Here is a 72,089-nt window from a genome sequence, read left to right as displayed (position 1 = left end):
GACCATATACGGTCATCACATTAGTTACTCACATCTCATATCCCATAGCTTCGATTTTGCACAGGTTGCATGTTTCTATCTGTAACAGTGCTTGAGATAATTCAATTATGCATATTTAATGAAGTCACATGACCATATATGGTCATCACATTAGTTAGTCACATCTCTTGACCCATACCTCCGATATTGCACAGGTTGCATGTAACTAACTCTTGCAGTGCTTGATATATTACATTTATGCATATTCAATGAGGTCACATGACCATATATAGTCATCTTGTTTGTTAGTAAAATTTCATGTACCATCACTTCAATATTGCACTGGTTGCATGTTCCCATCTGTAACTGTGCTTGAGTTATTACATTTATGCATATTTGATGAAGTCACATGACCATATATGGTCATCACATTAGTTAGTCACATCTCGTGTCTTATAGCTTCGATATTGCACAGGTTGCATGTCCCTATCTGTAACAGTGCTTGATATATTACATTTATGCATATTTAATGAGATCACATGACCATATATGGTCATCTTGTTTGTTAGTAGAATTTCATGTACCATCACTTCAATATTGCACTGGTTGCATGTTCCTATCTGTAACAGTGCTTGAGATATTGCAATTATGTCTAAAAAATGAGGTCACGTGACCATGTAAAAGAACAAAAAATATGGAAAAACATTCTAAAATCTTCTTATAAAAAACGGCTTATCGCCTGGACTCAATATTTTGGAATTAAATACTATGTCATATGGTCTTTCAAAGTTATTCAGGGTTAGTTGATTTGTCGAAAATTATGCAAATGAGATGCAAAACAAAATTTAAAAAAATTCTAAAAAAAAAAGTCACGTGACCGCTAAAGTTTTTTTTGCTGAAATTTGTAGCCCTTGTCGCACTGCTACTATCGTAAAAAAATTGGAGCACTCAGACCCTCAGAAAGGTGCGCAATTCGGCATTGAAAATTTCGCCTTTAATCCAAGATGGCGGCCTGGTCATGTGACCTATGTGTCTGAACTTAGGATATGCACCAGATCTCATACAGCTTTACCATTGTGGCAAGTATGGAACTGATCGGTCCAACGGTGTTGACATAAAGCGTGACCAAAAATTTAGGCGGAAGAATAATAATAATAAATATAGCTGCAGAGCAGCTATTAACGGCTTTCAAGTAAAGAACCATACATAACACCATTGAATTTGAAAAAAAAACGTTTGAAGATTTTATTTGTGCAATGTATATACGTGTAGGTTACACAACGTTCTGGTCCAATGCCTTCATTATAGCACTTTTGAAGTTAGAGACATGGAAATAGTACTCGAGATATTATATATATATATGCATATTTAATGAGTTCCATGACCATATATGGTCAACCGATATGTTGGTCAATTCTCTCTTCTATTGCCTTCAATATACCGTTAGTTTTATGTTTATAGATGCTATAGTGCAAGAGATATTAGAGATATGCATATTTGATGAGTTATATGACCATATATGGTCAATGAGTATGTTGGCCAATTCTCTTGTCGATTGCCTTCAGCAAACCGTTAGTTTCGTGTTTGCACATGCAATAGAGCTTGATATATTAGATACATGCATATTCAATGAGTTATACGACCATATATGGTCAACGAATATGTTGGCCAATTCTCTTGTCCAATGCCTTCAATATAGCATTGGTACCGTGTTTATACTTGCAATGGTGCTTGAGATATTGGAGACATGCATATTTAATGAGTTCTATGACCATATATGGTCATCAAACATGTTGGCCAATTCTCATGTCCATTGCCTTCAATATAGCGTTGGTACCCTGTCTGTACATGCAATACTGCTTGAAATATTAGAGACATGCATATATAATGAGTTCTATGACCTTATATGGTCAACGGATATGATGGTCAATTCACTTTGCTATTGTCTTCAATGTAGTGTTTGTTCCATGTTTGTACATGCAATAGTGCTAGAGATATTGGAGACATGCATATTTAATGAGTTATATGACCATATATGGCCATTGAACATGTTGACAATTTCTCTTGTCCAAAGCCTTCAATATAGCAATGGTTCCATGTCTGTATGTGCAATAGTGCCTGCGATATTATAGATATGCATATATAATGAGGTATATGACCTTATATGGTCAACGAATATGTTGGCTCATTCTCTGGTCCATTACCTTCATTATAGCGTTAGTTTCACGTTTGTACATGCAATAGTGCTTGAGATATAAGAGACATGCATATTAAATGAGTTCTATGACCATATATGGTCAACGAATATTTTGGCCAATTCTCTTGTCCGTTGCCTTCAATATACCGTTAGTTCCATGTTTGTACATGCAATAGTTTTTGAGTTACAAGAGACATGCATATTTAATGAGTTCCAACATGGCGGCCGAACCACGTGACTAATCGAAAATCTGCTTCAGTCACTTTTAATGGCATGACATTTAGAAGGTATATACAAATTTTCAGGCAAAATGGTGCAGCCGTTTCAGAGAAGAAGTCGTTTGAAGTTGGCGGAAGAATAATAATAATAATAATAATAATAATAATAATAATAATAATAATAATAATAATAATAAACATAACAAAAACAATAGGCTTTCAAGCCTGAAGGGACTTGAAAGCCTAATAATAATAAATATAGCTGCAGAGCAGCTATTAACGGCTTTCAAGAAAAAGGAGCCAGAACACCATTAAATTTGGGGGAAAAAGTTTGAAGATTTGATTTGTGCAATGTATATACGTGTAGGTTACACGACGTTCTGGCCCAAAGCCTTCATTATAGTGCTATTTCCATGTCTCTAACATCAATAGTGCTCGAGATAGTATATATATGCATATCTAATGAGTTCTATGACCATATATGGTCAACGGATATGTTGGCCAATTCTCTTTTCCATTGCCTTCAATATAGCGTAAATACCCTGTCTGTACATGCAATACTGCTTGAAATATTAGAGACATGCATATTTAATGAGATCTATGACCATATATGGTCAACGGATATGTTGGCCAATTCTCTTTTCTATTTCCTTCAATATAGCGTTTGTTCCATGTTTGTACATGGAATAGCGCTTGAGATATTAGAGACATGCACATTAAATGAGTTATATGACCATATATGGTCAACATATATGTTGGCCAATTTTCTTTCCCATTGCCTTCAATATAGCATTGGTACCATGTTTATACATGCAATAGTGCTTGAGATATTGGAGACATGCATATTTAATGAGTTCTATGACCATATATGGCCATTGAACATTTTGACAATTCCTCTTGTCCAAAGACTTCAGTATACCGTTAGTTCCATGTTTGTACATGCAATAGTGCTTGAGATATTGGAGACATGCATATTAAATGAGTTCTATGACCATATATGGTCAACGGATATGTTGGCCAATTTTCTTGTCCATTGCCTTCAATATATCATTGGTACCATGTTTATACTTGCAATGGTGCTTGGGATATTGGAGACATGCATATTTAATGAGTTCTATGACCATATATGGTCAACGAATTTGTTGGTCAATTTTCTTGTCCATTGCCCTCGGTATACCGTTAGTTCCATGTTTGTACATGCAATAGTGCTTGAGATATTGGAGACATGCATATTTAATGAGTTATGTGACCATATATGGTCATTAAAGATGTTGACAATTTCTCTTGTCCAAAGCCTTCAATATAGCAATGGTTCCATGTCTGTATGTGCAATAGTGCCTGAGATATTATAGGTATGCATATTTAATGAGGTATATGTCCTTATATGGTCAACGAATATGTTGGCTCATTCTCTTGACCATTTCCTTCAATATAGCGTCAGTTTCACGTTTGTACATGTAATAATGCTTGAGATATAAGAGACAGGCATATTTAATGAGTTCTATGACCATATATGGTCAACGAATATTTTGGCCAATTCTCTTGTCCGTTGCCTTCAATATACCGTTAGTTCCATATTTGTACATGCAATAGTTTTTGAGATACAAGAGACATGCATATTTAATGAGTTCCAAGATGGCGGCCGAACCACGTGACTAATCGAAAATCTGTTTCAGTCACTTTTAATGGCATGACATGTAGAAGGTATATACAAATTTTCAGGCAAAACGGTTCAGCCGTTTCAGAGAAGAAGTCGTTTGAAGTTGGCGGAATAATAATAATAATAATAATAAATATAGCTGCAGAGCAGCTATTAACGGCTTTCAAGAAAAAAGGGCCATAACACCATTAAATTTGGAAAAAAAAGTTTGAAGATTTGATTTGTGCAATGTATATACGTTTAGTTTACACGACGTTCTGGCCCAATGTTCGAGATATTGTATATATGCATATTTAATGAGTTCTGTGACCATATATGGTCAAAGGATATGTTGGCCAATTCTCTTTTCTATTGCCTTCAATATAGTGTTTGTTCCATGTTTGTACATGCAATACTGCTTGAAATATTAGAGACATGCATATTAAATGAGTTCTACGACCATATATGGTCAACGGATATGTTGGCCAATTCTCTTTTCCATTGCCTTCAGTATAGCGTTGGAACCCTGTCTGTACATGCTATACTGCTTGAAATATTAGAGACATACATATTTAATGAGTTCTAAGACCATATATGGTCAACGGATATGTTGGCCAATTCTCTTTGCTATTGCCTTCAATATAGTGTTTGTTCCATGTTTGTACATGGAATAGCGCTTGAGATATTAGAGACATGCATATTAAATTTAGTTCTATGACCATATATGGTCAACGGTTATGTTGGCCAATTCTCTTCTCCACTGCCTTCAATATAGCATTGGTACCATGTTTATACATGCAACAGTGCTTGAGATATTGAAGACATGCATATTTAATGAGTTCTATGACCATATATGGTCAACGGATATGTTGGCCAATTTTCATTCTCAGTTCCTTCAATATAGCCTTGGTACCATGTTTATACATGCAATAGTGCTTGAGATATTGGAGACATGCATATTTAATGAGTTATATGGCCATATATGGTCATGGAACATGTTGACAATTTCTCTTGTCCAAAGCCTTCAATATAGCAATGGTTCCATGTCTGTATGTGCAATAGTTCCTGAGATATTATAGATATGCATATTTAATGAGGTATATGACCTTATATGGTCAACGAATATGTTGGCTCATTCTCTTGACTATTACCTTCAATATAGCGTTAGTTTCACGTTTGTACATGCAATAGTGCTTGAGATATAAGAGACATGCATATTTAATGAGTTCTATGACCATATATGGTCAACGAATATTTTGGCCAATTCTCGTGTTCGTTGCCTTTAGTATACCATTAGTTCCATGTTTGTACATGCAATAGTTTTTGAGATACAAGAGACATGCATATTTAATGAGCTTCAAGATGGCGGCCGAACCACGTGACTAATCAAAAATCTGTTTCAGTCACTTTTAATGGCATGACATGTAGAAGGTATATACAAATTTTCAGGCAAAATGGTCCAGCCGTTTCAGAGAAGAAGTCGTTTGAAGTTGGCGGAAGAATAATAATAATAATAATAAACATAACAAAAACAATAGGCTTTCAAGCCTGAAGGGACTTGAAAGCCTAATAATAATAATAATAATAATAAACGGAACAATTACAAAAGGGTTTCGACCAAATGGGCTCGAAACCCTAATAATAAAAAACATAACAATTACAAAAGGTTTCCAAGACATGTGTCTTGAAAACCTAAATATAGCTGCGTTGCAGCAATGTTGGGTTTCGAGCCCACTGACATATTAGCAGCGTTCCAAAATCAGCATCATTGACAATAATATATTAAAGGAAATTGCATGGCCTTCATACTAAACATGTTACATGTTCCTGTCTGTAACAGTGCTTAAGGTATTACAATATTGCATATTTAATGATGTCCCATGACCATATACGGTCATCGGATGTTTTTTTCAGCTCTGTTGTGCAATAACTTCAATATTGCATTGGTTGCATGTTCCTATCTGTAACAGTGCTTGAGATATAACATTTGTGCATATTTGATGAGGTCACCTGACCATATATGGTCATCACATTAGTTAGTCACATTTCTTGTTCCATAGATTCGATATTGCACAGGTTGCATATTCCCGTCTGTAATAGTGCTTGAGTTATTACATTTATGCTTATTTGATGAGGTCACATGACCATATATGGTCAACGGATATGTTAGTCACTTCTGTTGTGCAATAGCTTCAATATTGCACTGGTTGCATGTTCCTATCTGTAACAGTGCTTGAGTTATTACATTGATGCATATTTGATGAAGTTACATGACCATATATGGTCATCACATTAGTTAGTCATATCTCTTGTCACATAGCTTCGATATTACATAGGTTGCATGTCTGTATCTGTGATTCTGCTTGAGATATTACAATTATGCATATTTAATGACGGCACATGACCATATACGGTCATCACATTAGTTACTCACATATCATGTCCCATAGCTTCGATTTTGCACAGGTTGCATGTTTCTATCTGTAACAGTGCTTGAGATAATTCAATTATGCATATTTAATGAAGTCACATGACCATATATGGTCATCACATTAGTTAGTCACATCTCTTGACCCATACCTCCGATATTGCACAGGTTGCATGTAACTAACTCTTGCAGTGCTTGATATATTACATTTATGCATATTCAATGAGGTCACATGACCATATATATTCATCTTGTTTGTTACTCACATATCATGTACCATCACTTCAATATTGCACTGGTTGCATGTTCCCGTCTGTAACTGTGCTTGAGTTATTACATTTATGCATATTTGATGAAGTCACATGACCATATATGGTCATCACATTAGTTAGTCACATCTCGTGTCTTATAGTTTCGATATTGCACAGGTTGCATGTCCCTATCTGTAACAGTGCTTGATATATTACATTTATGCATATTTAATGAGATCACATGACCATATATGGTCATCTTGTTTGTTAGTAGAATTTCATGTACCATCACTTCAATATTGCACTGGTTGCATGTTCCTATCTGTAACAGTGCTTGAGATATTGCAATTATGTCTAAAAAATGAGGTCACGTGACCATGTAAAAGAACAAAAAAATATGGAAAAACATTCTAAAATCTTCTTATAAAAAACGGCTTATCGCCTGGACTCAATATTTTGGAATTAAATACTATGTCATATGATCTTTCAAAGTTATTCAGGGTTAGTTGATTTGTCGAAAATTATGCAAATGAGATGCAAAACAAAATTTAAAAAAATTCTAAAAAAAAAAGTCACGTGACCGCTAAAGTTTTTTTTGATGAAATTTGTAGCCCGTGTCGCACTGCTACTATCATAAAAAAATTGGAGCACTCAAACCCTCAAAAAGGTGCGCAATTTGGCATTGAATATTTCGCCTTTAATCCAAGATGGCGGCCTGGTCATGTGACCTATGTGTCTGAACTTAGGATATGCACCAGATCTCATACAGCTTTACCATTGTGGCAAGTATGGAACTGATCGGTCCAACAGCGTTGACATAAAGTGTGACCGAAAAACGGCGGAAGAATAATAATAATAAATATAGCTGCGTTGCAGCAATGTCGGGTTTCGAGCCCACTGACTTATTAGCAGCGTTCCAAAATCAGCATCATTGACAAGAATATATTAAAGGAATTGCATGGCCTTCATACTAAACATGTTACATGTTCCTGTCTGTAACAGTGCTTAAGGTATTACAATTATGCATATTTAATGATGTCACATGACCATATATATGTTAGTCACCTCTCTTGTGAAATAGCTTCAATATTGCACTGGTTGCATGGTCCTATCAATAACAGTGCTTGACATATAACATTTATGCCTATTTGATGAGGTCACATGACTATATATGGTCATCATATTAGTTAGTCACAACTTTTATCCCATAGCTTCGATATTGCACAGGTTGCATGTTCCCGTCTGTAAAAGTGCTTGAGTTATTACATTTATGCATATTTGATGAAGTTACATGACCATATATGGTCATCGGATGTGTTAGTCACTTCTGTTGTGCAATAACTTCGATATTGCACTGGTTTCATGTTCCTGTCTGTAACAGTGCTTGAGATATTACATTTATGCATATTTAATGATGTCACATGACCGTGTATGGGCATCAGATGTGTTAGTCACATATCTTGTCTCATAGCTTCGGTATTGCACAGGTTGTGTGTTTCTATCTGTTACTGTGTTTCAAATATAACATTTATGCATATTTAATGATGTCACATGACCGTGTATGGGCATCAGATGTGTTAGTCACATCTCTTGTCCCATAGCTTCGATATTGCACAGCTTGCATGTTCCCGTCTGTAACAGTGCTTGAGTTATTACATTTATGCATATTTGATGAGGTCACATGATCATATATAGTCATCACATTAGTTAGTCACATCTCGTGTCTTATAGCTTCGATATTGCACAGGTTGCATGTCCCTATCTGTAACAGTGCTTGATATATTACATTCATGCATATTTAATGAGATCGCATGACCATATATGGTCATCTTGTTTGTTAGTAGAATTTCATGTACCATCACTTCAATATTGCACTGGTTGCATGTTCCTATCTGTAACAGTGCTTGAGATATTGCAATTATGTCTATAAAATGAGGTCACCTGACCATGTAAAAGAACAAAAAAATATGAAAAAACATTCTAAAATCTTCTTATAAAAAACGGCTTATCGCCTACTCTCCATATTTTGGAATTAAATACTATGTCATATGATCTTTCAAAGTTATTCAGGGTTAGTTGATTTGTCGAAAATTATGCAAATGAGATGCAAAACAAAATTAAAAAAAATTCTAAAAAAAAAGTCACGTGACCGCTAAAGTTTTTTTTGATGAGATTTGTAGCCCTTGTCGCACTGCTACTATCATAAAAAAATTGGAGCACTCAGACCCTCAGAAAGGTGCGCAATTCGGCATTGAAAATTTCGCCTTTAATCCAAGATGGCGGCCTGGTCATGTGACCTATGTGTCTGAACTTAGGATATGCACCAGATCTCATATAGCTTTACCATTGTGGCAAGTATTGAATTGATCGGTCCAACGGCGTTGACATAAAGCGTGACCAAAAATTTAGGCGGAAGAATAATAATAATAATAATAATAATAATAATAAACGGAACAATTACAAAAGGGTTTCGACCAAATGGGCTCGAAACCCTAAATATAGCTGCGTTGCAGCAATGTCGGGTTTCGAGCCCACTGACTTATTAGCAGCGTTCCAAAATCAGCATCATTGACAATAATATATTAAAGGAAAATGCATGACCTTCATACTAAACATGTTACATTTTCCAGTCTATAACAGTGCTTAAGGTATTACAATCTTGCGTATTTAATGATGTCCCACGACCATATACGGTCATCGGATGTTTTTGTCAGCTCTGTTGTGCAATAACTTCAATATTGCATTGGTTGCATGTTCCTCTCTGTAACAGTGCTTGAGATATAACATTTATGCATATTTGATGAGGTCACATGATCATATATAGTCATCACATTAGTTAGTCACATCTCTTGTTCCATAGATTCGATATTGCACAGGTTGCATTTTTCTATCTGTAACAGTGCTTGAGTCATTACATTTATGCATATTTAACGATGTCACATGACCGTGTATGGGCATCAGATGTGTTAGTCACATATCTTGTCTCATAGCTTCGATATTGCACAGGTTGCGTGTTTCTATCTGTTACTGTGTTTCAAATATAACATTTATGCATATTTGATGAGGTCACATGACCATATATGGTCATCACATTAGTTAGCCACATCTCTTGTCTCATAGCTTCGATATTGCATAGGTTGCATGTCTCTATCTGTGATTCTGCTTGAGATATTACAATTATGCAAATTTAACGACGTCACATGACCATATACGGTTATCACATTAGTTACTCACATCTCATGTCCCACAGCTTCGATTTTGCACAGGTTGCATGTTCATGTCTGTAACAGTGCTTCAGATAATTCAATTATGCATATTTAATGAAGTCACATGACCATATATGGTCATCACATTAGTTAGTCACATCTCTTGACCCATACCTTCGATATTGCACAGGTTGCATGTCCCTAACTCTTGCAGTGCTTGATATATTACATTTATGCATATTCAATGAGGTCACATGACCATATATGGTCATCTTGTTTGTAAGCAAAATTTCTTGCACCATCACTTCAATTTTGCACTAGTTGCATGTCCCTATCTGTAACAGTGCTTGATATATTACATTCATGTATATTTAATGAGATCACATGACCATATATGGTCATCTTGTTTGTTAGTAGAATTTCATGTACCATCACTTCAATATTGCACTGGTTGCATGTTCCTATCTGTAACAGTGCTTGAGATATTGCAATTATGTCTACAAAATGAGGTCACGTGACCATATAAAAGAACAAAAAAAAATATGAAAAAACATTCTAAAATCTTCTTCTAAAAAACGGCTTGTCGCCTGGACTTCATATTTTGGAATTAAATACTATGTCATATGATCTTTCAAAGTTATTCAGGGTTAGTTGATTAGTCGAAAATTATGCAAATGAGATGCAAAACAAAATTAAAAAAATTCTAGAAAAAAATCAGTCACGTGACCGCTAAAGTTTTTTTTGATGAAATTTGTAGCCCTTGTCGCACTGCTACTGCCATAAAAAAATTGGAGCACTCAGACCCTCAGAAAGGTGTGCAATTCGGCATTGAAAATTTCGTCTTTAACCCAAGATGGCGGCCTGGTCATGTGACATATGTGTCTGAACTTAGGATATGCACCAGATCTCATCCAGCTTTACCATTGTGGCCAGTATGGAGCTGATCGGTCCAACAGCGTTGACATAAAGCGTGACCAAAAATTTAGACGGAATCATAATAATAATAATAAACGGAACAATTACAATAGGGTTTCGACCAAATGGGCTCGAAACCCTAATAATAAACGGAACAATTTCAATAGGGTTTCGACCAAATGGGCTCGAAACCCTAAATATAGCTGCGTTGCAGCAATGTCGGGTTTCGAGCCCACTGACTTATTAGCAGCGTTCCAAAATCAGGATCATTGACAATAATATATTATAGGAAATTGCATGGCCTTCATACTAAACATGTTGCATGTTCCTGTCTAGTAACAGTGCTTAAGGTATTACAATCTTGCATATTTAATGATGTCCCATGACCATATATGGTCATCGGATGTTTTTGTCAGCTCTGTTGTGCAATAACTTCAATATTGCATTGGTTGCATTTTCCTATCTGTAACAGTGCTTGAGATATAACATTTATGCATATTTGATGAGGTCACATGACCATATGTGGTCATCACATTAGTCACATCTCTTGTTCCATAGATTCGATATTGCACAGGATGCATGTTCCCGTCTGTAACAGTGCTTGAGTTATTACATTTATGCATATTTAATGATGTCACATGACCGTGTATGGGCATCAGATGTGTTAGTCACATATCTTGTGTCATAGCTTCGATATTGCACAGGTTGTGTGTTTCTATCTGTTACTGTGTTTCAAATATAACATTTATGCATATTTGATGAGGTCACATGACCATATATGGTAATAACATTAGTTAGTCACATCTCTTGTCCCATAGCTTCGATATTGCACAGGTTGCATGTTCCCGTCTGTAACAGTGCTTGAGTTATTACATTTATGCATATTTGATGAAATTACATGACCATATATGGTCATCACATTAGTTAGCCAGATCTCTTGTCTCATAGCTTCGATATTGCATAGGTTGCATGTCTCTATCTGTGATTCTGCTTGAGATATTACAATTATGCATATTTAATGACGTCACATGACCATATACGGTCATCACATTAGTTACTCACATCTCATGTCCCACAGCTTCGATTTTGCACAGGTTGCATGTTCAAGTCTGTAACAGTGCTTGAGTTAATTCAATTATGCATATTTAATGAAGTCACATGACCATATATGGTCATCACATTAGTTAGTCACATCTCGTGTCTTATTGCTTCGATATTGCACAGGTTGCATGTCCCTATCTGTAACAGTGCTTGATATATTACATTTATGCATATTTAATGAGATCACATGACCATATATGGTCATCTTGTTTGTTAGTAGAATTTCATGTACCATCACTTCAATATTGCACTGGTTGCATGTTCCTATCTGTAACAGTGCTTGAGATATTGCAATTATGTCTATAAAATGAGGTCACGTGACCATATAAAAGAACAAAAAAATATGAAAAAACATTCTAAAATCTTCTTATAAAAAACGGCTTTTCGCATGGACTTCCATATTTTGGAATTACATACTATGTCATATGATCTTTCAAAGTTATTCAGGGTTAGTTGATTTGTCGAAAATTATGCAAATGAGATGCAAAACAAAATTTAAAAAAATTCTAAAAAAAAAAGTCACGTGACCGCTAAAGTTTTTTTTGATGAAATTTGTAGCCCTTGTCGCACTGCTACTATCATAAAAAAAATGGAGCACTCAGACCCTCAGAAAGGTGTGCAATTCGGCATTGAAAATTTCGCCTTTAATCCAAGATGGCGGCCTGGTCATGTGACCTATGTGTCTGAACTTAGGATATGCACCAGATCTCATACAGCTTTACCATTGTGGCAAGTATGGAACTGATTGGTCCAACGGCGTTGACATAAAGCGTGACCAAAAATTTAGGCGGAAGAATAATAATAATAATAATAATAATAAATATAGCTGCGTTGCAGCAATGTCGGGTTTCGAGCCCACTGACTTATTAGCAGCGTTCCCAAATCAGCATCATTGACAATAATATATTAAAGGAAATTGCATGGCCTTCATACTAAACATGTTGCATGTTCCTGTCTGTTACAGTGCTTAAGGTATTACAATCTTGCATATTTAATGTGTCCCATGACCATATATGTTCATCGGATGTTTTTGTCAGCTCTGTTGTGCAATAACTTCAATATTGCATTGGTTGCATTTTCCTATCTGTAACAGTGCTTGAGATATAACATTTATGCATATTTGATGAGGTCACATGACCATATGTGGTCATCACATTAGTTAATCAAATCTCTTGTTCCATAGATTCGATATTGCACAGGTTGTATGTTCCCGTCTGTAACAGTGCTTGAGTTATTACATTTATGCATATTTAATGATGTCACATGACCGTGTATGGGCATCAGATATGTTAGTCACATATCTTGTCTCATAGCTTCGATATTGCACAGGTTGTGTGTTTCTATCTGTTACTGTGTTTCAAATATAACATTTATGCATATTTGATGAGGTCACATGACCATATATGGTCATCACATTAGTTAGTCACATCTCTTGTTCCATAGATTCGATATTGCACAGGTTGCATGTTCCCGTCTGTAATAGTGCTTGAGTTATTACATTTATGCTTATTTGATGAGGTCACATGACCATATATGGTCATCGGATATGTTAGTGACTTCTGTTGTGCAATAGCTTCAATATTGCACTGGTTGCATGTTCCTATCTGTAACTGTGCTTGAGATATAACATTTATGCATATTTGATGAGGTCACATGACCATATATGGTCATCGGATGTGTTAGTCACTTCTGTTGTGCAATAGCTTCAATATTGCACTGGTTGCATGTTCCTATCTGTAACAGTGCTTGAGTTATTACATTTATGCATATTTGATGAAATTACATGACCATATATGGTCATCACATTAGTTAGCCACATCTCTTGTCTCATAGCTTCGATATTGCATAGGTTGCATGGCTCTATCTGTGATTCTGCTTGAGATATTACAATTATGCATATTTAATGACGTCACATGACCATATACGGTCATCACATTAGTTACTCACATCTCATGTCCCACAGCTTCGATTTTGCACAGGTTGCATGTTCATGTCTGTAACAGTGCTTGAGATAATTCAATTATGCATATTTAATGAAGTCACATGACCATATATGGTCATCGCATTAGTTAGCCACATCTCTTGACCCATACCTTCGATATTGCACAGGTTGCATGTCCCTAACTCTTGCAGTGCTTGATATATTACATTTATGCATATTCAATGAGGTCACATGACCATATATGGTCATCTTGTTTGTTAGTAAAATTTCATGTACCATCACTTCAATATTGCACTGGTTGCATGTTCCCGTCTGTAACTGTGCTTGAGTTATTACATTTATGCATATTTGATGAAGTCACATGACCATATATGGTCATCACATTAGTTAGTCACATCTCTTGACCCATACCTTCGATATTGCACAGGTTGCATGTCCCTAACTCTTGCAGTGCTTGATATATTACATTTATGCATATTCAATGAGGTCACATGACCATATATGGTCATCTTGTTTGTTAGTAAAATTTCATGTACCATCACTTCAATATTGCACTGGTTGCATGTTTCCGTCTGTAACTGTGCTTGAGTTATTACATTTATGCATATTTGATGAAGTCACATGACCATATATGGTCATCACATTAGTTAGTAACATCTCGTGTCTTATAGCTTCGATATTGCACAGGTTGCATGTCCCTATCTGTAACAGTGCTTGATATATTACATTTATGCATATTTAATGAGATCACATGACCATATATGGTCATCTTGTTTGTTAGTAGAATTTCATGTACCATCACTTCAATATTGCACTGGTTGCATGTTCCTATCTGTAACAGTGCTTAAGATTTTGCAATTATGTCTATAAAATGAGGTCACGTGACCATATAAAAGAACAAAAAAATATGATAAAACATTCTAAAATCTTCTTATAAAAAACGGCTTATCGCCTGGACTCAATATTTTGGAATTAAATACTATGTCATATGATCTTTCAAAGTTATTCAGGGTTAGTTGATTTGTCGAAAATTATGCAAATGAGATGCAAAACAAAATTTAAAAAAATTCTTAAAAAAAAAGTCACGTGACCGCTAAAGTTTTTTTTGATGAAATTTGTAGTCCTTGTCGCACTGCTACTATCATAAAAAAATTGGAGCACTCAGACCCTCAGAAAGGTGCGCAATTCGGCATTGAATATTTCGCCTTTAATCCAAGATGGCGGCCTGGTCATGTGACCTATGTGTCTGAACTTAGGATATGCACCAGATCTCATACAGCTTTACCATTGTGGCAAGTATGGAACTGATCGGTCCAACGGTGTTCACATAAAGCGTGACCAAAAATTTAGGCGGAAGAATAATAATAATAAATATAGCTGCGTTGCAGCAATGTCGGGTTTCGAGCCCACTGACTTATTCGCAGCGTTCCAAAATCAGCATCATTGACAATAATATATTAATGGAAATTGCATGGCCTTCATACTAAACATGTTGCATGTTCCTGTCTGTAACAGTGCTTAAGGTATTACAATCTTGCATATTTAATGATGTCCCATGACCATATATGGTCATCGGATGTTTTTGTCAGCTCTGTTGTGCAATAACTTCAATATTGCATTGGTTGCATTTTCCTATCTGTAACAGTGCTTGAGATATTGCAATTTTTATGCATATTTGATGAGGTCACATGACCATATGTGGTCATCACTTTAGTTAGTCACATCTCTTGTTCCATAGATTCGATATTGCACAGGTTGCATGTTCCCGTCTGTAACAGTGCTTGAGTTATTGCATTTATGCATATTTAATGATGTCACATGACTGTGTATGGGCATCAGATGTGTTAGTCACATATCTTGTCTCATAGCTTCGATATTGCACAGGTTGTGTGTTTCTATCTGTTACTGTGTTTCAAATATAACATTTATGCATATTTGATGAGGTCACATGACCATATATGGTCATCACATTAGTTAGTCACATCTCTTGTTCCATAGATTCGATATTGCACAGGTTGCATGTTCCCGTCTGTAATAGTGCTTGAGTTATTACATTTATGCTTATTTGATGAGGTCACATGACCATATATGGTCATCGGATATGTTAGTGACTTCTGTTGTGCAATAGCTTCAATATTGCACTGGTTGCATGTTCCTATCTGTAACAGTGCTTGAGTTATTACATTTATGCATATTTGATGAAATTACATGACCATATATGGTCATCACATTAGTTAGCCACATCTCTTGTCTCATAGCTTCGATATTGCATAGGTTGCATGTCTCTATCTGTGATTCTGCTTGAGATATTACAATTATGCTCATTTAATGACGTCACATGACCATATACGGTCATCACATTAGTTACTCACATCTCATGTCCCACAGCTTCGATTTTGCACAGGTTGCATGTTCATGTCTGTAACAGTGCTTGAGATAATTCAATTATGCATATTTAATGAAGTCACATGACCATATATGGTCATCACATTAGTTAGCCACATCTCTTGACCCATACCTTCGATATTGCACAGGTTGCATGTCCCTAACTCTTGCAGTGCTTGATATATTCGTCTGTAATAGTGCTTGAGTTATTACATTTATGCTTATTTGATGAGGTCACATGACCATATATGGTCATCGGATATGTTAGTGACTTCTGTTGTGCAATAGCTTCAATATTGCACTGGTTGCATGTTCCTATCTGTAACAGTGCTTGAGTTATTACATTTATGCATATTTGATGAAATTACATGACCATATATGGTCATCACATTAGTTAGCCACATCTCTTGTCTCATAGCTTCGATATTGCATAGGTTGCATGTCTCTATCTGTGATTCTGCTTGAGATATTACAATTATGCTCATTTAATGACGTCACATGACCATATACGGTCATCACATTAGTTACTCACATCTCATGTCCCACAGCTTCGATTTTGCACAGGTTGCATGTTCATGTCTGTAACAGTGCTTGAGATAATTCAATTATGCATATTTAATGAAGTCACATGACCATATATGGTCATCACATTAGTTAGCCACATCTCTTGACCCATACCTTCGATATTGCACAGGTTGCATGTCCCTAACTCTTGCAGTGCTTGATATATTACATCTATGCATATTCAATGAGGTCACATGACCATATATGGTCATCTTGTTTGTTAGTAAAATTTCATGTACCATCACTTCAATATTGCACTGGTTGCATGTTCCCGTCTGTAACTGTGCTTGAGTTATTACATTTATGCATATTTGATGAAGTCACATGACCATATATGGTCATCACATTAGTTAGTCACATCTCGTGTCTTATAGCTTCGATATTGCACAGGTTGCATGTCCCTATCTGTAACAGTGCTTGATATATTACATTTATGCATATTTAATGAGATCACATGACCATATATGGTCATCTTGTTTGTTAGTAGAATTTCATGTACCATCACTTCAATATTGCACTGGTTGCATGTTCCTATCTGTAACAGTGCTTGAGATATTGCAATTATGTCTATAAAATGAGGTCACGTGACCATATAAAAGAACAAAAAAATATGAAAAAACATTCTAAAATCTTCTTATAAAAAACGGCTTTTCGCATGGACTTCCATATTTTGGAATTAAATACTATGTCATATGATCTTTCAAAGTTATTCAGGGTTAGTTGATTTGTCGAAAATTATGCAAATGAGATGCAAAACAAAATTTAAAAAAATTCTAAAAAAAAAAGTCACGTGACCGCTAAAGTTTTTTTTGATGAAATTTGTAGCCCTTGTCGCACTGCTACTATCATAAAAAAATTGGAGCACTCAGACCCTCAGAAAGGTGCGCAATTCGGCATTGAAAATTTCGCCTTTAATCCAAGATGGCGGCCTGGTCATGTGACCTATGTGTCTGAACTTAGGATATGCACCAGATCTCATACAGCTTTACCATTGTGGCAAGTATGGAACTGATCGGTCCAACGGTGTTGACATAAAGCGTGACCAAAAATTTAGGCGGAAGAATAATAATAATAATAATAATAATAATAATAATAAACGGAACAATTACAAAAGGGTTTCGACCAAATGGGCTCGAAACCCTAAATATAGCTGCGTTGCAGCAATGTCGGGTTTCGAGCCCACTGACTTATTAGCAGCGTTCCAAAATCAGCATCATTGACAATAATATATTAAAGGAAATTGCATGGCCTTCATACTAATCATGTTGCATGTTCCTGTCTGTAACAGTGCTTAAGGTATTACAATCTTGCATATTTAATGATGTCCCATGACCATATATGGTCATCGGATGTTTTTGTCAGCTCTGTTGTGCAATAACTTCAATATTGCATTGGTTGCATGTTCCTATCTGTAACAGTGCTTGAGATGTAACATTTATGCATATTTGATGAGGTCACATGACCATATGTGGTCATCACATTAGTTAGTCACATCTCTTGTTCCATAGATTCGATATTGCACAGGTTGCATGTTCCCGTCTGTAACAGTGCTTGAGTTATTACATTTATGCATATTTGATGAAGTCACATGACCATATATGGTCATCACATTAGTTAGTCACATCTCGTGTCTTATAGCTTCGATATTGCACAGGTTGCATGTCTCTATCTGTGATTCTGCTTGAGATATTACAATTATGCATATTTAATGACGTCACATGACCATATACGGTCATCACATTAGTTACTCACATCTCATGTCCCACAGCTTCGATATTGCACAGGTTGCATGTCCCTAACTCTTGCAGTGCTTGATATATTACATTTATGCATATTCAATGAGGTCACATGACCATATATGATCATCTTGTTTGTTAGTAAAATTTCATGTACCATCACTTCAATATTGCACTGGTTGCATGTTCCCGTCTGTAACTGTGCTTGAGTTATTACATTTATGCATATTTGATGAAGTCACATGACCATATATGGTCATCACATTAGTTAGTCACATCTCGTGTCTTATAGCTTCGATATTGCACAGGTTGCATGTCCCTATCTGTAACAGTGCTTGATATATTACATTTATGCATATTTAATGAGATCACATGACCATATATGGTCATCTTGTTTGTTAGTAGAATTTCATGTATCATCACTTCAATATTGCACTGGTTGCATGTTCCTATCTGTAACAGTGCTTGAGATATTGGAATTATGTCTATAAAATGAGGTCACGTGACCATATAAAAGAACAAAAAAATATGAAAAAACATTCTAAAATCTTCTTATAAAAAACGGCTTTTCGCCTGGACTTCCGTATTTTGGAATTAAATACTATGTCATATGATCTTTCAAAGTTATTCAGGGTTAGTTGATTTGTCGAAAATTATGCAAATGAGATGCAAAACAAAATTTAAAAAAATTCTAAAAAAAAAAGTCACGTGACCGCTAAAGTTTTTTTTGATGAAATTTGTAGCCCTTGTCGCACTGCTACTATCATAAAAAAATTGGAGCACTCAGACCCTCAGAAAGGTGCGCAATTCGGCATTGAAAATTTCGCCTTTAATCCAAGATGGCGGCCTGGTCATGTGACCTATGTGTCTGAACTTAGGATATGCACCAGATCTCATACAGCTTTACCATTGTGGCAAGTATGGAACTGATCGGTCCAACGGTGTTGACATAAAGCGTGACCAAAAATTTAGGCGGAAGAATAATAATAATAATAATAATAATAAATATAGCTGCGTTGCAGCAATGTCGGGTTTCGAGCCCACTGACTTATTAGCAACGTTCCAAAATCAGCATCATTGACAATAATATATTAAAGGAAATTGCATGGCCTTCATACTAAACATGTTACATGTTCCTGTCTGTAACAGTGCTTAAGGTATTATAATCTCGCATATTTAATTATGTCCCATGACCATATATGGTCATCTGATGTTTTTGTCAGCTCTGTTGTGCAATAACTTCAATATTGCATTGGTTGCATGTTCCTATCTGTAACAGTGCTTGAGATATAACATTTATGCATATTTGATGAGGTCACATGACCATATATGGTCATCGCATTAGTTAGTCACATCTCTTGTTCCATAGATTCGATATTGCACAGGTTGCATGTTCCCGTCTGTAATAGTGATTGAGTTAATACATTTATGCTTATTTGATGAGGTCACATGACCATATATGGTCATCGGATATGTTAGTGACTTCTGTCATGCAATAGCTTCAATATTGCACTGGTTGCATGTTCCTATCTGTAACAGTGCTTGAGATATAACATTTATGCATATTTGATGAGGTCACATGACCATATATGGTCATCGGATGTGTTAGTCACTTCTGTTGTGCAATAGCTTCAATATTGCACTGGTTGCATGTTCCTATCTGTAACAGTGCTTGAGTTATTACATTTATGCATATTTGATGAAATTACATGACCATATATGGTCATCACATTAGTTAGCCACATCTCTTGTCTCATAGCTTCGATATTGCATGGGTTGCATGTCTCTATCTGTGATTCTGCTTGAGATATTACAATTATGCATATTTAATGACGTCACATGACCATATATGGTCATCACATTAGTTAGTCACATCTTGTGTCTTATAGCTTCGATATTGCACAGGTTGCATGTCCCTATCTGTAACAGTGCTTGATATATTACATTTATGCATATTTAATGAGATCACATGACCATATATGGTCATCTTGTTTGTTAGTAGAATTTCATGTACCATCACTTCAATATTGCACTGGTTGCATGTTCCTATCTGTAACAGTGCTTGAGATATTGCAATTATGTCTATAAAATGAGGTCACGTGACCATATAAAAGAACAAAAAAATATGAAAAAACATTCTAAAATCTTCTTATAAAAAACGGCTTTTCGCCTGGACTTCCATATTTTGAAATTAAATACTATGTCATATGATCTTTCAAAGTTATTCAGGGTTAGTTGATTTGTCGAAAATTATGCAAATGAGATGCAAAACAAAATTTAAAAAAATTCTAAAAAAAAAAGTCACGTGACCGCTAAAGTTTTTTTTGATGAAATTTGTAGCCCTTGTCGCACTGCTACTATCATAAAAAAATTGGAGCACTCAGACCCTCAGAAAGGTGCGCAATTCGGCATTGAAAATTTCGCCTTTAATCCAAGATGGCGGCCTGGTCATGTGACCTATGTGTCTGAACTTAGGATATGCACCAGATCTCATACAGCTTTACCATTGTGGCAAGTATGAAACTGATCGGTCCAACGGTGTTGACATAAAGCGTGACCAAAAATTTAGGCGGAAGAATAATAATAATAAATATAGCTGCGTTGCAGCAATGTCGGGTTTCGAGCCCACTGACTTATTAGCAGCGTTCCAAAATCAGCATCATTGACAATAATATATTAAAGGAAATTGCATGGCCTTCATACTAAACATGTTACATGTTCCTGTCTGTAACAGTGCTTAAGGTATTACAATCTCGCATATTTAATGATGTCCCATGACCATATATGGTCATCTGATGTTTTTGTCAGCTCTGTTGTGCAATAACTTCAATATTGCATTGGTTGCATGTTCCTATCTGTAACAGTGCTTGAGATATAACATTTATGCATATTTGATGAGGTCACATGACCATATATGGTCATCACATTAGTTAGCCACATCTCTTGACCCATACCTTCGATATTGCACAGGTTGCATGTCCCTAACTCTTGCAATGCTTGATATATTACATTTATGCATATTCAATGAGGTCACATGACCATATATGGTCATCTTGTTTGTTAGTAAAATTTCATGTACCATCACTTCAATATTGCACTGGTTGCATGTTCCCGTCTGTAACTGTGCTTGAGTTATTACATTTATGCATATTTGATGAAGTCACATGACCATATATGGTCATCACATTAGTTAGTCACATCTCTTGTTCCATAGATTCGATATTGCACAGGTTGCATGTTCCCGTCTGTAATAGTGCTTGAGTTATTACATTTATGCTTATTTGATGAGGTCACATGACCATATATGGTCATCGGATGTGTTAGTCACTTCTGTTGTGCAATAGCTTCAATATTGCACTGGTTGCGTGTTCCTATCTGTAACAGTGCTTGAGTTATTACATTTATGCATATTTGATGAAGTTACATGACCATATATGGTCATCACATTAGTTAGTCACATCTCTTGTCTCATAGCTTCGATATTGCATAGGTTGCATGTTTCTATCTGTAACAGTGCTTGAGATAATTCAATTATGCATATTTAATGAAGTCACATGACCATATATGGTCATCACATTAGTTAGTCACATCTCTTGACCCATACCTTCGATATTGCACAGGTTGCATGTCCCTAACTCTTGCAGTGCTTGATATATTACATTTATGCATATTCAATGAGGTCACATGACCATATATGGTCATCTTGTTTGTTAGTAAAATTTCATGTACCATCACTTCAATATTGCACTGGTTGCATGTTCCCGTCTGTAACTGTGCTTGAGTTATTACATTTATGCATATTTGATGAAGTCACATGACCATATATGGTCATCACATTAGTTAGTCACATCTCGTGTCTTATAGCTTCGATATTGCACAGGTTGCATGTCCCTATCTGTAACAGTGCTTGATATATTACATTTATGCATATTTAATGGGATCACATGACCATATATGGTCATCTTGTTTGTTAGTAGAATTTCATGTACCATCACTTCAATATTGCACTGGTTGCATGTTCCTATCTGTAACAGTGCTTGAGATATTGCAATTATGTCTATAAAATGAGGTCACGTGACCATATAAAAGAACAAAAAATATGAAAAAACATTCTAAAATCTTCTTATAAAAAACGGCTTTTCGCCTGGACTTCCATATTTTAGAATTAAATACTATGTCATATGATCTTTCAAAGTTATTCAGGGTTAGTTGATTTGTCGAAAATTATGCAAATGAGATGCAAAACAAAATTTAAAAAAATTCTAAAAAAAAAGTCACGTGACCGCTAAAGTTTTTTTGATGATATTTGTAGCCCTTGTCGCACTGCTACTATCATAAAAAAATTGGAGCACTCAGACCCTCAGAAAGGTGCGCAATTCGGCATTGAAAATTTCGCCTTTAATCCAAGATGGCGGCCTGGTCATGTGACCTATGTGTCTGAACTTAGGATATGCACCAGATCTCATACAGCTTTATCACTGTGGCAAGTATGGAACTGATCGGTCCAACGGTGTTGACATAAAGCGTGACCAAAAATTTAGGCGGAAGAATAATAATAATAATAATAATAATAATAATAATAAACGGAACAATTACAAAAGGGTTTCGACCAAATGGGCTCGAAACCCTAATAATAATAAATATAGCTGCGTTGCAGCAATGTCGGGTTTCGAGCCCACTGACTTATTAGCAGCGTTCCAAAATCAGCATCATTGACAATAATATATTATAGGAAATTGCATGGCCTTCATACTAAACATGTTGCATGTTCCTGTCTGTAACAGTGCTTAAGGTATTACAATCTTGCATATTTAATGATGTCCCATGACCATATATGGTCATCGGATGTTTTTGTCAGCTCTGTTGTGCAATAACTTCAATATTGCATTGGTTGCATTTTCCTATCTGTAACAGTGCTTGAGATATAACATTTATGCATATTTGATGAGGTCACATGACCATATGTGGTCATCACATTAGTTAGTCACATCTCTTGTTCCATAGATTCGATATTGCACAGGTTGCATGTTCCCGTCTGTAACAGTGCTTGAGTTATTACATTTATGCATATTTAATGATGTCACATGACCGTGTATGGGCATCAGATGTGTTAGTCACATATCTTGTCTCATAGCTTCGATATTGCACAGGTTGTGTGTTTCTATCTGTTACTGTGTTTCAAATATAACATTTATGCATATTTGATGAGGTCACATGACCATATATGGTCATCACATTAGTTAGTCACATCTCTTGTCCCATAGCTTCGATATTGCACAGGTTGCATGTTCCCGTCTGTAACAGTGCTTGAGTTATTACATTTATGTATATTTGATGAAGTCACATGACCATATATGGTCATGACATTAGTTAGTCACATCTCGTGTCTTATAGCTTTGATATTGCACAGGTTGCATGTCCCTATCTGTAACAGTGCTTGATATATTACATTCATGCATATTTAATGAGATCACATGACCATATATGGTCATCTTGTTTGTTAGTAGAATTTCATGTACCATCACTTCAAAATTGCACTGGTTGCATGTTCCTATCTGTAACAGTGCTTGAGATATTGCAATTATGTCTATAAAATGAGGTCACGTGACCATATAAAAGAACAAAAAAATATGAAAAAACATTCTAAAATCTTCTTATAAAAAACGGCTTATCGCCTGGACTCGATATTTTGGAATTAAATACTATGTCATATGATCTTTCAAAGTTATTCAGGGTTAGTTGATTTGTCGAAAATTATGCAAATGAGATGCAAAACAAAATTTAAAAAAATTCTAAAAAAAAAAGTCACGTGACCGCTAAAGTTTTTTTTGATGAGATTTGTAGCCCTTGTCGCACTGCTACTATCATAAAAAAAATGGAGCACTCAGACCCTCAGAAAGGTGCGCAATTCGGCATTGAAAATTTCGCCTTTAATCCAAGATGGCGGCCTGGTCATGTGACCTACGTGTCTGAACTTAGGATATGCACCAGATCTCATATAGCTTTACCATTGTGGCAAGTATTGAATTGATCGGTCCAACGGCGTTGACATAAAGCGTGACCAAAAATTTAGGCGGAAGAATAATAATAATAATAATAATAATAATAAATATAGCTGCAGAGCAGCTATTAACGGCTTTCAAGAAAAAAGGATTCATAACACTATTAAATTTGGAAAAAAAGGTTTGAAGATTTGACTTGTGTAATGTATATACATGTAGGTTACACGACGTTCTGGCCCAATGCCTGCATTATAGCGATATTTCCATGTCTCTAACTTCAATAGTGCTCGAGATATTATATATACGCATATCTAATGAGTTCTATGACCATATATGGTCAACGGATATGTTGGCCAATTCTCTTTTCCATTGCCTTCAATATAGCGTTGGTACCCTGTCTGTACATGCAATACTGCTAGAAATATTAGAGACATGTATATTTAATGAGATCTATGACCATATATGGTCAACGGACATGTTGGCCAATTGTCTTGTCCATTGCCTTTGGTATACCGTTAGTCCCATGTTTGTACATGCAATAGGGCTTGAGATATTGGAGACATGCATATTTAATGAGTTATATGACCTTATATGGTCAACAAATATGTTGGCCAATTCCCTTGTCCATTGTCTTCAATATAGCATTAGTTCCATGTTTGTACGTGCAATAGCGCTTGAGATATTAGAGAAATGCATACTTAATGAGTTCTATGACCATATATGGTCAACGAATATGTTGGCCAATTCTCTTGTCCATTGCCTTCAGTATACCGTTTGTTGCATGTTTGTACATGTAATAGTGCTTGAGATATTGGAGACATGCATATTTAATGAGTTATATGACCATATATGGGCATTGAACATGTTGACAGTTTCTCTTGTCCAAAGCCTTCAATATAGCAATGGTTCCATGTCTGTATGTGCAATAGTGCCTGAGATATTATAGGTATGCATATTTAATGAGGTATATGACCTTATATGGTCAACGAATATGTTGGCTCATTCTCTTGACCATTTCCTTCAATATTGCGTCAGTTTCACGTTTGTACATGCAATAGTGCTTGAGATATAAGAGACATGCATATTTAATGAGTTCTATGACCATATATGGTCAACGAATATTTTGGCCAATTCTCTTGTTCGTTGCCTTCAATATACCGTTAGTTCCATGTTTGTACATGCAATAGTTTTTGAGATACAAGAGACATGCATATTTAATGAGTTCCAAGATGGCGGCCGAACCACGTGACTAATCGAAAATCTGTTTCAGTCACTTTTAATGGCATGACATGTAGAAGGTATATACAAATTTTCAGGCAAAACGGTCCAGCCGTTTCAGAGAAGAAGTCGTTTGAAGTTGGCGGAAGAATAATAATAATAATAATAATAATAATAATAATAATAATAATAATAAATATAGCTGCAGAGCAGCTATTAACGGCTTTCAAGAAAAAGGAGTCATAACACCATTAAATTTGGGGAAAAAAAGTTTGAAGATTTGATTTGTGCAATGTATATACGTGTAGGTTACACGACGTTCTGGCCCAATGCCTTCATTATAGTGCTATTTCCATGTCTCTAACTTCAATAGTGCTCGAGATATTATGTATATGCATATCTAATGAGTTCTATGACCATGTATGGTCAACGGATATGTTGGCCAATTCTCTTTTCCATTGCCTTCAATGTAGCATTGGTACCCTGTCTGTACATGCAATACTGCTTGAAATATTAGAGACATGCATATTTAATGAGATCTATGACCATATATGGTCAACGGATATGTTGGCCAATTCTCTTTTCTATTTCCTTCAATATAGTGTTTGTTCCATGTTTGTACATGGAATAGCGCTTGAGATATTAGAGACATGCACATTAAATGAGTTATATGACCATATATGGTCAACGGATATGTTGGCCAATTATCTTTCCCAGTGCCTTCAATATAGCATTGGTACCATGTTTATACATGCAATAGTGCATGAGATATTGGAGACATGCATATTTAATGAGTTATATGACCATATATGGTCATTGAAGATGTTGACGATTTCTCTTGTCCAAAGCCTTCAATATAGCAATTGTTCCATGTCTGTATGTGCAATAGTGCCTGAGATATTATAGGTATGCATATTTAATGAGGTATATGACCTTATATGGTCAACGAATATGTTGGCTCATTCTCTTGACCATTTCCTTCAATATAGTGTCAGTTTCACGTTTGTACATGCAATAGTGCTTGAGATATAAGAGACATGCATATTTAATGAGTTCTATGACCATATATGGTCAACGAATATTTTGGCCAATTCTCTTGTCCGTTGCCTTCAATATATCATTGGTACCATGTTTATACTTGCAATGGTGCTTGAGATATTGGAGACATGTATATTTAATGAGTTCTAAGACCATATTTGGTCAACGAATATGTTGGTCAATTTTCTTGTCCATTGCCTTCGGTATACCGTTAGTTCCATGTTTATACTTGCAATGGTGCTTGAGATATTGGAGACATGCATATTTAATGAGTTCTATGACCATATATGGTCAACGAATATGTTGGTCAATTTTCTTGTCCATTGCCTTCGGTATACCGTTAGTTCCATGTTTGTACATGCAATAGTGCTTAAGATATTGGAGACATGCATATTTAATGAGTTATATGACCATATATGGTCATTGAAGATGTTGACGATTTCTCTTGTCCAAAGCCTTCAATATAGCAATGGTTCCATGTCTGTATGTGCAATAGTGCGTGAGATATTATAGGTATGCATATTTAATGAGGTATATGACCTTATATGGTCAACGAATATGTTGGCTCATTCTCTTGACCATTTCCTTCAATATAGCGTCAGTTTCACGTTTGTACATGCAATAGTGCTTGAGATATAAGAGACATGCATATTTAACGAGTTCTATGACCATATATGGTCAACGAATATTTTGGCCAATTCTCTTGTCAGTTGCCTTCAATATACCGCTAGTTCCATGTTTGTACATGCAATAGTTTTTGAGATACAAGGGACATGCATATTTAATGAGTTCCAAGATGGCGGCCGAACCACGTGACTAATCGAAAATCTGTTTCAGTCACTTTTAATGGCATGACATGTAGAAGGTATATACAAATTTTCAGGCAATACGGTCCAGCCGTTTCAGAGAAGAAGTCGTTTGAAGTTGGCGGAAGAATAATAATAATAATAATAATAATAATAATAATAATAATAATAATAATAATAATAAACATAACAAAAACAATAGGCTTTCAAGCCTGAAGGGACTTGAAAGCCTAAATATAGCTGCATAGCAGCGATGACGGGTTTCGAGCCTGCATGGCTCATGGCAAATTGCACTTGCTCGATGTGATTATTTGACGAACGTTTCATGTCTAGAATGAAAGATAGCAGACAAACTACACAACATATGGATTTGATTTCACAGGAATATGATAAACTTAATGCAAGGACAAATAGTTCATGAGTTATAGAACTTTTTCTCTTTTACTAAATCCAAGATGGCTGCCAAAGGAAGCCATTTTTCGATAATCTACTTTAGTAACTTTGTAGAGCTATCAACAGAGATACTATATGCTAAATTGCTTTCCAAACAAGGAAGCAGTTTTTAACAAGATAATTTTTTGAGGTTTTTTGAATTTTTGTGATAAATTCAACATGGCCGCCAAAACCACTTGAATCATGGAAAATATTTTCATGAACACATAACCATCTCATTGAGCGGATGTTGTATGCCAAGTTTTGTTTAAATCTGGCAAATCGTTCATAAGTTATAGCATACTTTCACTTTTTTACTAAATCCAAGATGGCTGCCAAAGGAAGCCATTTTTCGAAAATCGGCTTCAGTAACTTTGTAGAGCTATCAACAGAGATACTATATGCTAAATAGATTGTCAAACAAGCAGGCAGTTTTTAAGATAATAATTTCTTGAGGTTTTTGGCATTTTTGTGATAAATTCAAGATGGCCGCCAAAACCACTTGAGTCATGGGAAATATTTTTATGAACACATAATCATCTTATTGAGTGGATGTTGTATGCCAAGTTTTGTCGAAATCTGGAAAATTGTTCATAATTTATAGCGTAATTTCACTTTTCACTAAATCCAAGATGGCTGCCAAAGGACGCCATTTTTCAAAAATCTGCTTCAGTACCTTTGTAGAGCTATCAACAGAGATACTATATGCTAAATTGATTGTCAACCAAGCAAGCAGTTTTTAAGAAGATAATTTTTTAAGGTTTTTTGCAATTTTTTGATAAATTCAATATGGCCGCCAAAACCACTTGAATCATGGGAAATATTTTTATGAACACATAATCATCTTATCGAAGGGATGTTGTATGCCAACTTTGGTTTAAATCTGGCAAATTGTTCATGAGTTATAGCGTACTTTCACTTTTTACTAAATCCAAGATGGCTGCCAAAGGAAGCCATTTTTCAAAAATCTGCTTCAGTCACTTTGTAGAGCTATGGCCATAGGTGTTGCAAAGCAAATGTCTAATCACATGAACGAGCCATTTTTGAGAAGAAGATTTTAAATTTTTTTTGTCAATTTTCACAAAATCCAATATGGCGGCCAAGGTCACATGACCGCTAAAGATTTTATTGCTGATATTTGCTAGACATGAGCCATTGATGCCACACAAAAAAACCGGAAGTTCCTAGACCCTCAGAAAGTGGTGCAATTGAGCACTTCCGGTTTGTGTTCTACCTAAGATGGCGGCCAGGTCATGTGACCTACATGGCTGATTTTGGGGTATGCACCACAACTCATGGCCCTTCATCAGCATGCAAAATGCCTAATCAATCGCAGCATTATTTTTCAAGTTACAGTGCTTTAAAAAACGGTGGAAAAATAATAAGAATAATAATAATAATAAACATAGCAATTACAAAAGGGTTTCCGACCCGTAGGGCTCGAAACCCTAATAATAATAATAATAAATATAGCTGCAGAGCAGCTATTAACGGCTTTCAAGAAAAGGGACCATAACACTATTAAATTTGGAAAAAAAAGTTTGAAGATTTGATTTGTGCAATGTATATACGTGTAGGTTACATGACGTTCTGGCCCAATGCCTTCATTATAGCGCTATTTGTATGTCTCTAACTTCAATAATGCTCAATATATTGTATATATGCATATTGAATGAGTTCTATGACCATATATGGTCAACGGATATGTTGGCCAATTCTCTTTCCATTGCCTTCAATATAGCGTTGGTACCCTGTCTGTACATGCAATACTGCTTGAAATATTAGAGACATGCATATTTAATGAGATCTATGACCATATATGGTCAACGGATATGTTTGCCAATTCTCTTTTCTATTTCCTTCAATATAGTGTTTGTTCCATGTTTGTACATGGAATAGCGCTTGAGATATTCGAGACATGCATATTTAATGAGTTCTATGACCATATATGGTCAACGGATATGTTGGCCAATTTTCTTGTCCATTGCCTTCAATATATCATTGGTACCATGTTTATACTTGCATTGGTGCTTGAGACACTGGAGACATGCATATTTAATGAGTTCTATGACCATATATGGTCAACGAATATGTTGGTCAATTTTCTTGTCCATTGCCTTCGGTATACTGTTAGTTCCATGTTTGTACATGCAATAGTGCTTGATATATTGGAGACATGCATATTTAATGAGTTATATGACCATATATGGTCATGAAACACGTTGACAATTTCTCTTGTCCAAAGCCTTCAATATAGCAATGGTTCCATGTCTGTATGTGCAATAGTGCCTGAGATATTATAGGTATGCATATTTAATGAGGTATATGACCTTATATGGTCAACGAATATGTTGGCTCATTCTCGTGACCATTTCCTTCAATATAGCGTCAGTTTCACGTTTGTACATGCAATAGCGCTTGAGATATAAGAGACATGCATATTTAATGAGTTCTATGACCATATATGGTCAACGAATATTTTGTCCAATTCTCTTGTCCGTTGCCTTCAATATACCGTTAGTTCCATGTTTGTACATGCAATAGTTTTTGAGATACAAGAGACATGCATATTTAATGAGTTTCAAGATGGCGGCCGAACCACGTGACTAATCGAAAATCTGTTTCAGTCACTTTTAATGGCATGACATGTAGAAGGTATATACAAATTTTCAGGCGAAACGGCCGAGCCGTTTCAGAGAAGAAGTCGTTTGAAGTTGGCGGAAGAATAATAATAATAATAATAATAATAATAATAATAATAATAATAATAAACTTAACAAAAACAATAGGCTTTCAAGCCTGAAGGGACTTGAAAGCCTAATAAACTTAACAAAAACAATAGGCTTTCAAGCCTGAAGGGACTTGAAAGCCTAATAATAAACGGAACAATTACAAAAGGGTTTCGACCAAATGGGCTCGAAACCCTAAATATAGCTGCGTTGCAGCAATGTCGGGTTTCGAGCCCACTGACTTATTAGCAGCGTTCCAAAATCAGCATCATTGACAATAATATATTAAAGGAAATTGGATGGCCTTCATACTAAACATGTTACATGTTCCTGTCTGTAACAGTGCTTAAGGTATTAGAATCTTGCATATATAATGATGTCACATGACCATATATGGTCATCACATTAGTTAGTCACATCTCTTGTTCCATAGATTCGATATTGCGATATTGCACAGGTTGCATGTTCCCGTCTGTAACAGTGATTGAGTTATTACATTTATGAATATTTAATGATGTCGCATGACCATGTATGGTCATTAGATGTGTGAGTCATCTCTCTTGTGCAAGACCTTCAATATTGCACTGGTTGCATGTTTCTATCTGTAACAGTGCTTGACATATAACATTTATGCATATTTGATGAGGTCACATGACCATATATGGTCATCACATTAGTTAGTCACATCTCTTGGAACCATAGCTTCGATATTGCACAGGTTGCATGTTCCCGTCTGTAACAGTGCTTGAGTTATTCCATTTATGCATATTTGGTGAAGTTACATGACCATATATGGTCATCACATTAGTTAGTCACATATCTTGTCTCATAGCTTCAATATTGCACAGGTTGCATTTTTCTATCTGTAACAGTGCTTCAGTTATTACGTTTATGCATATTTGATGAGGTCACATGATCATATATAGTCATCGGATATGCCAGTCACCTCTGTTGTGCAATAACTTCAATATTGCACTGGTTGCGTGTTTCTATCTGTTACTGTGTTTCAAATATAACATTTATGCATATTTGATGAGGTCACATGACCATATATTGTCATCACATTAGTTAGTCACATCTCTTGACCCATAGCTTCAATATTGCACTGGTTGCATGTTCCTATCTGTAACAGTGCTTGAGTTATTACATTTATGCATATTTGATGAAGTCACATGACCATATATGGTCATCACATTAGTTAGTCACATCTCGTGTCTTATAGCTTCGATATTGCACAGGTTGTATGTCCCTATCTGTAACAGTGCTTGATATATTACATTTATGCATATTTAATGAGATCACATGACCATATATGGTCATCTTGTTTGTTAGTAGAATTTCATGTACCATCACTTCAATATTGCACTGGTTGCATGTTCCTATCTGTAACAGTGCTTGAGATATTGCAATTATGTCTATAAAATGAGGTCACGTGACCATATAAAAGAACAAAAAAATATGAAAAAAACATTCTAAAATCTTCTTATAAAAAACGGCTTTTCGCCTGGACTTCCATATTTTGAAATTAAATACTATGTCATATGATCTTTCAAAGTTATTCAGGGTTAGTTGATTTGTCGAAAATTATGCAAATGAGATGCAAAACAAAATTAAAAAAAATTCTAAAAAAAAAAGTCACGTGACCGCTAAAGTTTTTTTTGATGAGATTTGTAGCCCTTGTCGCACTGCTACTATCATAAAAAAATTGGAGCACTCAGACCCTCAGAAAGGTGCGCAATTCGGCATTGAAAATTTCGCCTTTAATCCAAGATGGCGGCCTGGTCATGTGACCTATGTGTCTGAACTTAGGATATGCACCAGATCTCATATAGCTTTACCATTGTGGCAAGTATTGAATTGATCGGTCCAACGGCGTTGACATAAAGCGTGACCAAAAATTTAGGCGGAATAATAATAATAATAAATATAGCTACGTTGCAGCAATGTCGGGTTTCGAGCCCACTGACTTATTAGCAGCGTTCCAAAATCAGCAACACTGACAATAATATATTAAAGGAATTGCATGGTCTTCATACTAAACATGTTACATGTTCCTGTCTGTAACAGTGTTTAAGGTATTACAGTCTTGCATATTTAATGATGTCCCATGACCATATATGGTCATCGGATGTTTTTGTCAGCTCTGTTGTGCAATAACTTCAATATTGCATTGGTTGCATGTTCCTATCTGTAACAGTGCTTGAGTTATTACATTTATGCATATTTGTTGAAGTCACATGACCGTATATGGTCATCACATTAGTTAGTCACATCTCTTGACCCATACCTTCGATATTGCACAGGATGCATGTCCCTAACTCTTACAGTGCTTGATATATTACATTTAATCATATTCAATGAGGTCACATGACCATATATGGTCATCTTGTTTGTTAGTAAAATTTCATGTACCATCACTTCAATATTGCACTGGTTGCATGTTCCCGTCTGTAACTGTTCTTGAGTTATTACATTTATGCATATTTGATGAAGTCACATGACCATATATGGTCATCACATTAGTTAGTCACATCTCGTGTCTTATAGCTTCGATATTGCACAGGTTGCATGTCGCTATCTGTAACAGTGCTTGATATATTACATTTATGCATATTTAATGAGATCACATGACCATATATGGTCATCTTGTTTGTTAGTAGAATTTCATGTACCATCACTTCAATATTGCACTGGTTGCATGTTCCTATCTGTAACAGTGCTTGAGATATTGCAATTATGTCTATAAAATGTGGTCACGTGACCATATAAATGAACAAAAAAAATATGAAAAAACATTCTAAAATCTTCTTCTAAAAAACGGCTTATCGCCTGGACTTCATATTTTGGAATTAAATACTATGTCATATGATCTTTCAAAGTTATTCAGGGCTAGTTGATTTGTCGAAAATTATGCAAATGAGATGCAAAACAAAATTTAAAAAAATTCTAAAAAAAAAAGTCACGTGACCGCTAAAGTTTTTTTTGCTGAAATTTGTAGCCCTTCTCGCACTGCTACTATCATAAAAAAATTGGAGCACTCAGCCCCTCAGAAAGGTGCGCAATTCGGCATTGAAAATTTCGCCTTTAATCCAAGATGGCGGCCTGGTCATGTGACCTATGTGTCTGAACTTAGGATATGCACCAGATCTCATACAGCTTTACCATTGTGGCAAGTACTGAGCTGATCGGTCCAACAGCGTTGACATAAAGTGTGACCGAAAAACGGCAGAAGAATAATAATAATAAATATAGCTGCGTTGCAGCAATGTCGGGTTTCGAGCCCACTGACTTATTAGCAGCGTTCCAAAATCAGCATCATTGACAATAATATATTAAAGGAAATTGCATGGCCTTCATACTAAACATGTTACATGTTCCTGTCTGTAACAGTGCTTAAGGTATTATAATCTCGCATATTTAATGATGTCCCATGACCATATATGGTCATCGGATGTTTTTGTCAGCTCTGTTGTGCAATAACTTCAATATTGCATTGGTTGCATTTTCCTATCTGTAACAGTGCTTGAGATATAACATTTATGCATATTTGATGAGGTCACATGACCATATATGGTCATCGGATATGTTAGTGACTTCTGTTGTGCAATAGCTTCAATATTGCACTGGTTGCATGTTCCTATCTGTAACAGTGCTTGAGATATAACATTTATGCATATTTGATGAGGTCACATGACCATATATGGTCATCGGATGTGTTAGTCACTTCTGTTGTGCAATAGCTTCAATATTGCACTGGCTGCATGTTCCTATCTGTAACAGTGCTTGAGTTATTACATTTATGCATATTTGATGAAATTACATGACCATATATGGTCATCACATTAGTTAGCCTCATCTCTTGTCTCATAGCTTCGATATTGCATAGGTTGCATGTCTCTATCTGTGATTCTGCTTGAGATATTACAATTATGCATATTTAATGAGATCACATGACCATATACGGTCATCACATTAGTTACTCACATCTCATATCCCACAGCTTCGATTTTGCACAGGTTGCATGTTCATGTCTGTAACAGTGCTTGAGATATTGCAATTATGTCTATAAAATGAGGTCACGTGACCATATAAAAGAACAAAAAAATATGAAAAAACATTCTAAAATCTTCTTATAAAAAACGGCTTTTCGCCTGGACTTCCATATTTTTGAATTAAATACTATGTCATATGATCTTTCAAAGTTATTCAGGGTTAGTTGATTTGTCGAAAATTATGCAAATGAGATGCAAAACAAAATTTAAAAAAATTCTAAAAAAAAAAGTCACGTGACCGCTAAAGTTTTTTTTGATGAAATTTGTAGCCCTTGTCGCACTGCTACTATCATAAAAAAATTGGAGCACTCAGACCCTCAGAAAGGTGCGCAATTCGGCATTGAAAATTTCGCCTTTAATCCAAGATGGCGGCCTGGTCATGTGACCTATGTGTCTGAACTTAGGATATGCACCAGATCTCGTACAGCTTTACCATTGTGGCAAGTATGAAACTGATCGGTCCAACGGTGTTGACATAAAGCGTGACCAAAAATTTAGGCGGAAGAATAATAATAATAATAATAATAATAATAATAAATATAGCTGCGTTGCAGCAATGTCGGGTTTCGAGCCCACTGACATATTAGCAGCGTTCCAAAATCAGCATCATTGACAATAATATATTAAAGGAAATTACATGGCCTTCATACTAAACATGTTACATGTTCCTGTCTGTAACAGTGCTTAAGGTATTACAATCTTGCATATTTAATAATGTCCCATGACCATATACGGTCATCGGATGTTTTTTCAGCTCTGTTGTGCAATAACTTCAATATTGCATTGGTTGCATGTTCCTATCTGTAACAGTGCTTGAGATATAACATTTGTGCATATTTGATGAGGTCACCTGACAATATATGGTCATCACATTAGTTAGTCACATCTCTTGTTCCATAGATTCGATATTGCACAGGTTGCATATTCCCGTCTGTAATAGTGCTTGAGTTATTACATTTATGCTTATTTGATGAGGTCACATGACCATATATGGTCAACGGATATGTTAGTCACTTCTGTTGTGCAATAGCTTCAATATTGCACTGGTTGCATGTTCCTATCTGTAACAGTGCTTGAGATATAAAATTTATGCATATTTGATGAGGTCACATGACCATATGTGGTCATCGGATGTGTTAGTCACTTCTGTTGTGCAATAGCTTCAATATTGCACTGGTTGCTTGTTCCTATCTGTAAAAGTGCTTGAGTTATTACATTTATGCATATTTGATGAAGTTACATGACCATATATGGTCATCACATTAGTTAGTCATATCTCTTGTCACATGGCTCCGATATTGCATAGGTTGCATGTCTCTATCTGTGATTCTGCTTGAGATATTACAATTATGCATATTTAATGACGGCACATGACCATATACAGTCATCACATTAGTTACTCACATCTCATGTCCCATAGCTTCAATTTTGCACAGGTTGCATGTTTCTATCTGTAACAGTGCTTGAGATAATTCAATTATGCATATTTAATGATGTCACATGACCATATATGTTCATCACATTAGTTAGTCACATCTCTTGACCCATACCTCCGATATTGCACAGGTTTCATGTAACTAACTCTTGCAGTGCTTGATATATTACATTTATGCATATTCAATGAGGTCACATGACCATATATAGTCATCTTGTTTGTTAGTAAAATTTCATGTACCATCCCTTCAATATTGCACTGGTTGCATGTTCCCGTCTGTAACTGTGCTTGAGTTATTACATTTATGCATATTTGATGAAGTCACATGACCATATATGGTCATCACATTAGTTAGTCACATCTCGTGTCTTATAGCTTCGATATTGCACAGGTTGCATGTCCCTATCTGTAACAGTGCTTGATATATTACATTTATGCATATTTAATGAGATCACATGACCATATATGGTCATCTTGTTTGTTAGTAGAATTTCATGTATCATCACTTCAATATTGCACTGGTTGCATGTTCCTATCTGTAACAGTGCTTGAGATATTGCAATTATGTCTATAAAATGAGGTCACGTGACCATATAAAAGAAAAAAAAAATATGAAAAAACATTCTAAAATCTTCTTATAAAAAACGGCTTATCGCCTGGACTCGATATTTTGGAATTAAATACTATGTCATATGATCTTTCAAAGTTATTCAGGGTTAGTTGATTTGTCGAAAATTATGCAAATGAGATGCAAAACAAAATTTAAAAAAATTCTAAAAAAAAAAGTCACGTGACCGCTAAAGTTGTTTTTGATGATATTTGTAGCCCTTGTCGCACTGCTACTATCATAAAAAAATTGGAGCACTCAGACCCTCAGAAAGGTGCGCAATTCGGCATTGAAAATTTCGCCTTTAATCCAAGATGGCGGCCTGGTCATGTGACCTACGTGTCTGAACTTAGGATATGCACCAGATCTCATATAGCTTTACCATTGTGGCAAGTATTGAATTGATCGGTCCAACGGCGTTGACATAAAGCGTGACCAAAAATTTAGGCGGAAGAATAATAATAATAATAATAATAATAATAATAATAAACGGAACAATTACAAAAGGGTTTCGACCAAATGGGCTCGAAACCCTAATAAACGGAACAATTACAAAAGGGTTTCGACCAAATGGGCTCGAAACCCTAAATATAGCTGCGTTGCAGCAATGTCGGGTTTCGAGCCCACTGACTTATTAGCAGCGTTCCAAAATCAGCATCATTGACAATAATATATTATAGGAAATTGCATGGCCTTCATACTAAACATGTTGCATGTTCCTGTCTGTAACAGTGCTTAAGGTATTACAATCTTGCATATTTAATGATGTCCCATGACCATATATGGTCATCGGATGTTTTTGTCAGCTCTGTTGTGCAATAACTTCAATATTGCATTGGTTGCATTTTCCTATCTGTAACAGTGCTTGAGATATAACATTTATGCATATTTGATGAGGTCACCTGACCATATATGGTCATCACATTAGTTAGTCACATCTCTTGTTCCATAGATTCGATATTGCACAGGTTGCATGTTCCCGTCTGTAACAATGCTTCAGTTATTACATTTATGCATATTTAATGATGTCACATGACCGTGTATGGGCATCAGATGTGTTAGTCACATATCTTGTCTCATAGCTTCGATATTGCACAGGTTGTGTGTTTCTTTCTGTTACTGTGTTTCAAATATAACATTTATGCATATTTGATGAGGTCACATGACCATATATGGTCATCACATTAGTTAGTCACATCTCTTGTTCCATAGATTCGATATTGCACAGGTTGCATGTTCCCGTCTGTAATAGTGCTTGAGTTATTACATTTATGCTTATTTGATGAGGTCACATGACCATATATGGTCATCGGATATGTTAGTGACTTCTGTTGTGCAATAGCTTCAATATTGCACTGGTTGCATGTTCCTATCTGTAACAGTGCTTGAGATATAACATATATGCATATTTGATGAAGTCACATGACCATATATGGTCATCGGATGTGTTAGTCACTTCTGTTGTGCAATAGCTTCAATATTGCACTGGTTGCATGTTCCTATCTGTAACAGTGCTTGAGTTATTACATTTATGCATATTTGATGAAATTACATGACCATATATGGTCATCGCATTAGTTAGCCACATCTCTTGTCTCATAGCTTCGATATTGCATAGGTTGCATGTCTCTATGTGTGATTCTGCTTTAGATATTACAATTATGCATATTTAATGACGTCACATGACCATATACGGTCATCACATTAGTTACTCACATCTCATGTCCCACAGCTTCGATATTGCACAGGTTGCATGTCCCTAACTCTTGCAGTGCTTGATTTATTACATTTATGCATACTCAATGAGGTCACATGACCATATATGGTCATCTTGTTTGTTAGTAAAATTTCATGTACCATAATTTCAATATTGCACTGGTTGCATGTTTCTATCTGTAACAGTGCTTGAGATATTACATTTATGCATATTTGATGAAGTCACATGACCATATATGGTCATCACATTAGTTAGTCACATCTCTTGTCTCATAGCTTCGATATTGCACAGGTTGCATGTTCCCGTCTGTAACAGTGCTTGATATATTACATTTATGCATATTTAATGACGTCACATGACCATATATGGTCATCTTGTTTGTTAGTAAAATTTCTTGTACCATCACTTCAGTATTGCATTGGTTGCATGTTCCCGTCTGTAACAGTGCTTGAGTTATCACATTTATGCATATTTGATGAAGTCACATGACCATATCAATTTTCATCACATTAGTTAGTCACATCTCGTGTCTCATAGCTTCGATATTGCACAGGTTGCATGTCCCTAACTGTAACAGTGCTTGAGTTATTACATTAATGCATATTTAATGATGTCACATGATCATACATGGTCATCGGATATGTTAGTCACCTTTCTAGTGCAATACCTTCAATACTGCACTAGTTGCATGTTCCTGTCTGCAACAGTGCTTGAGTTATTACATTATGCATATTTGATGAAGTCACATGACCATATATATTTTCATCACATTAGTTAGTCACATCTCGTGTCTCATAGCTTCGATATTGCACAGGTTGCATGTCCATATCTGTAACAGTGCTTGAGTTATTACATTAATGCATATTTAATGATATCACATGATCATACATGGTCATCGGATATGTTAGTCACCTTTCTGGTGCAATACCTTCAATACTGCACTAGTTGCATGTTCCTGTCTGTAACAGTGCTTGAGATAATTCACTTATGCATATTTAATGAAGTCGCATGACCATATATGGTCATCACCTTAGTTAGTCACATCGCTTGAACCATACCTTCGATATTGCACAGGTTGCATGTCCCTAACTCTTACAATGCTTGATATATTACATTTATGCATATTCAATGAGGTCACATGACCATATATGGTCATCTCGTTTGTTAGTAAAATTTCATGTACCATCACTTCAATATTGCACTGGTTGCATGTTCCTGTCTGTAACTGTGCTTGAGTTATTACATTTATGTATATTTGATGAAGTCACATGACCATATATGGTCATGACATTAGTTAGTCACATCTCGTGTCTTACAGCTTCGATATTGCACAGGTTGCATGTCCCTATCTGTAACAGTGCTTGATATATTACATTCATGCATATTTAATGAGATCACATGACCATATATGGTCATCTTGTTTGTTAGTAGAATTTCATGTACCATCACTTCAAAATTGCACTGGTTGCATGTTCCTATCTGTAACAGTGCTTGAGATATTGCAATTATGTCTATAAAATGAGGTCACGTGACCATATAAAAGAACAAAAAAATATGAAAAAACATTCTAAAATCTTCTTATAAAAAACGGCTTATCGCCTGGACTCGGTATTTTGGAATTAAATACTATGTCATATGATCTTTCAAAGTTATTCAGGGTTAGTTGATTTGTCGAAAATTATGCAAATGAGATGCAAAACAAAATTTAAAAAAATTCTAAAAAAAAAAGTCACGTGACCGCTAAAGTTTTTTTTGATGATATTTGTAGCCCTTGTCGCACTGCTACTATCATAAAAAAATTGGAGCACTCAGACCCTCAGAAAGGTGCGCAATTCGGCATTGAAAATTTCGCCTTTAATCCAAGATGGCGGCCTGGTCATGTGACCTACGTGTCTGAACTTAGGATATGCACCAGATCTCATATAGCTTTACCATTGTGGCAAGTATTGAATTGATCGGTCCAACGGCGTTGACATAAAGCGTGACCAAAAATTTAGGCGGAAGAATAATAATAATAAATATAGCTGCGTTGCAGCAATGTCGGGTTTCGAGCCCACTGACTTATTAGCAGCGTTCCAAAATCAGCATCATTGACAATAATATATTAAAGGAAATTGCATGGCCTTCATACTAAACATGTTGCATGTTCCTGTCTGTAACAGTGCTTAAGGTATTACAATCTTGCATATTTAATGATGTCCCATGACCATATATGGTCATCGGATGTTTTTGTCAGCTCTGTTGTGCAATAACTTCAATATTGCATTGGTTGCATTTTCCTATCTGTAACAGTGCTTGAGATGTAACATTTATGCATATTTGATGAGGTCACATGACCATATATGGTCATCACATTAGTTAGTCACATCTCTTGTTCCATAGATTCGATATTGCACAGGTTGCATGTTCCTGTCTGTAATAGTGATTGAGATATAACATTTATGCATATTTGATGAGGTCACATGACCATATTTGGTCATCAGATGTGTTAGTCACTTCTGTTGTGCAATAGCTTCAATTTTGCACTGGTTGCATGTTCCTATCTGTAACAGTGCTTGAGTTACTACATTTATGCATATTTGATGAAGTTACATGACCATATATGGTCATCACATTAGTTAGTCACATCTCTTGTCTCATAGCTTCGATATTGCATATGTTGCATGTCTCTATTTGTGATTCTGCTTGAGATATTACAATTATGCATATTTAATGACGTCACATGACCATATACGGTCATCTCATTAGTTACTCACATCTCATGTCCCATAGCTTCGATTTTGCACAGGTTGCATGTTCATGTCTGTAACAGTGCTTGAGTTATTTCATGTATGCATATTTGATGAAGTTACATGACCATATATGGTCATCACATTAGTTAGTCACATCTCTTGTCTCACAGCTTCGATATTGCACAGGTTGCATGTTTCTAACTGTAACAGTGCTTGAGATAATTCAATTATGCATATTTAATGAAGTCACATGACCATATATGGTCATCACATTAGTTAGTCACATCTCTTGACCCATACCTTCGATATTGCACAGGATGCATGTCCCTAACTCTTACAGTGCTTGATATATTACATTTAATCATATTCAATGAGGTCACATGACCATATATGGTCATCTTGTTTGTTAGTAAAATTGCATGTACCATCACTTCAATATTGCACTGGTTGCATGTTCCCGTCTGTAACTGTGCTTGAGTTATTACATTTATGCATATTTGATGAAGTCACATGACCATATATGGTCATCACATTAGTTAGTCACATCTCGTGTCTTATAGCTTCGATATTGCACAGGTTGCATGTCGCTATCTGTAACAGTGCTTGATATATTACATTTATGCATATTTAATGAGATCACATGACCATATATGGTCATCTTGTTTGTTAGTAGAATTTCATGTACCATCACTTCAATATTGCACTGGTTGCATGTTCCTATCTGTAAAAGTGCTTGAGATATTGCAATTATGTCTATAAAATGATGTCACGTGACCATATAAAAGAACAAAAAAAATATGAAAAAACATTCTAAAATCTTCTTCTAAAAAACGGCTTATCGCCTGGACTTCATATTTTGGAATTAAATACTATGTCATATGATCTTTCAAAGTTATTCAGGGATAGTTGATTAGTCGAAAATTATGCAAATGAGATGCAAAAGAAAATTAAAAAAATTCTAGAAAAAAATTAGTCACGTGACCGCTAAAGTTTTTTTTGATGAAATTTGTAGCCCTTGTCGCACTGCTACTATCATAAAAAAATTGGAGCACTCAGACCCTCAGAAAGGTGCGCAATTCGGCATTGAAAATTTCGCCTTTAATCCAAGATGGCGGCCTGGTCATGTGACCTATGTGTCTGAACTTAGGATATGCACCAGATCTCATACAGCTTTACCATTGTGGCAAGTATGGAACTGATCGGTCCAACGGTGTTGACATAAAGCGTGACCAAAAATTTAGGCGGAAGAATAATAATAATAATTAAAGGAATTTCATGGTCTTCATACTAAACATGTTACATGTTCCTGTCTGTAACAGTGTTTAAGGTATTACAGTCTTGCATATTTAATGATGTCCCATGACCATATATGGTCATCGGATGTTTTTGTCAGCTCTGTTGTGCAATAACTTCAATATTGCATTGGTTGCATGTTCCTATCTGTAACAGTGCTTGAGATATAACATTTACACATATTTGACGAGGTCACATGACCATATATGGTCATCACATTAGTTAGTCACATCTCTTGTTCCATAGATTCACTATTGCACAGGTTGCATGTTCCCGTCTGTAACAGTGCTTGAGTTATTACATTTATGCATATTTAATGATGTCACATGACCGTGTATGGGCATCAGATATGTTAGTCATCTCTCTTGTGCAAGACTTTCAATATTGCACTAGTTGCATGTTCCTGTCTGTAACAGTGCTTGAGTTATTACATTTATGCATATTTGTTGAGGTCACATGACCATATATGGTCATCACATTAGTTATTCACATCTCTTGTCCCATAGTTTCGATATTGCACAGGTTGCATGTGACAGTGCTTGAGTTATTATATTTATGCATGTTTGATGAGGTCACATGACCATATATGGTCATCAGATATGGCTGTCATCTCTGTTGTGCAGTAACTTCAATATGGCATTGGTTGCATGTTCCTATCTGTAACAGTGCTGGAGTTTTTACATTTATGCATATTTGATGAGGTCATATGACCATATATGGTCATCGGATATGTTAGTCACCTCTGTTGTGCAATAACTTCAATATTGCACTGGTTGTATGTTTCTATCTGTAACAGTGCTAGAGATGCATATTTGATGATGTCACATGACCATATATGGTCATCAGATATGGCTGTCATCTCTGTTGTGCAGTAACTTCAATATGGCATTGGTTGCATGTTCCTGTCTGTAACAGTGCTTGAGTTATTACATTTATGCATATTTGTTGAGGTCACATGACCATATATGGTCATCACATTAGTAAGTCACATCTCGTGTCTTATAGCTTCGATATTGCACAGGTTGCATGTCCCTATCTGTAACAGTGCTTGATATATTACATTTACGCATATTTAATGAGATCACATGACCATATATGGTCATCTTGTTTGTTAGTAGAATTTCATGTACCATCACTTCAATATTGCACTGGTTGCATGTTCCTATCTGTAACAGTGCTTGAGATATTGCAATTATGTCTATAAAATGAGGTCACGTGACCATATAAAAGAACAAAAAAATATGAAAAAACATTCTAAAATCTTCTTATAAAAAACGGCTTTTCGCCTGGACTTCCATATTGTGGAATTAAATACTATGTCATATGATCTTTCAAAGTTATTCAGGGTTAGTTAATTCGCCGAAAATTATGCAAATGAGATGCAAAACAAAATTTAAAAAAATTCTAAAAAAAAAAGTCACGTGACCGCTAAAGTTTTTTTTGATGAAATTTGTAGCCCTTGTCGCTCTGCTACTATCATAAAAAAATTGGAGCACTCAGACCCTCAGAAAGGTGCGCAATTCGGCATTGGAAATTTCGCCTTTAATCCAAGATGGCGGCCTGGTCATGTGACCTATGTGTCTGAACTTAGGATATGCACCAGATCTCATACAGCTTTACCATTGTGGCAAGTATGAAACTGATCGGTCCAACGGTGTTGACATAAAGCGTGACCAAAAATTTAGGCGGAAGAATAATAATAATAAATATAGCTGCGTTGCAGCAATGTCGGGTTTCGAGCCCACTGACTTATTAGCAGCGTTCCAAAATCAGCATCATTGACAATAATATATTAAAGGAAATTGCATGGCCTTCATACTAAACATGTTACATGTTCCTGTCTGTAACAGTGCTTAAGGTATTACAATCTCGCATATTTAATGATGTCACATGACCATATATGGTCATCTGATGTTTTTTTGTCAGCTCTGTTGTGCAATAACTTCAATATTGCATTGGTTGCATGTTCCTATCTGTAACAGTGCTTGAGATATAACATTTTTGCATAGTTGATGAGGTCACATGACCGTATATGGTCATCACATTAGTTAGTCACATCTCTTGTTCCATAGATTCGATATTGCACAGGTTGCATGTTCCCGTCTGTAACAGTGCTTGAGTTATTGCATTTATGCATATTTAATGATGTCACATGACTGTGTATGGGCATCACATGTGTTAGTCACATATCTTGTCTCATAGCTTCGATATTGCACAGGTTGTGTGTTTCTATCTGTTACTGTGTTTCAAATATAACATTTATGCATATTTGATGAGGTCACATGACCATATATGGTCATCACATTAGTTAGTCACATCTCTTGTTCCATAGATTCGATATTGCACAGGTTGCATGTTCCCGTCTGTAATAGTGCTTGAGTTAATACATTTATGCTTATTTGATGAGGTCACATGACCATATATAGTCATCGGATATGTTAGTGACTTCTGTTGTGCAATAGCTTCAATATTGCACTGGTTGCATGTTCCTATCTGTAACAGTGCTTGAGTTATTACATTTATGCATATTTGATGAAATTACATGACCATATATGGTCATCACATTAGTTAGCCACATCTCTTGTCTCATAGCTTCGATATTGCATAGGTTGCATGTCTCTATCTGTAATTCTGCTTGAGATATTACAATTATGCATATTTAATGACGTCACATGACCATATACGGTCATCACATTAGTTACTCACATCTCATGTCCCACAGCTTCGATTTTGCAGAGGTTGCATGTTCATGTCTGTAACAGTGCTTGAGATAATTCAATTATGCATATTTAATGAAGTCACATGACCATATATGGTCATCACATTAGTTAGCCACATCTCTTGACCCATACCTTCGATATTGCACAGGTTGCATGTCCCTAACTCTTGCAGTGCTTGATATATTACATTTATGCATATTCAATGAGGTCACATGACCATATATGGTCATCTTGTTTGTTAGTAAAATTTCATGTACCATCACTTCAATATTGCACTGGTTGCATGTTCCCGTCTGTAACTGTGCTTGAGTTATTACATTTATGCATATTTGATGAAGTCACATGACCATATATGGTCATCACATTAGTTAGTCACATCTCGTGTCTTATAGCTTCGATATTGCACAGGTTGCATGTCCCTATCTGTAACAGTGCTTGATATATTACATTTATGCATATTTAATGAGATCACATGACCATATATGGTCATCTTGTTTGTTAGTAGAATTTCATGTACCATCACTTCAATATTGCACTGGTTGCATGTTCCTATCTGTAACAGTGCTTGAGATATTGCAATTATGTCTATAAAATGAGGTCACGTGACCATATAAAAGAACAAAAAAATATGAAAAAACATTCTAAAATCTTCTTATAAAAAACGGCTTTTCGCATGGACTTTCATATTTTGGAATTAAATACTATGTCATATGATCTTTCAAAGTTATTCAGGGTTAGTTGATTTGTCGAAAATTATGCAAATGAGATGCAAAACAAAATTTAAAAAAATTCTAAAAAAAAAGTCACGTGACCGCTAAAGTTTTTTTTGATGAAATTTGTAGCCCTTGTCGCACTGCTACTATCATAAAAAAATTGGAGCACTCAGACCCTCAGAAAGGTGCGCAATTCGGCATTGAAAATTTCGCCTTTAATTCAAGATGGCGGCCTGGTCATGCGACCTATGTGTCTGAACTTAGGATATGCACCAGATCTCATACAGCTTTACCATTGTGGCAAGTATGGAACTGATCGGTCCAACGGTGTTGACATAAAGCGTGACCAAAAATTTAGGTGGAAGAATAATAATAATAATAATAAATATAGCTGCGTTGCAGCAATGTCGGGTTTCGAGCCCACTGACTTATTAGCAGCGTTCCAAAATCAGCATCATTGACAATAATATATTAAAGGAAATTGCATGGCCTTCATACTAAACATGTTACATGTTCCTGTCTGTAACAGTGCTTAAGGTATTACAATCTCGCATATTTAATGATGTCCCATGACCATATATGGTCATCTGATGTTTTTGTCAGCTCTGTTGTGCAATAACTTCAATATTGCATTGGTTGCATGTTCCTATCTGTAACAGTGCTTGAGATATAACATTTATGCATATTTGATGAGGTCACATGACCATATATGGTCATCACATTAGTTAGTCACATCTCTTGTTCCATAGATTCGATATTGCACAGGTTGCATGTTCCCGTCTGTAATAGTGCTTGAGTTATTACATTTATGCTTATTTGATGAGGTCACATGACCATATATGGTCATCGGATGTGTTAGTCACTTCTGTTGTGCAATAGCTTCAATATTGCACTGGTTGCGTGTTCCTATCTGTAACAGTGCTTGAGTTATTACATTTATGCATATTTGATGAAGTTACATGACCATATATGGTCATCACATTAGTTAGTCACATCTCTTGTCTCATAGCTTCGATATTGCATAGGTTGCATGTTTCTATCTGTAACAGTGCTTGAGATAATTCAATTATGCATATTTAATGAAGTCACATGACCATATATGGTCATCACATTAGTTAGTCACATCTCTTGACCCATACCTTCGATATTGCACAGGTTGCATGTCCCTAACTCTTGCAGTGCTTGATATATTACATTTATGCATATTCAATGAGGTCACATGACCATATATGGTCATCTTGTTTGTTAGTAAAATTTCATGTACCATCACTTCAATATTGCACTGGTTGCATGTTCCCGTCTGTAACTGTGCTTGAGTTATTACATTTATGCATATTTGATGAAGTCACATGACCATATATGGTCATCACATTAGTTAGTCACATCTCGTGTCTTATAGCTTCGATATTGCACAGGTTGCATGTCCCTATCTGTAACAGTGCTTGATATATTACATTTATGCATATTTAATGGGATCACATGACCATATATGGTCATCTTGTTTGTTAGTAGAATTTCATGTACCATCACTTCAATATTGCACTGGTTGCATGTTCCTATCTGTAACAGTGCTTGAGATATTGCAATTATGTCTATAAAATGAGGTCACGTGACCATATAAAAGAACAAAAAATATGAAAAAACATTCTAAAATCTTCTTATAAAAAACGGCTTTTCGCCTGGACTTCCATATTTTGGAATTAAATACTATGTCATATGATCTTTCAAAGTTATTCAGGGTTAGTTGATTTGTCGAAAATTATGCAAATGAGATGCAAAACAAAATTTAAAAAAATTCTAAAAAAAAAAGTCACGTGACCGCTAAAGTTTTTTTTGATGATATTTGTAGCCCTTGTCGCACTGCTACTATCATAAAAAAATTGGAGCACTCAGACCCTCAGAAAGGTGCGCAATTCGGCATTGAAAATTTCGCCTTTAATCCAAGATGGCGGCCTGGTCATGTGACCTATGTGTCTGAACTTAGGATATGCACCAGATCTCATACAGCTTTATCACTGTGGCAAGTATGGAACTGATCGGTCCAACGGTGTTGACATAAAGCGTGACCAAAAATTTAGGCGGAAGAATAATAATAATAATAATAATAATAATAATAATAAACGGAACAATTACAAAAGGGTTTCGACCAAATGGGCTCGAAACCCTAATAATAATAAATATAGCTGCGTTGCAGCAATGTCGGGTTTCGAGCCCACTGACATATTAGCAGCGTTCCAAAATCATCATTATTGACAATAATATATTAAAGGAAATTGCATGGCCTTCATACTAAACATGTTACATGTTCCTGTCTGTAACAGTGCTTAAGGTATTACAATCTTGCATAATTGATGATGTCCCATGACCATATACGGTCATCAGATGTTTTTTTCAGCTCTGTTGTGCAATAACTTCAATATTGCATTGGTTGCATGTTCCTATCTGTAACAGTGCTTGAGATATAACATTTATGCATATTTGATGAGGTCACATGACCATATATGGTCATCGGATATGTTAGTCACTTCTGTTGTGCAATAGCTTCAATATTGCTCTAGTTACATGTTCCTATCTGTAACAGTGCTTGAGATATAACATTTATGCATATTTGATGAGGTCACATGACCATATATGGTCATCGGATGTGTTAGTCACTTCTGTTGTGCAATAGCTTCAATATTGCACTGGTTGCATGTTTCTATCTGTAACAGTGCTTGAGTTATTACATTTATGCATATTTGATGAAGTTACATGACCATATATGGTCATCACATTAGTTAGTCACATCTCTTGTCTCATAGCTTCGATGTTGCATAGGTTGCATGTCTCTATCTGTGATTCTGCTTGAGATATTACAATTATGCATATTTAATGACGTCACATGACCATATACGCTCATCACATTAGTTACTCACATCTCATGTTCCATAGCTTCGATTTTGCACAGGTTGCATGTTCATGTCTGTAACAGTGCTTGAGTTATTACATGTATGCATATTTGATGAAGTTACATGACCATATATGGTCATCACATTCGTTAGTCACATCTCTTGTCTAATAGCTTCGATATTGCACAGGTTGCATGTTTCTATCTGTAACAGTGCTTGAGATAATTCAATTATGCATATTTAATGAAGTCACATGACCATATATGGTCATCACATTAGTTAGTCACATCTCTTGACCCATACCTTCGATATTGCACAGGTTGCATGTCCCTAACTCTTGCAGTGCTTGATATATTACATTTATGCATATTCAATGAGGTCACATGACCATATATGGTCATCTTGTTTGTTAGTAAAATTTCATGTACCATCACTTCAATATTGCACTGGTTGCATGTTCCCGTCTGTAACTGTGCTTGAGTTATTACATTTATGCATATTTGATGAAGTCACATGACCATATATGGTCATCACATTAGTTAGTCACATCTCGTGTCTTATAGCTTCGATATTGCACAGGTTGCATGTCCCTATCTGTAACAGTGCTTGATATATTACATTTATGCATATTTAATGAGATCACATGACCATATATGGTCATCTTGTTTGTTAGTAGAATTTCATGTACCATCACTTCAATATTGCACTGGTTGCATGTTCCTATCTGTAACAGTGCTTGAGATATTGCAATTATGTCTATAAAATGAGGTCACGTGACCATATAAAAGAACAAAAAAATATGAAAAAACATTCTAAAATCTTCTTATAAAAAACGGCTTTTCGCCTGGACTTCTATATTTTGGAATTAAATACTATGTCATATGATCTTTCAAAGTTATTCAGGGTTAGTTGATTTGTCGAAAATTATGCAAATGAGATGCAAAACAAAATTTAAAAAAATTCTAAAAAAAAAAGTCACGTGACCGCTAAAGTTTTTTTTGATGAGATTTGTAGCCCTTGTCGCACTGCTACTATCATAAAAAAATTGGAGCACTCAGACCCTCAGAAAGGTGCGCAATTCGGCATTGAAAATTTCGCATTTAATCCAAGATGGCGGCCTGGTCATGTGACCTATGTGTCTGAACTTAGGATATGCACCAGATCTCATATAGCTTTACCATTGTGGCAAGTATTGACTTGATCGGTCCAACGGCGTTGACATAAAGCGTGACCAAAAATTTAGGCGGAAGAATAATAATAATAAATATAGCTGCGTTGCAGCAATGTCGGGTTTCGAGCCCACTGACTTATTAGCAGCGTTCCAAAATCAGCATCATTGACAATAATATATTAAAGAAAATTGCATGGCCTTCATACTAAACATGTTGCATGTTCCTGTCTGCAACAGTGCTTAGGGTATTACAATCTTGCATATTTAATGATGTCCCATGACCATATATGGTCATCGGATGTTTGTATCAGCTCTGTTGTGCAATAACTTCAATATTGCATTGGTTGCATTTTCCTATCTGTAACAGTGCTTGAGATATAACATTTATGCATATTTGACGAGGTCACATGACCATATATGGTCATCACATTAGTTAGTCACATCTATTGTTCCATAGATTCGATATTGCACAGGTTGCACGTTCCCGTCTGTAATAGTGCTTGAGTTATTACATTTATGCTTATTTGATGAGGTCACATGACCATATATGGTCATCGGATATGTTAGTCACTTCTGTTGTGCAATAGCTTCAATATTGCACTGGTTGCATGTTCCTATCTGTAACAGTGCTTGAGATATAACATTTATGCATATTTGATGAGATCACATGACCATATATGGTCATCGGATGTGTTAGTCACTTCTGTTGTGCAATAGCTTCAATATTGCACTGGTTGCATGTTCCTATCTGTAACAGTGCTTGAGTTACTACATTTATTCATATTTGATGAAGTTACATGACCATATATGGTCATCACATTAGTTAGTCACATCTCTTGTATCATAGCTTCGATATTGCATAGGTTGCATGTCTCTATCTGTGATTCTGCTTGCGATATTACAATTATGCATATTTAATGACGTCACATGACCATATACGGTCATCTCATTAGTTACTCACATCTCATGTCCCATAGCTTCGATTTTGCACAGGTTGCATGTTCATGTCTGTAACAGTGCTTGAGTTATTACATGTATGCATATTTGATGAAGTTACATGACCATATATGGTCATCACATTAGTTGGTCACATCTCTTGTCTCACAGCTTCGATATTGCACAGGTTGCATGTTTCTAACTGTAACAGTGCTTGAGATAATTCAATTATGCATATTTAATGAAGTCACATGACCATATATGGTCATCACATTAGTTAGTCACATCTCTTGACCCATACCTTCGATATTGCACAGGTTGCATGTCCCTAACTCTTACAGTGCTTGATATATTACATTTAAGCATATTCAATGAGGTCACATGACCATATATGGTCATCTTGTTTGTTAGTAAAATTTCATGTACCATCACTTCAATATTGCACTGGTTGCATGTTCCCGTCTGTAACTGTGCTTGAGTTATTACATTTATGCATATTTGATGAAGTCACATGACCATATATGGTCATCACATTAGTTAGTCACATCTTGTGTCTTATAGCTTCGATATTGCACAGGTTGCATGTCGCTATCTGTAACAGTGCTTGATATATTACATTTATGCATATTTAATGAGATCACATGACCATATATGGTCATCTTGTTTGTTAGTAGAATTTCATGTGCCATCACTTCAATATTGCACTGGTTGCATGTTCCTATCTGTAACAGTGCTTGGGATATTGCAATTATGTCTAAAAAATGAGGTCACGTGACCATGTAAAAGAACAAAAAAATATGAAAAAACATTCTAAAATCTTCTTATAAAAAACGGCTTATCGCCTGGACTCAATATTTTGGAATTAAATACTATGTCATATGATCTTTCAAAGTTATTCAGGGTTAGTTAATTTGTCGAAAATTATGCAAATGAGATGTAAAACAAAATTTAAAAAAATTCTAAAAAAAAAAGTCACGTGACCGCTAAAGTTTTTTTTTATGAAATTTGTAGCCCTTATCACACTGCTGCTATCATAAAAAAATTGGAGCACTCAGACCCTCAGAAAGGTGCGCAATTCGGCATTGAAAATTTCGCCTTTAAACCAAGATGGCGGCCTGGTCATGTGACCTATGTGTCTGAACTTAGGATATGCACCAGATCTCATATAGCTTTACCATTGTGGCAAGTATTGAATTGATCGGTCCAACGGCGTTGACATAAAGCGTGACCAAAAATTTAGGCGGAAGAATAATAATAATAAATATAGCTGCAGAGCAGCTATTAACGGCTTTCAAGAAAAGGGACCATAACACTATTAAATTTGGAAAAAAAAGTTTGAAGATTTGATTTGTGCAATGTATATACGTGTAGGTTACATGACGTTCTGGCCCAATGCCTTCATTATAGCGCTATTTCTATGTCTCTAACTTCAATAGTGCTCAAGATATTGTATATATGCATATTGAATGAGTTCTATGACCATATATGGTCAACGGATATGTTGGCCAATTCTCTTTCCATTGCCTTCAATATAGCGTTGGTACCCTGTCTGTACATGCAATACTGCTTGAAATATTAGAGACATGCATAATTAATGAGATCTATGACCATATATGGTCAACGGATATGTTTGCCAATTCTCTTTTCTATTTCCTTCAATATAGTGTTTGTTCCATGTTTGTACATGGAATAGCGCTTGAGATATTCGAGACATGCATATTTAATGAGTTCTATGACCATATATGGTCAACGGATATGTTGGCCAATTTTCTTGTCCATTGCCTTCAATATATCATTGGTACCATGTTTATACTTGCAATGGTGCTTGAGACACTGGAGACATGCATATTTAATGAGTTCTATGACCATATATGGTCAACGAATATGTTGGTCAATTTTCTTGTCCATTGCCTTCGGTATACTGTTAGTTCCATGTTTGTACATGCAATAGTGCTTGAGATATTGGAGACATGCATATTTAATGAGTTATATGACCATATATGGTCATGAAACACGTTGACAATTTCTCTTGTCCAAAGCCTTCAATATAGCAATGGTTCCATGTCTGTATGTGCAATAGTGCCTGAGATATTATAGGTATGCATATTTAATGAGGTATATGACCTTATATGGTCAACGAATATGTTGGCTCATTCTCGTGACCATTTCCTTCAATATAGCGTCAGTTTCACGTTTGTACATGCAATAGTGCTTGAGATATAAGAGACATGCATATTTAATGAGTTCTATGACCATATATGGTCAACGAATATTTTGGCCAATTCTCTTGTCCGTTGCCTTCAATATACCGTTAGTTCCATGTTTGTACATGCAATAGTTTTTGAGATACAAGAGACATGCATATTTAATGAGTTTCAAGATGGCGGGCGAACCACGTGACTAATCGAAAATCTGTTTCAGTCACTTTTAATGGCATGACATGTAGAAGGTATATACAAATTTTCAGGCAAAACGGTCCAGCCGTTTCAGAGAAGAAGTCGTTTGAAGTTGGCGGAAGAATAATAATAATAATAATAATAATAATAATAATAATAATAATAATAATAATAATAATAAACATAACAAAAACAATAGGCTTTCAAGCCTGAAGGGACTTGAAAGCCTAAATATAGCTGCATAGCAGCGATGACGGGTTTCGAGCCTGCGTGGCTCATGACAAATTGCACTTGCTCGATGTGATTATTTGACGAACGTTTCATGTCTAGAATGCAAGATAGCAGACAAACTACACAACATATGGATTTGATTTCACAGGAATATGATAAACTTAATGCACGGACAAATAGTTCATTAGTTATAGATCTTTTTCTCTTTTACTAAATCCAAGATGGCTGCCTAAGGAAGCCATTTTTAAAAATCTACTTCAGTAACTTTGTAAAGCTATCAACAGAGATACTATATGCTAAATTGCTTTTCAAACAAGCAAGCAGTTTTTAACAAGATATTTTTTGATGTTTTTTGAATTTTTGTGATAAATTCAACATGGCCGCCAAAACCACTTGAATCATGGGAAATATTTCCATGAACACATAATCATCTCATTGAGCGGATGTTGTATGCCAAGTGTTGTTTATATCTGGCAAATTGTTCATAAGTTATAGCGTGCTTTCACTTTTTACTAAATCCAAGATGGCTGCCAAAGGAAGCCATTTTTCGAAAATCTGCTTCAGTAACTTTGTAGAGCTATCAACAGAGATACTATATGCTAAATTGATTGTCAAACAAACAAGCGGTTTTTAAGAAGATAATTTTTTGAGGTTTTTTGCAATTTTTTGATAAATTCAATATGGCCGCCAAAACCACTTGAATCATGGGAAATATTTTTATGAACACATAATCATCTTATTGAAGGGATGTTGTATGCCAACATTGGTTTAAATCTGGCAAATTGTTCATGAGTTATAGCGTACTTTCACTTTATATTAAATCCAAGATGGCTGCCAAAGGAAGCCATTTTTCAAAAATCTGCTTCAGTCACTTTGTAGGGCTATGCCCATAGGTGCTGCAAAGCAAATGTATAATCACATGAATGAGCCATTTTTGAGAAGAAGATTTTAAAATTTTTTTGTCAATTTTCGGAAAATCCAATATGGCGGCCAAGGTCACATGACCGCTAAAGATTTTATTGCTGATATTTGCTAGACATGAGCCAATGATGCCACACAAAAAAACCGGAAGTTCCTAGACCCTCAGAAAGTGGTGCAATTGAGCACTTCCGGTTTGTGTTCTATCTAAGATGGCGGCCAGGTCATGTGACCTACATAGCTGGTTTTGGGGTATGCACCACAACTCATGGCCCTTTATCAGCATGCAAAATGGCAAATCAATCGCAGCATTAGTTTTCAAGTTACAGAACTTACAAAAAACGGCGGAAAAATAATAATAATAATAATAATCAAAGCAATTACAATAGGGTTTCGCCCCATAGGGCTCGAAACCCTAATAATAATAATAAATATAGCTGCGTTGCAGCAATGTCGGGTTTCGAGCCCACTGACTTATTAGCAGCGTTCCAAAATCAGCATCATTGACAATAATATATTAAAGGAAATTGCATGGCCTTCATACTAAACATGTTACATGTTCCTGTCTGTAACAGTGCTTAAGGTATTACAATCTTGCATATTTAATGAGGTCCCATGACCATATACGGTCATCGGATGTTTTTTTCAGCTCTGTTGTGCAATAACTTCAATATTGCATTGGTTGCATGTTCCTATCTGTAACAGTGCTTGAGAAATAACATTTATGCATATTTGATGAGGTCACATGACCATATATGGTCATCACATTAGTTAGTCACATCTCTTGTTCCATAGATTCGATATTGCACAGGTTGCATGTTCCCGTCTGTAATAGTGCTTGAGTTATTACATTTATGCTTATTTGATGAGGTCACATGACCATATATGGTCATCGGATATGTTAGTCACTTCTGTTGTGCAATAGCTTCAATATTGCACTTGTTGCATGTTCCTATCTGTAACAGTGCTTGAGTTACTACATTTATTCATATTTGATGAAGTTACATGACCATATATGGTCATCACATTAGTTAGTCACATCTCTTGTATCATAGCTTTGATATTGCATAGGTTGCATGTCTATATCTGTGATTCTGCTTGAGATATTACAATTATGCATAATTAATGACGTCACATGACCATATACGGTCATCTCATTAGTTACTCACATCTCATGTCCCATAGCTTCGAGTTTGCACAGGTTGCATGTTCATGTCTGTAACAGTGCTTGAGTTATTACATGTATGCATATTTGAAGAAGTTACATGACCATATATGGTCATCACATTAGTTGGTCACATCTCTTGTCTCACAGCTTCGATATTGCACAGGTTGCATGTTTCTAACTGTAACAGTGCTTGAGATAATTCAATTATGCATATTTAATGAAGTCACATGACCATATATGGTCATCACATTAGTTAGTCACATCTCTTGACCCATACCTCCGATATTGCACAGGTTGCATGTAACTAACTCTTGCAGTGCTTGATATATTACATTTATGCATATTCAATGAGGTCACATGACCATATATAGTCATCTTGTTTTTTAGTAAAATTTCATGTACCATCACTTCAATATTGCACTGGTTGCATGTTCACGTCTGTAACTGTGCTTGAGTTATTACATTTATGCATATTTGATGAAGTCACATGACCATATATGGTCATCACATTAGTTAGTCACATCTCGTGTCTTATAGTTTCGATATTGCACAGGTTGCATGTCCCTATCTGTAACAGTGCTTGATATATTACATTTATGCATATTTAATGAGATCACATGACCATATATGGTCATCTTGTTTGTTAGTAGAATTTCATGTACCATCATTTCAATATTGCACTGGTTGCATGTTCCTATCTGTAACAGCGCTTGAGTTATTACATTTATGCATATTTGATGAAATTACGTGACCATATATGGTCATCACATTAGTTAGCCACATCTCTTGTCTCATAGCTTCGATATTGCATAGGTTGCATGTCTCTATCTGTGATTCTGCTTGAGATATTACAATTATGCATATTTAAGGACGTCACATGACCATATACGGTTATCACATTAGTTACTCACATCTCATGTCCCACATCTTCGATTTTGCACAGGTTGCATGTTCATGTCTGTAACAGTGCTTGATATAATTCAATTATGCATATTTAATGAAGTCACATGACCATATATGGTCATCACATTAGTTAGTCACATCTCTTGACCCATACCTTCGATATTGCACAGGTTGCATGTCCCTAACTCTTGCAGTGCTTGATATATTACATTTATGCATATTCAATGAGATCACATGACCATATATGGTCATCTTGTTTGTTAGTCAAATTTTATGTACCATCACTTCAATATTGCACTGGTTGCATGTTCCCGTCTGTAACTGTGCTTGAGTTATTACATTTATGCATATTTGATGAAGTCACATGACCATATATGGTCATCACATTAGTTAGTCACATCTCGTGTCTTATAGCTTCGATATTGCACAGGTTGCATGTCCCTATCTGTAACAGTGCTTGATATATTACATTTATGCATATTTAATGAGATCACATGACCATATATGGTCATCTTGTTTGTTAGTAGAATTTCATGTACCATCACTTCAATATTGCACTGGTTGCATGTTCCTATCTGTAACAGTGCTTGAGATATTGCAATTATGTCTAAAAAATGAGGTCACGTGACCATGTAAAAGAACAAAAAAATATGGAAAAACATTCTAAAATCTTCTTATAAAAAACGGCTTATCGCCTGGACTCAATATTTTGGAATTAAATACTATGTCATATGATCTTTCAAAGTTATTCAGGGTTAGTTGATTTGTCGAAAATTATGCAAATGAGATGCAAAACAAAATTTCAAAAAATTCTAAAAAAAAAAGTCACGTGACCGCTAAAGTTTTTTTTGATGAAATTTGTAGCCCTTGTCGCAATGCTACTATCATAAAAAAATTGGAGCACTCAGACCCTCAGAAAGGTGCGCAATTCGGCATTGAAAATTTCGCCTTTAATCCAAGATGGCGGCCTGGTCATGTGACCTATGTGTCTGAACTTAGGATATGCACCAGATCTCATACAGCTTTACCATTGTAGCAAGTATGGAACTGATCGGTCCAACGGTGTTGACATAAAGCGTGACCAAAAATTTAGGCGGAAGAATAATAATAATAATAATAATAAATATAGCTGCGTTGCAGCAATGTCGGGTTTCGAGCCCACTGACTTATTAGCAGCGTTCCAAAATCAGCATCATTGACAATAATATATTAAAGGAAATTGCATGGCCTTCATACTAAACATGTTGCATGTTCCTGTCTGTAACAGTGCTTAAGGTATTACAATCTTGCATATTTAATGATGTCCCATGACCATATATGGTCATCAGATGTTTTTGTCAGCTCTGTTGTGCAATAACTTCAATATTGCATTGGTTGCATTTTCCTATCTGTAACAGTGCTTGAGATGTAACATTTATGCATATTTGATGAGGTCACATGACCATATGTGGTCATCACATTAGTTAGTCACATCTCTTGTTCCATAGATTCGATATTGCACAGGTTGCATGTTCCCGTTTGTAACAGTGCTTGAGTTATTACACTTATGCATATTTAATGATGTCACATGACCATGTATGGGCATCAGATGTGTTAGTCACATATCTTGTCTCATAGCTTCGATATTGCACAGGTTGTGTGTTTCTTTCTGTTACTGTGTTTCAAATATAACATTTATGCATATTTGATGAGGTCACATGACCATATATGGTCATCACATTAGTTAGTCACATCTCTTGTTCCATAGATTCGATATTGCACAGGTTGCATATTCCCGTCTGTAATAGTGCTTGAATTATTACATTTATGCTTATTTGATGAGGTCACATGACCATATATGGTCAACGGATATGTTAATCACTTCTGTTGTGCAATAGCTTCAATATTGCACTGGTTGCATGTTCCTATCTGTAACAGTGCTTGAGATATAACATTTATGCATATTTGATGAGGTCACATGACCATATATGGTCATCGGATGTGTTAGTCACTTCTGTTGTGCAATAGCTTCAATATTGCACTGGTTGCATGTTCCTATCTGTAACAGTGCTTGAGTTATTACATTTATGCATATTTGATGAAGTTACATGACCATATATGGTCATCACATTAGTTAGTCATATCTCTTGTCACATAGCTTCGATATTGCATAGGTTGCATGTCTCTATCTGTGATTCTGCTTGAGATATTACAATTATGCATATTTAATGACGGCACATGACCATATACGGTCATCACATTAGTTACTCACATCTCATGTCCCATAGCTTCGATTTTGCACAGGTTGCATGTTCATGTCTGTAACAGTGCTTGAGTTATTTCATGTATGCATATTCAATGAGGTCACATGACCATATATAGTCATCTTGTTTGTTAGTAAAATTCCATGTACCATCACTTCAATATTGCACTGGTTGCATGTTCCCGTCTGTAACTGTGCTTGAGTTATTACATTTATGCATATTTGATGAAGTCACATGACCATATATGGCCATCACATTAGTTAGTCACATCTCATGTCTTATAGCTTCGATATTGCACAGGTTGCATGTCCCTATCTGTAACAGTGCTTGATATATTACATTTATGCATATTTAATGAGATCACATGACCATATATGGTCATCTTGTTTGTTAGTAGAATTTCATGTACCATCACTTCAATATTGCACTGGTTGCATGTTCCTATCTGTAACAGTGCTTGAGATATTGCAATTATGTCTATAAAATGAGGTCACGTGACCATATAAAAGAACAAAAAAATATGAAAAAACATTCTAAAATCTTCTTATAAAAAACGGCTTTTCGCCTGGACTTCCATATTTTGGAATTAAATACTATGTCATATGATCTTTCAAAGTTATTCAGGGTTAGTTGATTTGTCGAATATTATGCAAATGAGATGCAAAACAAAATTTAAAAAAATTCTAAAAAAAAAAGTCACGTGACCGCTAAAGTTTTTTTTGATGAAATTTGTAGTCCTTGTCGCACTGCTACTATCATAAAAAAATTGGAGCACTCAGACCCTCAGAAAGGTGCGCAATTCGGCATTGAAAATTTCGCCTTTAATCCAAGATGGCGGCCTGGTCATGTGACCTATGTGTCTGAACTTAGGATATGCACCAGATCTCATACAGCTTCACCATTGTGGCAAGTATGGAACTGATCGGTCCAACGGTGTTGACATAAAGCGTGACCAAAAATTTAGGCGGAAGAATAATAATAATAATAATAATAAATATAGCTGCGTTGCAGCAATGTCGGGTTTCGAGCCCACTGACTTATTAGCAGCGTTCCAAAATCAGCATCATTGACAATAATATATTAAAGGAAATTGCATGGCCTTCATACTAATCATGTTGCATGTTCCTGTCTGTAACAGTGCTTAAGGTATTACAATCTTGCATATTTAATGATGTCCCATGACCATATATGGTCATCGGATGTTTTTGTCAGCTCTGTTGTGCAATAACTTCAATATTGCATTGGTTGCATGTTCCTATCTGTAACAGTGCTTGAGATGTAACATTTATGCATATTTGATGAGGTCACATGACCATATGTGGTCATCACATTAGTTAGTCACATCTCTTGTTCCATAGATTCGATATTGCACAGGTTGCATGTTCCCGTCTGTAACAGTGCTTGAGTTATTACATTTATGCATATTTGATGAAGTCACATGACCATATATGGTCATCACATTAGTTAGTCACATCTCGTGTCTTATAGCTTCGATATTGCACAGGTTGCATGTCTCTATCTGTGATTCTGCTTGAGATATTACAATTATGCATATTTAATGACGTCACATGACCATATACGGTCATCACATTAGTTACTCACATCTCATGTCCCACAGCTTCGATATTGCACAGGTTGCATGTCCCTAACTCTTGCAGTGCTTGATATATTACATTTATGCATATTCAATGAGGTCACATGACCATATATGATCATCTTGTTTGTTAGTAAAATTTCATGTACCATCACTTCAATATTGCACTGGTTGCATGTTCCCGTCTGTAACTGTGCTTGAGTTATTACATTTATGCATATTTGATGAAGTCACATGACCATATATGGTCATCACATTAGTTAGTCACATCTCGTGTCTTATAGCTTCGATATTGCACAGGTTGCATGTCCCTATCTGTAACAGTGCTTGATATATTACATTTATGCATATTTAATGAGATCACATGACCATATATGGTCATCTTGTTTGTTAGTAGAATTTCATGTATCATCACTTCAATATTGCACTGGTTGCATGTTCCTATCTGTAACAGTGCTTGAGATATTGGAATTATGTCTATAAAATGAGGTCACGTGACCATATAAAAGAACAAAAAAATATGAAAAAACATTCTAAAATCTTCTCATAAAAAACGGCTTTTCGCCTGGACTTCCGTATTTTGGAATTAAATACTATGTCATATGATCTTTCAAAGTTATTCAGGGTTAGTTGATTTGTCGAAAATTATGCAAATGAGATGCAAAACAAAATTTAAAAAAATTCTAAAAAAAAAAGTCACGTGACCGCTAAAGTTTTTTTTGATGAAATTTGTAGCCCTTGTCGCACTGCTACTATCATAAAAAAATTGGAGCACTCAGACCCTCAGAAAGGTGCGCAATTCGGCATTGAAAATTTCGCCTTTAATCCAAGATGGCGGCCTGGTCATGTGACCTATGTGTCTGAACTTAGGATATGCACCAGATCTCATACAGCTTTACCATTGTGGCAAGTATGGAACTGATCGGTCCAACGGTGTTGACATAAAGCGTGACCAAAAATTTAGGCGGAAGAATAATAATAATAATAATAATAATAATAATAATAAACGGAACAATTACAAAAGGGTTTCGACCAAATGGGCTCGAAACCCTAAATATAGCTGCGTTGCAGCAATGTCGGGTTTCGAGCCCACTGACTTATTAGCAGCGTTCCAAAATCAGCATCATTGACAATAATATATTAAAGGAAATTGCATGGCCTTCATACTAAACATGTTGCATGTTCCTGTCTGTAACAGTGCTTAAGGTATTACAATCTTGCATATTTAATGATGTCCCATGACCATATATGGTCATCGGATGTTTTTGTCAGCTCTGTTGTGCAATAACTTCAATATTGCATTGGTTGCATTTTCCTATCTGTAACAGTGCTTGAGATATAACATTTATGCATATTTGATGAGGTCACATGACCATATATGGTCATCACATTAGTTAGTCACATCTCTTGTCCCATAGCTTTGATATTGCACAGGTTGCATGTTCCCGTCTGTAACAGTGCTTGAGTTATTACATTTATGCATATTGGATGAGGTCACATGATCATATATAGTCATCACATTAGTTAGTCACATCTCTTGTTCCATAGATTCGATATTGCACAGGTTGCATGTTCCCGTCTGTAATAGTGATTGAGTTATTACATTTATGCTTATTTGATGAGGTCACATGACCATATATGGTCATCGGATATGTTAGTGACTTCTGTTGTGCAATAGCTTCAATATTGCACTGGTTGCATGTTCCTATCTGTAACAGTGCTTGAGATATAACATTTATGCATATTTGATGAGGTCACATGACCATATATGGTCATCGGATGTGTTAGTCACTTCTGTTGTGCAATAGCTTCAATATTGCACTGGTTGCATGTTCCTATCTGTAACAGTGCTTGAGTTATTACATTTATGCATATTTGATGACTTTACATGACCATATATGGTCATCACATTAGTTAGCCACATCTCTTGTCTCATAGCTTCGATATTGCATAGGTTGCATGTCTCTATCTGTGATTCTGCTTGAGATATTACAGTTATGCATATTTAATGACGTCACATGACCATATACGGTCATCACATTAGTTACTCACATCTCATGTCCCACAGCTTCGATTTTGCACAGGTTGCATGTTCATGTCTGTAACAGTGCTTGAGATAATTCAATTATGCATATTTAATGAAGTCACATGACCATATATGGTCATCACATTAGTTAGCCACATCTCTTGACCCGTACCTTCGATATTGCACAGGTTGCATGTCCCTAACTCTTACAGTGCTTGATATATTACATTTATGCATATTCAATGAGGTCAAATGACCATATATGGTCATCTTGTTTGTTAGTAAAATTTCATGTACCATCACTTCAATATTGCACTGGTTGCATGTTCCCGTCTGTAACTGTGCTTGAGTTATTACATTTATGCATATTTGATGAAGTCACATGACCATATATGGTCATCACATTAGTTAGTCACATCTCGTGTCTTATAGCTTCGATATTGCACAGGTTGCATGTCCCTATCTGTAACAGTGCTTGATATATTACATTTATGCATATGTAATGAGATCACATGACCATATATGGTCATCTTGTTTGTTAGTAGAATTTCATGTACCATCACTTCAATATTGCACTGGTTGCATGTTCCTATCTGTAACAGTGCTTGAGATATTGCAATTATGTCTATAAAATGAGGTCACGTGACCATATAAAAGAACAAAAAAATATGAAAAAACATTCTAAAATCTTCTTATAAAAAACGGCTTATCGCCTGGACTCGATATTTTGGAATTAAATACTATGTCATATGATCTTTCAAAGTTATTCAGGGTTAGTTGATTTGTCGAAAATTATGCAAATGAGATGCAAAACAAAATTTAAAAAAATTCTAAAAAAAAAAGTCACGTGACCGCTAAAGTTTTTTTTAATGATATTTGTAGCCCTTGTCGCACTGCTACTATCATAAAAAAATTGGAGCACTCAGACCCTCAGAAAGGTGCGCAATTCGGCATTGAAAATTTCGCCTTTAATCCAAGATGGCGGCCTGGTCATGTGACCTACGTGTCTGAACTTAGGATATGCACCAGATCTCATATAGCTTTACCATTGTGGCAAGTATTGAATTGATCGGTCCAACGGCGTTGACATAAAGCGTGACCAAAAATTTAGGCGGAAGAATAATAATAATAAATATAGCTGCAGAGCAGCTATTAACGGCTTTCAAGAAGAAAGGGCCATAACACCATTAAATTTGGAAAAAAAAAGTTTGAAGATTTGATTTGTGCAATATATATATGTGTAGGTTACACGACGTTCTGGCCTAATGCCTTCATTGTAGCACTATTTTTATGTCTCTAACTTCAATAGTGCTCGAGATATTATATGTATATATGCTTATCTAATGAGTTCTATGACCATATATGGTCAACGGATATGTTGGCCAATTCTCTTTTCTATTGCATTCAATATAGTGTTTGTTCCATGTTTGTACATGGAATAGCGCTTGAGATATTAGAGACATGCATATTAAATGAGTTCTATGACCATATATGGTCAACTGATATTTTGGCCAATTTTCTTTCGCAGTGCCTTCAATATAGCATTGGTACCATGTTTATGCATGCAATAGAGCTTGAGATATAAGATATATGCATATTTAATTAGTTCTTTGACCACATATGGCCATTGAACATGTTGACAATTTCTCTTGTCCGAAGCCTTCAATATAGCAATGGTTCCATGTATGTGTGTGCAATAGTGCCTGAGATATTATAGATATGCATATATAATGAGGTATATGACCTTATATGGTAAACGAATATTTTGGCTCATTCTCTGGACGATTACCTTCAATATAGCGTTAGTTTCACGTTTGTACATGCAATAGTGCTTGAGATATAAGAGACATGCATATTTAATGAGTTCTATGACCATATATGGTCAATAGATATGTTGGCCAATTTGCTTGTCCAGTGCCTTCAATATATCATTGGTACCATGTTTATACTTGCAATGGTGCTTGAGATATTGGAGACATGTATATTTAATGAGTTCTATGACCATATATGGTCAACGAATATGTTGGTCAATTTTCTTGTCCATTGCCATTGGTGTACCATTAGTTCCACGTTTGTACACGCAATAGTGCTTGAGATATTGGAGACATGCATATTTAATGAGTTATATGACCATATATGGTCATTGAAGATGTTGACAATTTCTCTTGTCCAATGCCTTCAATATAGCAATGGTTCCATGTCTGTATGTGCAATAGTGCCTGAGATATTATAGGTATGCATATTTAATGAGGTATATGACCTTATATGGTCAACGAATATGTTGGCTCATTCTCTTGACCATTTCCTTCAATATAGCATCAGTTTCACGTTTGTACATGCAATAGTGCTTGAGATATAAGAGACATGCATATTTAATGAGTTTTATGACCATATATGGTCAACGAATATTTTGGCCAATTCTCTTGTCGGTTGCCTTCAATATACCGTTAGTTCCATGTTTGTACATGCAATAGTTTTTGAGATACAAGAGACATGCATATTTAATGAGTTCCAAGATGGCGGCCGAACCACGTGACTAATCGAAAATCTGTTTCAGTCACTTTTAATGGCATGACATGTAGAAGGTATATACAAATTTTCAGGCAAAACGGTCCAGCCGTTTCAGAGAAGAAGTCGTTTGAAGTTGGCGGAAGAATAATAATAATAATAATAATAAACATAACAAAAACAATAGGCTTTCAAGCCTGAAGGGACTTGAAAGCCTAATAATAATAATAATAATAATAAACGGAACAATTACAAAAGGGTTTCGACCAAATGGGCTCGAAACCCTAATAATAATAATAATAAACGGAACAATTACAATAGGGTTTCGACCAAATGGGCTCGAAACCCTAATAATAATAATAATAATAAATATAGCTGCGTTGCAGCAATGTCGGGTTTCGAGCCCACTGACTTATTAGCAGCGTTCCAAAACCAGCATCATCGACAAGAATATATTAATGGATTTGCATGGCCTTCATACTAAACATGTTACATGTTCCTGTCTGTAACAGTGCTTAATGTTTTACAATCATACATATTTAATGATGTCACATGACCATATATGGACATCGGATGTGTCGGTCACTTCTGTTGTGCAATAACTTCAATATTGCACTGGTTGCATGTTCCTATCTGTATCAGTGCTTGACATATAACATTTATGCATATTTGATGAGGTCACATGAACATATATGGTCATCACATTAGTTAGTCACATCTATTGTTCCATAGATTCGATATTGCACAGGTTGCATGTTCCCGTCTGTAATAGTGCTTGAGTTATTACATTTATGCTTATTTGATGAGGTCACATGACCATATATGGTCATCGGATATGTTAGTCACTTCTGTTGTGCAATAGCTTCAATATTGCACTGGTTGCATGTTCCTATCTGTAACAGTGATTGAGATATAACATTTATGCATATTTGATGAGGTCACATGACCATATATGGTCATCAGATGTGTTAGTCACTTCTGTTGTGCAATAGCTTCAATATTGCACTGGTTGCATGTTCCTATCTGTAACAGTGCTTGAGTTACTACATTTATGCATATTTGATGAAGTTACATGACCATATATGGTCATCACATTAGTTAGTCACATCTCTTGTCTCATAGCTTCGATATTGCATATGTTGCATGTCTCTATTTGTGATTCTGCTTGAGATATTACAATTATGCATATTTAATGACGTCACATGACCATATACGGTCATCTCATTAGTTACTCACATCTCATGTCCCATAGCTTCGATTTTGCACAGGTTGCATGTTCATGTCTGTAACAGTGCTTGAGTTATTTCATGTATGCATATTTGATGAAGTTACATGACCATATATGGTCATCACATTAGTTAGTCACATCTCTTGTCTCACAGCTTCGATATTGCACAGGTTGCATGTTTCTAACTGTAACAGTGCTTGAGATAATTCAATTATGCACATTTAATGAAGTCACATGACCATATATGGTCATCACATTAGTTAGTCACATCTCTTGACCCATACCTTCGATATTGCACAGGATGCATGTCCCTAACTCTTACAGTGCTTGATATATTACATTTAATCATATTCAATGAGGTCACATGACCATATATGGTCATCTTGTTTGTTAGTAAAATTTCATGTACCATCACTTCAATATTGCACTGGTTGCATGTTCCCGTCTGTAACTGTGCTTGAGTTATTACATTTATGCATATTTGATGAAGTCACATGACCATATATGGTCATCACATTAGTTAGTCACATCTCGTGTCTTATAGCTTCGATATTGCACAGGTTGCATGTCCCTATCTGTAACAGTGCTTGATATATTACATTTATGCATATTTAATGAGATCACATGACCATATATGGTCATCTTGTTTGTTAGTAGAATTTCATGTACCATCACTTCAATATTGCACTGGTTGCATGTTCCTATCTGTAAAAGTGCTTGAGATATTGCAATTATGTCTATAAAATGAGGTCACGTGACCATATAAAAGAACAAAAAAAATATGAAAAAACATTCTAAAATCTTCTTCTAAAAAACGGCTTATCGCCTGGACTTCATATTTTGGAATTAAATACTATGTCATATGATCTTTCAAAGTTATTCAGGGATAGTTGATTAGTCGAAAATTATGCAAATGAGATGCAAAAGAAAATTAAAAAAATTCTAGAAAAAAATTAGTCACGTGACCGCTAAAGTTTTTTTTGATGAAATTTGTAGCCCTTGTCGCACTGCTACTATCATAAAAAAATTGGAGCACTCAGACCCTCAGAAAGGTGCGCAATTCGGCATTGAAAATTTCGCCTTTAATCCAAGATGGCGGCCTGGTCATGTGACCTATGTGTCTGAACTTAGGATATGCACCAGATCTCATACAGCTTTACCATTGTGGCAAGTATGGAACTGATCGGTCCAACGGTGTTGACATAAAGCGTGACCAAAAATTTAGGCGGAAGAATAATAATAATAATAATAATAATAAACGGAACAATTACAATAGGGTTTCGACCAAATGGGCTCGAAACCCTAATAATAAACGGAACAATTACAAAAGGGTTTCGACCAAATGGGCTCGAAACCCTAATAAACGGAACAATTACAATAGGGTTTCGACCAAATGGGCTCGAAACCCTAATAATAAACGGAACAATTACAAAAGGGTTTCGACCAAATGGGCTCGAAACCCTAATAATAATAATAAACGGAACAATTACAATAGGGTTTCGACCAAATGGGCTCGAAACCCTAATAATAAACGGAACAATTTCAATAGGGTTTCGACCAAATGGGCTCGAAACCCTAATAATAAAAAACATAACAATTACAAAAGGTTTCCAAGACATGTGTCTTGAAAACCTAAATATAGCTGCAGAGCAGCTATTAACGGCTTTCAAGAAAAGGGACCATAACACTATTAAATTTGGAAAAAAAAGTTTGAAGATTTGATTTGTGCAATGTATATACGTGTAGGTTACATGACGTTCTGGCCCAATGTCTTCATTATAGCGCTATTTCTATGTCTCTAACATCAATAATGCTCAAGATATTGTATATATGCATATTGAATGAGTTCTATGACCATATATGGTCAACGGATATGTTGGCCAATTCTCTTTCCATTGCCTTCAATATAGCGTTGGTACCCTGTCTGTACATGCAATACTGCTTGAAATATTAGAGACATGCATATTTAATGAGATCTATGACCATATATGGTCAACGGATATGTTTGCCAATTCTCTTTTCTATTTCCTTCAATATAGTGTTTGTTCCATGTTTGTACATGGAATAGCGCTTGAGATATTCGAGACATGCATATTTAATGAGTTCTATGACCATATATGGTCAACGGATATGTTGGCCAATTTTCTTGTCCATTGCCTTCAATATATCATTGGTACCATGTTTATACTTGCAATGGTGCTTGAGATATTGGAGACATGCATATTTAATGAGTTGTATGACCATATATGGTCAACGAATATGTTGGTCAATTTTCTTGTCCATTGCCTTCGGTATACTGTTAGTTCCATGTTTGTACATGCAATAGTGCTTGAGATATTGGAGACATGCATATTTAATGAGTTATATGACCATATATGGTCATGAAACACGTTGACAATTTCTCTTGTCCAAAGCCTTCAATATAGCAATGGTTCCATGTCTGTATGTGCAATAGTGCCTGAGATATTATAGGTATGCATATTTAATGAGGTATATGACCTTTTATGGTCAACGAATATGTTGGCTCATTCTCGTGACCATTTCCTTCAATATAGCGTCAGTTTCACGTTTGTACATGCAATAGCGCTTGAGATATAAGAGACATGCATATTTAATGAGTTCTATGACCATATATGGTCAACGAATATTTTGGCCAATTCTCTTGTCCGTTGCCTTCAATATACCGTTAGTTCCATGTTTGTACATGCAATAGTTTTTGAGATACAAGAGACATGCATATTTAATGAGTTTCAAGATGGCGGCCGAACCACGTGACTAATCGAAAATCTGTTTCAGTCACTTTTAATGGCATGACATGTAGAAGGTATATACACATTTTCAGGCAAAACGGTCCAGCCGTTTCAGAGAAGAAGTCGTTTGAAGTTGGCGGAATAATAATAATAATAATAAATATAGCTGCAGAGCAGCTATTAACGGCTTTCAAGAAAAAGGACCATAACACTATTAAATTTGGAAAAAAAAAAGTTTGAAGATTTGATTTGTGCAATGTATATACGTGTAGGTTACATGACGTTCTGGCCCAATGCCTTCATTATAGCGCTATTTCTATGTCTCTAACTTCAATAGTGCTCGAGATATTGTATATATGCATATTGAATGAGTTCTATGACCATATATGGTCAACGGATATGTTGGCCAATTCTCTTTCCATTGCCTTCAATATAGCGTTGGTACCATGTCTGTACATGCAATACTGCTTGAAATATTAGAGACATGCTTATTTAATGAGATCTATGACCATATATGGTCAACGGATATGTTTGCCAATTCTCTTTTCTATTTCCTTCAATATAGTGTTTGTTCCATGTTTATACATGGAATAGCGCTTGAGATATTCGAGACATGCATATTTAATGAGTTCTATGACCATATATGGTCAACGGATATGTTGGCCAATTTTCTTGTCCATTGCCTTCAATATATCATTGGTACCATGTTTATACTTGCAATGGTGCTTGAGACACTGGAGACATGCATATTTAATGAGTTCTGTGACCATATATGGTCAACGAATATGTTGGTCAATTTTCTTGTCCATTGCCTTCGGTATACTGTTAGTTCCATGTTTGTACATGCAATAGTGCTTGAGATATTAGAGACATGCATATTTAATGAGTTATATGACCATATATGGTCATGAAACACGTTGACAATTTCTCTTGTCCAAAGCCTTCAATATAGCAATGGTTCCATGTCTGTATGTGCAATAGTGCCTGAGATATTATAGGTATGCATATTTAATGAGGTATATGACCTTATATGGTCAACGAATATGTTGGCTCATTCTCTTGACCATTTCCTTCAATATAGCGTCAGTTTCACGTTTGTACATGCAATAGTACTTGAGATATAAGAGACATGCATATTTAATGAGTTCTATGACCATATATGGTCAACGAATATTTTGGCCAATTCTCTTGTCCGTTGCCTTCAATATACCGTTAGTTCCATGTTTGTACATGCAATAGTTTTTGAGATACAAGAGACATGCATATTTAATGAGTTTCAAGATGGCGGCCGAACCACGTGACTAATCGAAAATCTGTTTCAGTCACTTTTAATGGCATGACATGTAGAAGGTATATACAAATTTTCAGGCAAAACGGTCCAGCCGTTTCAGAGAAGAAGTCGTTTGAAGTTGGCGGAATAATAATAATAATAATAAATATAGCTGCGTTGCAGCAATGTCGGGTTTCGAGCCCACTGACTTATTAGCAGCGTTCCAAAATCAGCATCATTGACAATAATATATTAAAGGAAATTGCATGGCCTTCATACTAAACATGTTGCATGTTCCTGTCTGTAACAGTGCTTAAGGTATTACAATCGTGCATATTTAATGATGTCCCATGACCATATATGGTCATCGGATGTTTTTGTCAACTCTGTTGTGCAATAACTTCAATATTGCATTGGTTGCATTTTCCTATCTGTAAGTGCTTGAGATATAACATTTATGCATATTTGATGAGGTCACATGACCATATGTGGTCATCACATTAGTTAGTCACATCTCGTTCCATAGATTCGATATTGCACAGGTTGCATGTTCCCGTCTGTAACAGTGCTTGAGTTATTACATTTATGCATATTTAATGATGTCACATGACAGTGTATGGGCATCAGAAGTGTTAGTCAAATATCTTGTCTCATAGTTTCGATATTGCACAGGTTGTGTGTTTCTATCTCTAACAGTGCTTGAGATATAACATTTATGCATATTTGATGAGGTCACATGACCATATATGGTCATCACATTAGTTAGTCACATCTCTTGTTCCATAGATTCGATATTGCACAGGTTGCATGTTCCCGTCTGTAATAGTGATTGAGTTATTACATTTATGCTTATTTGATGAGGTCACATGACCATATATGGTCATCGGATATGTTAGTGACTTCTGTTGTGCAATAGCTTCAATATTGCACTGGTTGCATGTTCCTATCTGTAACAGTGCTTGAGATATAACATTTATGCATATTTGATGAGGTCACATGACCATATATGGTCATCGGATGTGTTAGTCACTTCTGTTGTGCAATAGCTTCAATATTGCACTGGTTGCATGTTCCTATCTGTAACAGTGCTTATGTTATTACATTTATGCATATTTGATGAAGTCACATGACCATATATGGTCATCACATTAGTTAGTCACATCTCTTGTCTCATAGCTTCGATATTGCATAGGTTGCATGTCTCTATCTGTGATTCTGCTTGAGATATTACAATTATGCATATTTAATGACGTCACATGACCATATACGGTCATCACATTAGTTACTCACATCTCATGTCCCACAGCTTCGATTTTGCACAGGTTGCATGTTCATGTCTGTAACAGTGCTTGATATATTACATTTATGCATATTTAATGAGATCACATGACCATATATGGTCATCTTGTTTGTTAGTAGAATTTCATGTACCATCACTTCAATATTGCACTGGTTGCATGTTCTTATCTGTAACAGTGCTTGAGATATTGCAATTATGTCTATAAAATGAGGTCACGTGACCATATAAAAGAACAAAAAAATATGAAAAAACATTCTAAAATCTTCTTATAAAAAACGGCTTTTCGCCTGGACTTCCATATTTTGGAATTAAATACTATGTCATATGATCTTTCAAAGTTATTCAGGGTTAGTTGATTTGTCGAAAATTATGCAAATGAGATGCAAAACAAAATTTAAAAAAATTCTAAAAAAAAAAGTCACGTGACCGCTAACGTTTTTTTTGATGAAATTTGTAGCCCTTGTCGCACTGCTACTATCATAAAAAAATTGGAGCACTCAGACC

This window comes from Saccoglossus kowalevskii, chromosome 5 (genome assembly GCF_978046115.1).
Source record: "Saccoglossus kowalevskii chromosome 5, keSacKowa6.1, whole genome shotgun sequence".
Taxonomy (NCBI): domain Eukaryota; kingdom Metazoa; phylum Hemichordata; class Enteropneusta; family Harrimaniidae; genus Saccoglossus; species Saccoglossus kowalevskii.
Note: the sequence above shows the minus strand (reverse complement) of the source record.